This window comes from Lates calcarifer, linkage group LG13, assembly GCF_001640805.2.
Source record: "Lates calcarifer isolate ASB-BC8 linkage group LG13, TLL_Latcal_v3, whole genome shotgun sequence".
Lineage (NCBI taxonomy): Eukaryota > Metazoa > Chordata > Actinopteri > Centropomidae > Lates > Lates calcarifer.
In genome coordinates, this window is record NC_066845.1 from 26,086,121 (window position 1) to 26,155,014 (window position 68,894).

At 42.6% G+C, this 68,894-nt stretch overlaps 8 protein-coding genes and 1 pseudogene across 14 annotated transcripts in view; 1 reads left to right on the forward strand and 8 right to left on the reverse strand.

Annotated features, from left to right (window-relative positions):
• Window positions 1–666: 666 nt before the first annotated feature.
• On the reverse strand, window positions 667–4,047 carry ptrh1 (peptidyl-tRNA hydrolase 1 homolog). 4 transcript variants are annotated; one of them, XM_018673710.2, is made up of 6 exons: window positions 3,838–4,047; window positions 3,343–3,468; window positions 2,126–2,345; window positions 1,727–1,826; window positions 1,590–1,635; window positions 667–1,217 (listed from the first exon to the last, which is right to left on the reverse strand). In XM_018673710.2, the coding sequence occupies exons 2-6, from the start codon at window positions 3,448–3,450 to the stop codon at window positions 948–950; spliced, it is 744 nt and encodes a 247-aa protein (XP_018529226.1). In that variant the 5' UTR covers window positions 3,451–3,468; window positions 3,838–4,047; the 3' UTR covers window positions 667–947. The 4 variants fall into 4 exon arrangements, with proteins under 4 accessions (XP_018529226.1, XP_018529227.1, XP_018529224.1 ...); XM_018673711.2 differs by having other exon boundaries at window positions 3,343–3,471; XM_018673708.2 differs by lacking the exon at window positions 3,838–4,047 and having other exon boundaries at window positions 3,343–3,831.
• A 653-nt stretch (window positions 4,048–4,700) lies between these two features.
• Window positions 4,701–7,040, reverse strand: LOC108881644 (natterin-3). Its single transcript, XM_018673707.2, has 3 exons — window positions 6,949–7,040; window positions 5,984–6,098; window positions 4,701–5,884 (listed from the first exon to the last, which is right to left on the reverse strand). Exons 2-3 carry the CDS (start codon window positions 6,096–6,098, stop codon window positions 4,794–4,796), a joined length of 1,206 nt encoding a protein of 401 aa, XP_018529223.1. The 5' UTR covers window positions 6,949–7,040; the 3' UTR covers window positions 4,701–4,793.
• Window positions 7,041–9,275: 2,235 nt separating this feature from the next.
• Window positions 9,276–11,334, reverse strand: LOC108881646 (natterin-3). The gene is made up of 3 exons (XM_018673712.2): window positions 11,249–11,334; window positions 10,701–10,794; window positions 9,276–10,495 (listed from the first exon to the last, which is right to left on the reverse strand). Exons 2-3 carry the CDS (start codon window positions 10,792–10,794, stop codon window positions 9,408–9,410), a joined length of 1,182 nt encoding a protein of 393 aa, XP_018529228.1. The 5' UTR covers window positions 11,249–11,334; the 3' UTR covers window positions 9,276–9,407.
• Window positions 11,335–15,044: 3,710 nt separating this feature from the next.
• On the reverse strand, window positions 15,045–21,012 carry LOC108881647 (natterin-3). The gene is made up of 3 exons (XM_018673713.2): window positions 20,994–21,012; window positions 16,991–17,075; window positions 15,045–16,485 (listed from the first exon to the last, which is right to left on the reverse strand). Exons 1-3 carry the CDS (start codon window positions 20,994–20,996, stop codon window positions 15,437–15,439), a joined length of 1,137 nt encoding a protein of 378 aa, XP_018529229.2. The 5' UTR covers window positions 20,997–21,012; the 3' UTR covers window positions 15,045–15,436.
• Window positions 17,444–19,335, reverse strand: LOC108881593 (natterin-4-like; annotated as a pseudogene).
• LOC108881648 (natterin-3) lies at window positions 17,824–21,081 on the reverse strand. The gene is made up of 4 exons (XM_051075167.1): window positions 20,994–21,081; window positions 19,424–20,482; window positions 17,982–18,205; window positions 17,824–17,871 (listed from the first exon to the last, which is right to left on the reverse strand). The coding sequence occupies exons 1-4, from the start codon at window positions 21,079–21,081 to the stop codon at window positions 17,824–17,826; spliced, it is 1,419 nt and encodes a 472-aa protein (XP_050931124.1).
• LOC108881649 (natterin-3) lies at window positions 21,014–24,320 on the reverse strand. Of its 3 annotated transcripts, XM_051075171.1 has the most exons (4): window positions 24,169–24,320; window positions 22,816–23,877; window positions 22,254–22,287; window positions 21,014–21,081 (listed from the first exon to the last, which is right to left on the reverse strand). In XM_051075171.1, the coding sequence occupies exons 1-2, from the start codon at window positions 24,254–24,256 to the stop codon at window positions 22,829–22,831; spliced, it is 1,137 nt and encodes a 378-aa protein (XP_050931128.1). In that variant the 5' UTR covers window positions 24,257–24,320; the 3' UTR covers window positions 21,014–21,081; window positions 22,254–22,287; window positions 22,816–22,828. The 3 variants fall into 3 exon arrangements, with proteins under 3 accessions (XP_050931128.1, XP_050931127.1, XP_018529234.2); XM_051075170.1 differs by lacking the exon at window positions 21,014–21,081 and having other exon boundaries at window positions 21,708–22,287; XM_018673718.2 differs by lacking the exons at window positions 21,014–21,081; window positions 22,254–22,287 and having other exon boundaries at window positions 22,536–23,877.
• Window positions 24,321–39,033: 14,713 nt separating this feature from the next.
• LOC108881650 (protein FAM163B) lies at window positions 39,034–48,430 on the forward strand. The gene is made up of 3 exons (XM_018673719.2): window positions 39,034–39,872; window positions 43,501–43,616; window positions 44,440–48,430. Exons 2-3 carry the CDS (start codon window positions 43,524–43,526, stop codon window positions 44,881–44,883), a joined length of 537 nt encoding a protein of 178 aa, XP_018529235.1. The 5' UTR covers window positions 39,034–39,872; window positions 43,501–43,523; the 3' UTR covers window positions 44,884–48,430.
• A 771-nt stretch (window positions 48,431–49,201) lies between these two features.
• Window positions 49,202–68,894, reverse strand: part of adamtsl2 (ADAMTS-like 2) — a 25,811-nt gene continuing 6,118 nt past the window's right edge. For both annotated transcript variants that reach the window (XM_018673720.2, XM_051075280.1), the window contains exons 2-19: window positions 67,358–67,463; window positions 64,309–64,451; window positions 63,766–63,841; window positions 63,353–63,455; window positions 62,702–62,847; window positions 61,678–61,801; window positions 61,445–61,525; window positions 61,135–61,310; window positions 59,514–59,817; window positions 57,657–58,011; window positions 55,428–55,531; window positions 55,073–55,199; window positions 54,748–54,961; window positions 53,940–54,095; window positions 52,578–52,748; window positions 51,425–51,601; window positions 51,118–51,262; window positions 49,202–50,982 (exon numbers count right to left, since the gene is read on the reverse strand). In XM_018673720.2, coding sequence (XP_018529236.1) covers window positions 50,855–50,982; window positions 51,118–51,262; window positions 51,425–51,601; window positions 52,578–52,748; window positions 53,940–54,095; window positions 54,748–54,961; window positions 55,073–55,199; window positions 55,428–55,531; window positions 57,657–58,011; window positions 59,514–59,817; window positions 61,135–61,310; window positions 61,445–61,525; window positions 61,678–61,801; window positions 62,702–62,847; window positions 63,353–63,455; window positions 63,766–63,841; window positions 64,309–64,451; window positions 67,358–67,462 — 2,835 coding nt within the window. In that variant the 5' untranslated portion in view covers window position 67,463 and the 3' untranslated portion in view covers window positions 49,202–50,854. The remainder of the gene's footprint in view (window positions 50,983–51,117; window positions 51,263–51,424; window positions 51,602–52,577; window positions 52,749–53,939; window positions 54,096–54,747; window positions 54,962–55,072; window positions 55,200–55,427; window positions 55,532–57,656; window positions 58,012–59,513; window positions 59,818–61,134; window positions 61,311–61,444; window positions 61,526–61,677; window positions 61,802–62,701; window positions 62,848–63,352; window positions 63,456–63,765; window positions 63,842–64,308; window positions 64,452–67,357; window positions 67,464–68,894) is intronic.

Here is a 68,894-nt window from a genome sequence, read left to right on the forward strand (position 1 = left end):
TTTTCTGGCTTTTTTTGTCCTCCCTCCCTCCCTCCCCTCCACCCCCCCTCCTCTGGCATTTTCTCTGCAGTGTGAGAACGCAGTGCGCCTCTTGACTGGATGCAACTCATTAAAGACACCTAATTGATGAAGAGTGTAATTAGTGTGACAATCAGAAGGGGAAATCAATATGTTTTTAGCCAAAAGAGCCTCATCAGGGAGGAGGATGGAGGAGAACAGTGTGTGAGGAGAAGCGTATGTTTTGGGTGACAGCAGCGTGAGGAGGATCGCTTTCACTTTTAGACACAAAAGACGACGTTTAGCTGCGAGAAAAGAGCTTTTTCTTTTCGTCTGGACTCAGGCGACTTGTTAGAGCCGCACCACTTCAGGGAAACTTCCTGTTGGTCCATTAACTTGACATGGACACACACATATACGTACACTAATGCTGCTGGGTTGATCAGGTTAGTCTAGGCTCAGAGGATTTGACCTTTGACCCTTTAACTCTTAAATGCCAAGGGAATTTAAATTTGGTTCTACAGCTGTAAAATACAAACTCAAAAACTGTGCATGTTTATGTTAAAGTATTTAATTTAATGAATATTGTCTGATTATTACGGCCTCCACAGTCCTAAAGTTCTTATTTTACTCTGAATAAATGTTCATTATTCCTGACAGACAATCATCTGATGAACCTGATCATTTTATTTCCATTCATACAGTATACACATCCTGTACTGTCAGATATCCTGACAACATTCTTGGATCTACACTTTCCACCAAATCTGAAAAGTGAATGAATGAAATTTGTGACTGAAATGATCAGGACAGTTCTGTTTTCATCCATCATCTGTTTTAAGCCATTTAACCTCAGAGAGAAGAGAATAAATGCAGTCACAGTGATGAACCTTCATTTCATCTTTTGAGGCAGCTGTGTGTTTGATACCAGAGTTCAGAAACTCAGAGATTCAGCTCTGAGCAGCAGCAGCGTCCTCAGCTGGAGAGGCTGAGCGCTCCCTCTCTTCTCTCTTCTGTGCTGCTCGTCTGCCCTCTGCTGGTGAGGAGGGGGACTGAGGGTCCTGTTGCTGGGAGAGCTGGGAGAGGAGGACGTCCACACTCTGGACCAGAACAGAGTCTAGAACCTTCTGTTCCTCTGAGGAGAATCGGCCCAGGACGTGGCGCTCCACCGACGTTTTCCCCGCCGGCCGGCCAATCCCAACCCGAAGTCTGGGCATCACCTGCAGGAGAGGACAGGAGGTGATCCTGCTGGTTCACACACACATTCACAGGAGTCACCTGTCTGTTTTCTTTTGTTTCAGGTTTTTCAACTATTCTAAACGTCTCAACAGAAAATTTAGCCCAATCTGTGTCCCTCTGGAGAAAGTTCTGTCTTATCTCACCAATAACCAGTGTTAGTGTTAAAGTAACTTTTGTACACTGGGATCAGACATGAGCTGTTACATCAGTTTAAAGTTTTGTGAATTAAATTAAACAAAAAAATGCAAATAAAAAAGACAATTAAATCAATTTAATAATGAGCAAATCAAGAATTAAAAATGCAGTGTTGTGAGCACTTCCTGTATGTTGTATTTAGGTGACTGGACACTTACATCAGTCTGGAGACAGTCTACACAGGAGCGGACTCCATTATGACCTCTGTGAAGGAGGATTTGGAGGCAAAGTTATTTTTTTTTGCATCTTCAACTCAGCTCAGTATTATCATGAGAACACGATGAATGAAACTGACCTGGCACTTCCTCCATGTTTGACGGCGATCTTCCCCAGAGGTTTGTCCAGTTCATCGTGGACCAGCAGGATGTCTTCAGGCTTGATGCTGTATTTACCAGCTGAGGAAGAGGAGACTTCAGATTATAAAATGTTCAACATGGCACCAGTTTAATTTCTGTTTGATTATTTGAGGCAATTTATTAGATTAGGAAACAAAGGAGCCTGAGAGCAGCTTTGTTTATGGAGCAAACAAAACAAAACCAATTAGTGACAGAGGCAGAGCTGAGAGGACAGTGAGATAAAAGTGAGAACAAACACAAGTTCAGGATATGACAGAGTGTGTTCCTGACACAAACACACACACACAAACACACTGAGATGCTGCATAACATCACCCAACATCAGACAGTGAGCTCACCTGCTTTGGCCACTGACACCCCGTTGATGTTCATCAGCAGCCTGGGACGGAGCAGCACCACATGTGTGTGTTGGACCTCTGACACGATGACCTCACCGGACACGTGCTTGTCGCCGCGCCAACGGTCAGCCACGCCGAGCCGGGCGGCGAGCGCTCCCAGCACCGCCATGCCGATGCTGTGTCTGGTACCCTCCATCCCCGGGTTACCCAGCCCCACCACCTGACACACACACACCAACACACACACTACATTTAATGCCATCTAGTTGTGTAACAGAGCAGCTTTTGGTTGTTCTGGTGCAGCCAGTAATATGTCTAATGTGTAAAAGTGAGGTAGTAAGAAAAATATAGAATAACATCAACTTCACTTCACCAGCAAAGTCTGTCTTAAAGTCCATTTAAATGTAATATAAATAACATTTTCTGGCTAAAAAGAGTGTGGGTACCTTATACAGTATGAGAGATGTGTGTCTGAAATTGTAATTAATGTCATTTTAAAAATTCCAATGAAAAGAATTTTAAACATACAAAAGAGTAATGTTAAATAGATTTTTGCTGCTAAAAAGCTTCGTCTTCTGCTTCCCAGAAAAATCCAGAAAGAGCTTTATGTCAGCTGAGGAGGCTGACATAAACACACACATACAGCTGCTGCCTTGTACTGATGGTACTGATCCACTGGCAGCAGGGACAGCTCTGTTAACAGAAATACTATAGACTACATTGTATTAGACTCAGGCTCTATGGTTGCTGACACACTGCAAACATTGTGTTCTGCTGCTACACACTGAGCTTTTATTTAGTTTTTACTTAAACAGGACGCAGTGAAAAGGCAGGGGCAACGTAATACAGTGGATTATGGTTATTGACAGAAAGCAGAAATGACACACAGCTGTCCTTATGGTTCTTACAGCAGTAAGTACGAACTCCATTCAAAAATGTTGCCTTGTCCAGTTAGAAGAATATGGCTAGTTGGACATGACAGCAGCGTGTATTTGTATAACAACTATGCCGAATTGAAAAGCAACTAAGACTGACTCAGAAAATGTCTTCTTACTTAAAGTATAAGATATATACTTCAACCAATCAGCAAAACAACACTAAACTGTTAGATTTTTGAATGATATTTGGTGAGATTTGACAATCCGGACTGGTGATTATTTGGGACACAGTGAACTTAAGCTTAGCGAAATGTAAATATAACACTACTATACACTTACCAGCTTTCGGCGGCCGTGTGTGTGTATTTCTGCTTCAATGCCCATCGCAGGTGTGAACGGCGAACTCACCAGAACTCGATTTATTACTCTCGTTAAAAGTCGTCGCATTGTGACAAAGTTCAGCAGCTTCTTGAAAAAGCGTGACAAACAACGACAAAACTTACTTAAAACTGTGACTCCTTTCATTCGGCCTATAAAACCGTCTGTCTGCTCTTGTTATTAAATCAAATTTCAGACGTTTTGACAATAACTTAAACAACAATCCCCATGAAAATAGAATGTATGTTAATTCTGTAAATGGGCTGATTTCTCAATGGGGTTCTGTATAGGCACCGAATCTTTCGCATCTTTTGCCTGTAGTTTATACAAAAGAATCTTCATTACACATGAACCTGTCACTCCTCAGAGAAATGCAATATTTTTACATCGTATTTCTGTGTTTAATTGTGTGACGAGAACTGTAACTGGTAGCTTGCTAAGGTTAGCTTACTGTACCTTGTTGGCTAACTCAAGACGTCATAACACCAACATAAAATAACCACAAGATACGTTGAGAACGTTGGCACCAACATATAATAATGGTCTCATTGAGAATATATGCAATTTCTTAAAACATGCTGAACTCTGATTTAAAGTGACATTAGCTTGTCCTCCTGTCATGCCTCTCCATCACACCAGTCAATGAGTGCTAGAAAGACAACACGAGCTAACAGGCTTTTCCTGCTCTAATGGGCTACACCGCCATCTAGCTGGGTAACTGAGAAATGCACTTTATTTTATGGCTTTTTTCAAAGGATGTAGCTCTTCAACAGAAAACATGGTGTATTTTCCATTCATGTCACACTGTGCAACAAAGCACCTCACCCCACACCTGTGAGGTTCCTGATTAACATACCTGAAACTAATCAGCAGTCATCAGTGAGATCAGCTGCAAGTGTTAGGATCACTCTGACCTTTGAATGTTAAAGCAGAGGAATGAAAAAATCATGTGTCATTGTGTTTTTGTTTTTTGTTTTTTTTAAAATAACAGTTGATTTAATATCTCACTTGGAACCTTGTCTGCAACCCAGTGTGCATTGTGTTAGTAGAAAACTACGAATTGGTAATTTGAATCCACACACATTTATTTAGTAAAACGCATCATGTGAATTCAAATTTAATTTAGGGCTTTTCTTCAAGATGGGTATTAGATAGATTATGTTTGATGCTATATCTTTAAATTTGTCAGTGTATGAATATAGCTTTACACCTGCAAAAGAAGTAAATGAAATCACTAACTTGAAAATTACTTTCAGGGGTCATGTTGGTGACAGTGACTGGCCTAAAATATCTCAGTTAAAAGAAGACAAAAAAAGAAACTCCTTGAAATTTTTAATTGTATTTTATATGGAAAACAGAGTTTTTCTCATTTGCCCATTGAGTTGTAAATTCAACATTGATCAGACTGATCATCAAGCTTGAGCTGGGGAGCAGGGAACAGCGTCAGGCACCGGCTGACATCTCTCCACTACAGCGTTGATCTCGCCGACGTTCACGCCGTCATAGGTGCCTGTGATGTACGTCCAGTGGGTGTCTCCGTTGTGGTTGGTCCTGCTCAGTCTGCCAGTGAAGGGGATGTCGGCCGTCATCTTCCTGCCATCCATCCTCACGGTGCAGGAGTGGTTGGGCGGGACCAGCAGCTCCACAGAGACAGAGTGACTGACAGACTCCACCGTGGTGGTCCCCTCTGAGAAGGTCACTGTGTACTCCTTGGTGAAGTCCACAGTCCCCGGGCCGAGGATGGGTACTTTTGCCTTCATGGTGGAGATGGAGCCATTGCGGGTCTCCCTGCCGATGTCCCAGGTCTTCTCCATCGTGCTGGTCTTCTCCAGGTGCACAGTCTTCTGCACATTTCTACACTCCAGGTTGGTGACCTTTGTGAGCTTCAGGGCCTCTGGAGGATGGTGGAACAGCTCCATCTGATCAATGCCATACTCCACATGAGAGATGTGCTGGCTGTAGCTGTCTCTGTTGATAGCCAGGACCTGGTATCTCTTGTACCAATACTCATCACCTTCCCAGGGGAGGAAGAAGGCTTCGTGTTGGGTCACCACTTTGCCAAGACCATACTTGTTTTTCCCCACATAGATGTCAGAGTTGGGGCAGGTTTTGATGGCATACTGGGGGACGGACCCGTACGAATCTTCAACCCACTCCAGGAACTCAAAGTGATCCACATTGACCAGCACTTCAAACTTGGAGGATGCATACTCTTTGTCAGCGTAGGGGTACTGGCAGAAGCTTCCTTTGCTGGGAGTGTAGAAACCAGCCTCGCAGTTGACTTTGCAGACATAGTCGGTGCGTTCAGTGTAGCCGTTGAAGATGGCGACAGCACCATTTGGGAGGGAACCATTCCACGTGACCCACTTGAGGTTGACGTGTTCAGCAAACATGGGGAAGGAGTGTGAGGTCGTCTCAGTTTCTGGGATCTCTCTAATTTTGGGAGGGTTGATGACCTCTCTGGAAGGGACAACATCTTCCAGTGTGGGGTTAAGCCATGGCTCTGTGACAAGACAGAGAGGAATTGGCACATGGTTTAGATATATAGACTATATATACAGACTAGAGTTCATCACCTGAACAGGAAGTTATTATGACTCACTGCTGAGTTTTTCTTGGCCGTCCTGCAGCTGAGAGACGTAGAGCAGTGGGTCAGACTGCAGTGCTGGGCTGCAGAGCTGCAGCACTGCCAGGACAACAGCGACACACCACCTCATCTGGACACATGGGGGAAAACAGAGCCAACATGTGAGCATCAGTGGGAGATTTACTTTGAAGAAAAGCTGCAGGGCCAAAACTCTTCGAGCATTACCATCTCAACCCTAACCACACCCCACCACTGACCTCTTGGAAAAAAATGTTTTAATCTCATTGATGCCCTTTCCTCGTTAAATAAAGATATATATGACTCCAATGACTGACTTTGCTGACCTCCCAACCAATTAAGTTAAATCCCTTACATCCAGTTTCCCTCAGATTTCCAATTGCAGTGACTTTAAGGTTAGAAAAAACATTTTAGTCCTTACTGTATACTATACATTATATTCTTTAAAGCTCTATGATGTTTAAACTGAGCCCAAGAGTCATGTTTTTTATGGCTGCACCATTGGGATTGAAGAGGTTGAGGACAGTATTACCTTCAATCACAGCATGTAAGAACAAAAATATGTAGATTTATTAAAAAACAAACAAACAAAGAACAAAAGGTCCTTGCATATACAGTGTAAAGAAAGTTGTATTGCTTAATGTACATCAACAGTAAAACAAGAAAATCAGCAGAACAGGACAGTACAATATACCTGCCCAGCCTGGTGCCAAATCAGATCTATGTAATTAGTTCAGATGTTAAATTAATCAGATGGATGTTCAATTATTATTCTAAAAACAAGAAAAAAAAACATCAAAAAAGCAATTGATTTCAGATTATTCAAATATTGTAGATCCATTTATTGTTGATTTTGATTATGAATCAATTTTCTATGAGACAAAAAGACAGTGAAATGATGCAGAATGTTAATCAGACAAACGAACCCACACTTCATTCAGATGTATAGAAGCAGTTTTTACCTTGACAGGTTCCTCCTGCAGTGACTCTGGCTGCAGTATGTGCTGAGTTTTAAAACCTCCCTGTAGACTTATTGCCCCCAATAAACAGGAGTGTGAGCTGCAGCAGCTTCTTGCCCATTGACCCAGTGTTTACACTCTCCTGCTGTTCAGTTTAAACCTGATGTGTTAGTGTTAAAGGAAAGACTAGCACAAAATAACCCTCTGAAATTAAATTTTCCAATTAACAAGCAGAAGGTTGACTGAGCATGCTTGGTCTTTCTTCAGAAATATCCAGTTGTATTTCAGTTGTACCTTCATATCATCTCTCTGGGAGCATCTGACCAGTACGACCACTGTCTAATGTCAAGGCTTGTTCAAGGACACCTGAAAAGCAGTCTGTGTGGAAAGAGACAAGCTCTCCCCGCATGGTCTGGATTCAAAACTATTAGAATAAAACCGCATCACAAACCACCTGCAGTTGTATCGCAACATGTATCTACTTTTCATGAGTCAAGCACAATCTAACATTTTTGAGAGAAATGTCAGTTGCTGAGCAAGTTTTTCCTTGTATGCTTCAGTGGTTCACTGTGGGTTTAGATGGTATCCTCTCAGCTTATCTTAGTTTCCTGCCAAACCAGAACCAGCTACAGATACCTAGGTAAAGGCCATCATGCTGTCTTGATACAAGATCTACTTTGTCCTTGACCAGAAAACATCTGCCTGTAGCTCTTCAGGAGTGTAAAACGAGTATTCGTGGTGATAATGATAACAGGATTCTTTATTGATCCTTGCTTAGAAAACAGCCCTCCCTCCCTCCTCTCTCGGTGAAGATACTCTTTGATGAGACTGTTAAAAGTGCTTCATAAATAAATTTGCCTGGATTTAACGTCCCATATCTATCAGGAGATAGAGGATTGCATGATGTCCAAAGTGCTGTGGCGCTCTTTCTACATCGATGACAAGATACTGTATGTTTAGATAAGCTCAGACTGGGAACAAAGTGATTAGATCTCCTGTAATAGTGGATCATCGATTAAGACGGTCCTTGTTGCGTAATGTCGCCGGCTGCCAAGATTAAACCGGAGGAGAAGCTGCTCAACACGGACATTGTTCCCCATGCACAGCCCTATCATTGAAAATCGCTGATGTCATGGTCATCTGTGTGCGTCCTTGAGACAGAAAGTTATTATCAATTTATTTATTTAAGTCTGAATGAGGACTCTGTGTCAAACAAGGCTGTATAAAGGTAATTTACACTGACTGCACTGTCACTGCCTTCAGCTGCTCCAGTATTCAGCTGAGTGTCAATGCTTGTAATGAACTTGTCATTCAGACTGAATCACTGCTTATATTGTTATGAAGGCAAACTGTATTTCTCTTCTTTATTAATTCACCACTGGAGCATTTTGTCTGACGTGAAGTGAGCCACAAAAACAAACTGTAGGATAAATGATACCTGATGATGGTGTCAGATGAAAATTCTGACCTTGGGGAACATATTGAGCATGAAACATAAATATATTCATATTCATCACTGTATTCAGTCACTCTCACACCCGGAAAGATACCAAAATTGTCAGTCCATATTGTCCACGTGTTTAGAACAACCTGAAAACTATCTACATGCTGAGTAATGTTTGGACTGGAGTTTTTATTCTCATAAATAATGTTTTGGAGGTTTCATTTCAAATGAATCCCAAGACAACAATACTGAGAGTGATACCTTAGGATTATACACATTAGTACTGATTACTTTTGTTATGGAAAGGAAATATGTACACTAACTGCAGACTGGCTTTGTGAGGACACGAAGTCCACAGGAAAAAATACGAGAAGATTACAGGTCATGTATAAAAAAAGTACCTAAATACTGTAATTACAGATTAAAAGTGACCACTATATTTCAAAAATGTAATTTCATTTGACCTTATTAAATGAAGTGAACTAAACAATAAACCTTCATTATGTATATTTGTATATTATGTATTATTTTGGTCAGTTAAAATTCTATGTGAGTGTCCTAATTTCACTCTTGCATTTTATAAAACTGGTTAATGCATTTAATTTTTCAGGAATAAAACAACTTATTATTCTTTACTAAAAATGTAATTTCCATAAGAAATATGCTCCAGCCTATAGAAAAAGTTCTGCAAGTGCCAGTTTTGAATAAAGGCTCTTTAAACCACTAATAATTTAGCATGTAATGTTTATTCTGGATGTCAAAGTCTTTAATACTGCACTGAGTAAATGCACTTAATTACTGTGATGTTTGTGTGTTGTATGTTGTGTGTTGTGTATGTAAAATCATGACTGTTTCATGTGCTGGTAAAGAGACTGAGGACAATGGATGAGAAGCCACATGATTTTATTTTCAGCATGTGAAGTTTTCTTTCAGAGCGGTCAACACAAAAGACACATCATTTGTTTTATTACAAACATGAGATGTTGAGAAAATATCTTCTGATGTTTCTGTCAGTCTTTCAGGGGCAAGGCTTGGCGTCAGCCACAGGTTCACAGCGGTCCACAACAGCCCGGACTTCTCCAATCTGGACTCCATCATACGTCCCAGCGATGGATGTCCACTGGGTCTCTCCGTTGCGGTAGGTGCGGCTGAGACGAGCTGTGTAGGGGATGTCAGCTTTGATTTTGCGTCCCTCCATTCGGAGTCTGCAAGAATGGTTTGGTGGGACTGTGAGTTCCACGGACACAGAGTGGCTGAGCGACTCCACCATGGTGGTTCCTCTGGAGAACTGCAGCGTCTTCTCACCACTGAGCTCGATGCCACCAGACCCAATGAGGGGGATTTTGGCTGTGATGCTGCCTGTGATACCCAGCATGGTGGCTCGGCCGATGTTCCATGTAGTCTCCACCTCTGTGACCTTCGAGATGGTGACTGTCTTCACAATGGTCTGGCACTCGTTGTTGGTGACCCCGGAGATACGCATGGTCTCAGGAGGATACTGGAAGATGGCGACCTCATCAATGGCGTACTTGACATCAGAGATGTGCTGAGTGTAGGCGTCCCTGTTGATGGTCAGGACCTGATAGCTCTTGTACCAATACTCATCGCCCTCCCAAGGCAGGAAGAAGGCCTCAAACTGAGGAACAACCTTCCCGAGACCGTACTTGTTCTTCCCAACATAGATGCCAACACCTGGACAGGTCCTGACTGAATGTTGTGGCACTGAACCATAGGAACCTTCCTTCCACTCCAGGAACTCAAAGTTGTCTTTGTTGGCCAGGATCTCAAACTCAGGGGCGTAGTACTCGCGGTCTCCGTAGGGGTAGCGGCAGTAAGGGCCCAGGCTGGGGTTGTAAAAACCAGCCTCACACTTGTATTTGCAGACATAGTCAGTGCGCTCAGTGTAGCCGTTGTAGATGGAAACGGCTCCGTTGGGCAGAGAGCCGTCCCAGGTTAGCCACTCCAGGTTTACGTTATCAGCGAACATGTAGGATGAAGGTAGATCCTGCTGCTGCTCCAGGTCAGCAGGAGTCAGAGGAGCTGACACCACATTGCTACCAGTTGGTTCAGGCACCAGGTCCTCCAGCTCTGGGTTCAGTAAAGAAACTGTAAAAGACACAGACAGAAAGTTTACATATCAAACCATGCAGCACTTTTCATCAAATGCTGAGAGAACTGAGTCAGACACTAGGGACCAGATTGTTTTAAATGTCTGGAAAACCTTAGCCTTTGTGTTCTGGTATATACTACATGTGTATCTATATCTATGTCTGTTCATATCCCTAAAATATGAAACATGTGAAATGTTTACTTTTTCTGAGCTGTGAGCTCTTCTTCACGATGTCCTGCAGACTGGCTGAAGACAGGGCCAACAGGGCCGACAGCAGCAACACTGACAGCTTCATCTGGAGATGAAACACAGTCAAACACCTTTGACCTCAACATGTGAAATAGGTTCGTAAATTCTCCTCATGACATTTTACCCTTTTAACAACAGAAGAATTAGCAAACAGGATCCAGACATTACCCGTCTTTTCGACATGTTACACTGAAACAACACGTTACAACCTTTATCTCTGTTGCAAGATACATCAGCAGACCTGATTATACTATTGTTTCATGATGGTTTCAAGAGTATATTAATAATCATCAAATTCAAGTCAATAACTCAATTCATTGATTTTCCTCAGGAGACATTTGATAAAGCAAAGTCCTTATTTGACACATCTTTAAAAAACAGAACTGGAAATACTGAATCACAACACTACAATCAATTAATGCAGACCGACTTTCAGAGATTATTGTCACTTGATCTGAGTCTGACTGACTGAAGGTGAAAAGAGACTGAGCAGCACTCACCCTTACAGTCGCTCCTCACTGAGTCCACCTCCAGTCACCTCCTGGTTTATATACACTGGTTTATGGCTGAATCATAAAGCAGACTGTGCACTTTTACTCTGTCTTGGATCTGACTCTGAACAATAAACACGAACTGGTGCAATGGGTTTGTTAACCTGTCCATCACGGCTGACTGTACTGTGGTGTCAACTCCTGTTTCTATGGAGGGCATGCTCAGACAATTTTTAATGACATCTAGCTTGTAGCTTGTTCCTGTGGAGGTTAGCATCTGCAAAATTATTATAGTGGAATGGAATCAAGTATCTAAGTTTAATAGCTACAGTAAAACAACAGTAACAGTAATTCTCTGTTGACAGAAGTCATAGATCGAGATCCACTAATGTTTCCACCAAAGCCCAGTCCATGCACTATATTCAGTGGAAATAAGTGAATAATTTTTTCTTGGTGACAGAGATGCATTAACAAACAAATATGGATAAAGATTAAATGTTTTAGGGAAGATACAAAAGATTGCAAACAGTGATGCCTGCACCTGAGTATCAGAAGAGGGGAATGAGATGAATAGCTGGGTGTCGTCAGCATAGCAGTGGTAGGAGATGCCATAATTCATGAGGGCATATCTCTGTGGCCAAAAAAATCATTTAAAGTCTGAGTAAAACTCAGATTTGTCTCTAAACACAATTTATGTCAGAAAATAGTTTCTGAAAACACATGTTTTCAGAAACTATTTTCACTGCATTGTGAGATTAGACCGTTTCACAGTTTTCCATCAGTTTCATTTTCAGGATTTTATGGGTGGATCTGAAACGGTGGCTCAATGATGCACTGGAGCCACCACTCAGCATAACCCCACCCTTCTTTGTAACCGTTACAAAGAGCAGCGCTGCGTTAGCATCAGTGTGCCTCCTGCTAGACTGGAAGGGTTTGTAGGTTTTGCAAACTAGCTATGCCATCTTCTTGCAAATGCATCTTCAGTTTGCAGAAGAACTCTGCCGTCACCTTATCTAAATTTTCAAAGGGATCAAGAGGAGGTGGATTAAGTGACCGTTTTACTCCGGTTAGTTTTACAAGGTTTCATCAAAGACAACAGGAATCCACCGGTAATCCGCTGTCAATTTTAAATGAGGCTGAATGTGTGGCTCAAACATGAACATCTATACAACTCCAAGGCTGCTAGTATCTGTTTTACAGGCCATAGCACTAACAGGGTGCTAGCAGGATGCTAACAGGGTGCTAATGGTCACTGTGCTGCAGTGTTACAGTGGGCATGGTTTCAGCACCTTCAGCGGACACGCCCCCAGCATCTCAGAGCAGAGAGAGCTGCTTATTTTATCATGATTTTGAAACCTAATTTTATATATTTGCTGATTTTTTAAAAACCATTCAGATTTAGGTGGGTGGTTAATAGCACATTTCCCTGTGGTGTGACTAATTGTTTGACTGGACACAGAGACAGTGGTTTTAGGAGGGGCACTGGTGATGGCAGGGGAAAGGCAGGTGGAGATGAGTGTAAGTGTGGGTGGAAATGGCTGGAGGAAACAACAGCTTAACACGATGCATGAGGAAATAAACAAGAGGAGTTTTCTGAGAGCACTGGGACCACTGAACAGTCTGGTTACAGGAGGCAGGTGAGCTACGGGTCTTGAGCTGGGGCTTGATGAGGTGATTGCGAGCAGGTGTGGAGCTGAGCCAGGAGCCAGGTAAGTGAAGCCACGCCCACAACACACACACACACACACACACACACACACACACACACACACAGACAGGCAAGTGAGGAGGAGACACAATGAAAAAGGTAGACTCATGGCGGAGCTGTGACAAGTGTGTCCGTAATATTGACTTCACACTAAATCAGTAGGCAGAAATAAAATACTGAAATATCCACCTTCACACAAAAATAATATGACTTTGTCTTATTGATTGTTATTCCATTGGTTTTCACTTTTAAACAGTCTATCTTGTACCACAACATCCCGTCTGAGCAGGGGCTTTCCACATTCAGCCTTGTTTCTCCAAATGACATGAATAACACACCAATTTCTTAAGTCATTTTGCATATTATCACCACTAATCTTTTGCTTTTGGTGTCATTTAATACCATTGAGTCTCTACTGACTCATACTGAACTGTATTTTAAATTAAATTAAATTATAAATTTTGGTTGTATGTCATCCCTTCACGGTGGAAATCTATGGGGAACAACACACACAATTTGTTATACTGGTAAACAACCACAAAATCCCAAAATATGTTTTAAACTCATTAACAGTTACAGGTCTTATTAGTTGTTATCTGGATTGCAGCAAAAGAGGGAGATGATACCATAGCTGGTTGATAGTATGCATTATTTTAAAGATGGGAATGTGTAGTGTTAGCCAGCCTAATATGTAGATTCTGAATTCACATAAAATAAAGATAATGGAAGATAAACAGCTTTCTCTTTCATTTACAACCTTACTGTTGTGTTCATGCTGATCCCTCGACCCATTACGAAATGAGTGCAGATAAATCCAGGATAAGATTCAGGATTATTAACATGTAAAAGAAAACAGTGATAAGGACATGACTTATCAGTAATCTCTGTCCTCCAAACTATCATACTGCTCCAATGACCTTCAGTCAATCAGACACTCATTACAGTACTCATCACTGCCTCTAATAAACTACATGAAATCAAAAAATGTGTATGCCAGTGTGCCAGTTATTTTTCCATCATCACATGAGAGAGCCAAACCTTAAAGGAAGAGACCACCAAAAAGGATTGTAGATCAGTCAACTTATATTTACAGCAGCCACAATTTTGACAAAATACATGACTCAACAAATTCTCATGGTCCTAAGTTGCCATGGAGATGGTCCAGGTGTCGTCATTTTACATGCTGACCTGCCTGTCCCCAGCCCCCCACATACAGTATATACTGTAGCAGAAATCTATTTCAGCTTCACTTGTTCTTCAGTTAAACTGATCTATGTAAACATGTCAAAAATAGTAAATGTAAAGTATATGACTGTAGTTCAGTGTCTCACACTTGATCTTTAATGCACTGCTGTAGTGGTGAGCAGTTAGTGATCTGTCAGTGCCACCTGCTGGATATGTGGCACATCAGTTCCAATGGTTTAATATAATTCATCTGATTAGATTACTGACTACCTGCTATACAGAGCTTTTTATAAGTGGTTCCTTTGGTGAACTGAAGAGTTGTCTTCACACTAAACTCAATACCTGTGGAGCCAATTACAGGGATTTGGGCAGTGATGCTACTCCTGACTCCCAGTGTGATGGAAAAACTGGTTTCCCACTTTGCACCACTTTGAGATGGTAACTGTCTTTGTCACTGATTGGCACTCATGGTTGGAAATGGCAGACTCGCTCACAGCCTATGGAGGATACTTATGGATGTCAACCCATCAGTTTTGTACTTGCCATCAGAACTGACTAGTGTTATCCAGCCTAATATCTAAGACCATGCACATCGTTCACTTCCATTATGAGGACATCTGTTTGCCCAACAAATTCAGTTTTACTTAATGCAAATGGTCCAATGCTAATACTCAATCCACGATCAGATGAAAATGTTTGAAGAAAAAAAGGAAATATACAAAAAATCCAAATTTAAAATGTTTTTACATCATCCTAAACATTTGAAATTAGTGAAAACACACCTAATCAAATAAAGCAGTATTATTTTTTTCCTTTGTTTCATATCCCTACCCCTCTATTGGAAACTGATCAATCGATTCTCATCTAAAGGAGATGAAAGTTGGAACTCAAATACCAGCGACACAGTGTACATATTTTCTATAGGTATTTATTACTTGCAAGCAGGAGACATCTCCAGCATCACACAGAGATGAGTAAGGCGAGGCAACTCTTATTGTAATCTGAACACAGGAAAGAGGCTTCACCCCCTCCAGGCTTAACTCTTTTTTAATGACTTGCTTTTATTCTGTTTCACAACAACTTAAACATTGTAATATCATGTGGGTTATATAGGACACGTCTATTCATATTAGTAAGAGCATAATTATATTACAAAACACATGATTATAACAGAAATTTCCCTCACGTGTGCTGATTCCATTTATCTGTAATTGTTTCATACTGTTGTCATGCTGCTGTTTCTGACTATGTAAACATGCGTGCTGACTGAATGTAATAGTAAAATTCAAGATAGTTTTATTGTCTTAAATTTCATGCCAAACTCCTCCTGTGGCTGCTGTTGGCTTACTCCTCTGAGCACAAGGCTGGGCATCAGGTATAGATTCACAGCGATCGACAACAGCCCGGACTTCTCTAATTTGGACGCTGTCATATGTCCCAGAGATGGAAGTCCATGTGGTCTCTTGATTGCTGTAGGTGCGGCTGAGGCGTGCTGTGTAAGGGATGACTGCCTTGTACTTATATGCCACCATACTGATACTGCAGGAGTGGTTTGGTGGGACAACTTGCTCTACAGAAACAGAGTGGGTGGTTGACTCGATATGAGTGGTCCCCTTGGTGAACTGAACGGTTGTCTCAGCACTAAACTCAATACCTGTGGAGCCAATTAATGGGATTTGGGCAGTGATGCTACTCCTGACTCCCAGTGTGATGGAAAAACTAGTTTCCCACTTTTGCACAACTTGTGTTGCCTCTGAGAGGGTAACTGTCTTTGTCACCGACTGGCACTCATGGTTGGAAATGGCAGACTTGCTCATGCTCTCTGGAGGATACTCAAGGATTTCAACCCCATCAGTATTGTACTTGACATCAGAAATGTGCTCACTGTATATGTCTTTATTAAATGTCAGGACTTCATAAGTCTTGTACCAATACTCTTTGCCTTCCCAGGGAAGGAAAAACGCCTCATGCATAACTTGAACTTTCCCAAGACCATACTTGTTCTTCCCAACATATTTGTCTTTGTCGGAGCAGGTCTGGACTGAATTCTGAGGCACTGAACCATAGGAGCCTTCCTTCCATTCCATAAACTCAAAATTGTCTTTGTTCACCAGGATCTCAAATGGCGAGCCAAGATACTCTTTCTCTAAATATGGGTAGTGGCACTTAGGACCCATGGTGGGGTTGTAGAAGCCAGCCTCACACCCATATTTGCAAACATAGTCAATGCGTCCAGCGTATCCGTTGTAGACTGAAATTGCTCCGCTGGGGAGAAAGTCACCAAAGGTCTCCCATTTTAGGTTGGTTTGATCAAATGTGAAAGAGGTAGATTGACTCAGCTTGTTCTCAATCTCTATAAGTAGTTGGAAGGAAGGAGAAAAGGAAAGGAACAGTGACATTAGTATCAGCTAAAACTTTCCACCCAACGCCTATTGTCCAGCTAAAGTTTAGCAATGTTCATGTAAAAAATAGCTCAAAGATTCACCTACAAGCTCTCAGAGCTCTCAACACATTTCACAGTCCTCACTCAGTAAATAGAGCTGACTGTTATGAAATATCACCAGGCAGCTCTAACTTTGACCCGTTACTTGCAATCACTAGATTCTCTATGAGTTACCCAGAGTCATCTTAGATCATGTCTGACTATTCAAAAAAAAGAAGAAAATATGGTTACAGTGCTTTCTGTGCTTTTGAAACCGAAAAGCACCAAATTGTAGCAACTTAAAACATTTGAAATCATCATCAATGTTCTTGTTCTCTACAGTTTGTGTACAAGTAGTGTCTATGATCATGTAATTTTAAGTGACACCAAAATAAGGACACAGCACGGAAAATTCATAATGAAAGTTTCACTTTACCTGGTTCAGTGCTGTTCTCACAGTCACCAGGCCGTGCTGAGAGCAGAGCAAGCCAGGCCAACAGGATCAAGACCTGCAGCTTCATCTGCAGATAAAAATAAAAATCACTGTTAGTCATCATCAGTTTGTAGCGTTAAACCAACCCAGGATTTCTCAATGCAAGCAGTGTTGAAATGATTGCTTTTTAATTAGGTGAGAGGGTGTTGCCTAAATTAAGTCTCACCATCAGACTTATGTGTCTGTTTAACTGTCTGGATTTTTACAGCTGTACTGTTGCTGACTCAGAACAAATATGAACTCTCACTTTGTCTGGGCTCAGACTTTGACCAATAAACAAACATCAAATAAACAGGAAACACTCTCAGGTGAAAATGTGTGAAGAAAAAAAAAGTGGGAGTATATAAAAATTCCACTGTGATTCTCTGGTGTGAATTAATCGGGCAAGACGCGACAGACAGGTGACACTTTATTTAACATATTTTTAACCATCTTTGATACTTTAAATAAGAAAATACACACCTAATTAAATAAAGCATGCCAGCATCCATTCTCCAACTCCTGCAGACCCAATGAATGGGATTTGGGCAGTGATGCTACCTCCAACTCTCACTGTGGTGGCAGAGCCAATATCCCACCTTTTGTTCACCTGGTTTGTCTTTGACAGTTCAACTTTTTTCACAACTGACTGGCATTCATTGTTAATAATGGTGGACATACGCAGGGTTTCTGGAGGATATTGAATCACTTTAGCTCCACCAGTATTGTACCTAATCCCAGAAATGTGCCAGCTGGTTACATCCATGTTGATGGTCATAGATGTCATAGGTCTTGTATCAATACTCTTTACCTTCCCAGGGAAGGAAGAAGGCCTTATGTCCATACTTGTTCCAACATAACAAAATACCCAAGAGCAGGCCTTAACTGAATTTTGGGGCACTGAACCGTGGGAACCTCCTTTCCACTCTAAAAGCTCAACGCCATCTTTGTTTACCAGGATATCAAACAGAGAACCAAGATGCTCTTTTCCTGATAAGACATAGCGACAGTGAGGCCCCAGGCTGGGGTTATAGAAGCCGGGCTCACACCCATATTTGCACACATAGTCATAGCGACTAGTGTAGTCATTGTGAATTGAAATGGCTCCACTGGGGAGAAAGCCATACCAGGTCTGCCACTGAAGGTTGGTGCTGAACTGATCCTGGCTCAGGGCACAGTCTGTATAAAAATAAAACAGATTTCTAGAAGGTGTAACAGTAGGTGATCTCATCTAATGTGAACTTCCATTGACAACAGAGAGGCAACAGGGGGAAGCAACAGACTGGTGAAGGAAAAACAACAATGTGGTATCCTGTGACATGTCTTTAGTATGTGTGTATATTTATATCTAAATGTCAGTCAAGGTAATATATCAATGTAACACTGTTAAAAAGTCTAAACTCATTTTTACCTTCAGCAACATTTAAACCAAAAATATTTCTTTGTTGCTCTTTAAGGAAAACCAGAAATAAAATATATATTTTTTATACTTACAAAGTAAGAAAATCTCAGTGACAGCAGCAGCACTGTCACAATTTTTAGAAGTGATGAAGCCTTTCTGATCTGAGGTGAAAAATCTTCAAGAAACTAAAAGAGGTTCAGTTGCCTTCAGCTCTGGCACTTCAGGCTAACATGACCTGGCTGACTGAGAACTAACACCGACAACTTTAAAAAGTTAAATACAAAGTAGTTTTGTTACAGGAAGTCAATATCAACAGATGAATTCAAAGAAGAAAACCATTACTCAACAAACAAAACTGCAACATTAAACATGAACAGAGGCCTGGTAGGGGCTGGCAGCTCATCTTTAGTCAAATGAAACCACAACAAATTTGTTTGGATCAGATGGAGTCCAGCATGTTTGGCACAGACCTGATCAGGTTTACTGCAGTGACTGCACAGGGCAGACCCTGAAATGTAGAGGTGGGAGTGTGCTGATGTGGGGCTGCACATGTGTCAGCTGAAACATACATAAAGCATACATACATGTAGATAAAATAAGACCTGATATACACACAAGATTATCCATTATGGTAGCTACATATGGCCTTGATAACGACCCCACAGAGGGACTCCCACCAGCTACACATTCCACATTTTTGACTTTAAAATACAATGTGATTTTTTTATGCAGCCAACGAAACAATCTATTGCGGTACAAATTTTTTTTAAAAACCAAGAGTTTATACGCATTTTCTGTTAGTTATATTGCACTCATTTTCATGCAAAATGGGTTACAAAGTGCATTCAAAGTCAACAGGAACAACAGCCTGGTGTCATCATAAATTGGTAGTGCAACACTCCAAAATTAAAAAAGAAAAAAGAAAAGCATCAGATACAGATACATGATATCAGAAATCATATGGAGCTGTGCTTTGGATTTGTCTAAAGGTTCACATCTGTCCACCACGGCCCGGACTTCTCCAACCTGAATGCTGTCATATGTCCCAGTGATGAGCGTTGTGTGGACCTCTCTGTTACTGTAGGTGCGGCTGAGGTGTGCTGTGAATGGGACGTCAGCTTTGTACTTATACTGCAACATTTTAACCACACAGTGGTGGTTTGGTGGGGCAGTGAGGTCCAGAGTGACAGTATCAGTGATGGTCTCTACCACTGTGTGTCCCCAGGAGAACTGAACCGTCACCTCGACAGAGATCTCAACACCTCCTGAGAGGATTTTGGGGATACCCCCAGTGATGGTTGTTTTAACACCACCTTTGACAGAAAAGCCACCGTCCCACCTTTTCTGTACCTGATATATGTTTGAGAGGGAGTAATGTCTCACCACTGGTCTGCTTTCATAGTTGCTGATGGTTGTTTCACGTATGACCTCTGGAGGATACTGGAAGATTTTAGACTTGTCAGTGTTGTACTTAACATCATAGATCTTCTGGCTGATTATATTCTCATTAGTAGTCAGGACCTGATAGGACTTGTACCAATATTCAGAACCCTCCCACGGCAGGTAGAAGACTTTCTCTTTAGTAGACACCTTCCCAAGTCCGTATTTGTTCTTTCCAACGTACATGTGTATCCCTGGGCAGGTCCTGACTGAATCATTAGGCACTGAACCATATGAATCGTCCTTCCACTCCAGGATCTCAAAGTTGTCTTTGTTCACCAGGATCTCAAAAGGGGAACCACGATAGGTTTTTGTTTTGTTTGCATAGTGACAATAAGGACCTTCACTGGGGGTATAAAACCCAGCCTCACATTTGTGTTTGCAGATATAGTCAATGCGATCAACATAGTCATTGTAAATTGAAACAGTGTAGTTTGGGAGAGAGTTGTCCCAGGTCACCCACTGCAGGTTAGAGCCACCATCAGACACAAAGGAGGAAGTCTGAACCTGCCTCTTCTCCCTTAACTTTGCAACACTGAGAAGAGGTAGAGCTGTGATCAATCTGTTAGTGGTGATTTCAGGACTGCTCCCTACATCGAAGTTCAGCAAAGAAACTGGATTAAAAAACAAAAACAAAAACAAACAAACAACAAAAAAAATAGCACATAGCACTTGAATTAGCACATGCATGGATCATGTTTCCTTTCCTTTAAGAATCAGGGAAGAGAGACACTCTAAAGGAAAATCTCTAAAATTCTAAAGCTGTTTTTTTTTAGTGAAAACACCCATGTATCTATTTAGTCCATGTGCTGATTCTGAAAGACAATTTTAAACCATTTTAATGCAAGGAATTTCACAATTTCTAACATAAATTACCTTTAGCCAAGCAGAGCTCTGCAGGGTTGTTTGATTTATGTTCCCCTTTGTAATCATTGATGATTACTAAATAACTGTAACAGCGTTGGTGAATCCCTCATGTTTCATCAGGTTTGGCTCAAAGCACCACTATGTTAAGTACAGCCTCACAGAGCTGCTGGCTCATAGTCTTTTTATTATCTCAATATGCCTTTATGCTATAGAGCATTTTTGTACTCTTGTAATAGATAGATAATAGATTTTGTTCACCATTTCTGTCCTCTGTGTTCCCAGTGTCCAGAGGACTGGCTGAGGACAGAGCCAGCAGAGCAAACACCAACAACAGTGACAGCTTCATCTGGATATAACATACAGAAACAAATCATTGTTAGTTACCTGCACTAAATCAGGTAAGTAACAAACACAAGCTTGGTTAAGAATTCACACCTTAAATGTTAAAATCTTTGACAAGTGGAAAATCATAATGTAGACTACTACATTTTTAAATTTCAAAAATAAATGAATGAAAATTATAAACTCATCATCATCACAAAGATGTTTTTTTCATTAATAGTGTACACTCTCTGTGGAGAAAATTTTTCATACCCCAGGTTTTTGTGATGCAGTTTCACAATTTGACCACAGACAACACAGAAACTGAGGTGAAAACACAATAAATATTGACTCACCACCACGGTGCCCATCTGCTCTGACATTGAACATTTAACCTTATGGACAGTAACGGGTCCACTAGTGTGAGACTAGACATCAGAGGATGGATTTGTTAGTTTGTGTTGTGAGTTTTCTGTCAGTATAAATTGCGTGCTCCTTGCCCCTCCCCTCCATGCCAACATAGGGACAAGGGGTTGAAACTAAAAACTACTGACATCATAAAAAAAAGTCATAAAAAAAGACAGACATGAAGAATAAAATCTGCAGACTGATAGGACACATCATGATGCAAAAAATACCCAAATAAAGTAGTAAGATTGGAAAATTTTATTTTTTTATGCTTTTATTTTATTTTCAGTGGAACTTATTTCAGTACTAATACATCTTTTTCCACTTATATTCTATAGTGAATGTGCCTAAGTGTTGGTGTGTGAATATGTGTGAATCATGCCTGCGTTCAAGTGTGTGAGAGGAGAAGCCTCTATGTGCAAGGAGCAGGGAGTGGGGTTGATAAGGACTGATAAAAAATAATAGATGTCATTAACCAGTCTCTCAGGGGATTGTAATGGGAAATGGGTACAAAAACAGGATGCTATAAATGTCAGTTGTTCTGTTCTCAGATTCTTTGCAAATAAACTTGTGTGTGTGTGCGTTTTATTATTGCCTAGTGGGGACTCTAAACCTGAATACACACTGGGGGACTTGCTGTCATTGTGGGGACCAAAATTGAGATCCCCATGGGTACAAACTGCTTTTTGAGGGTTAAGACTTGGTTTTAGGTTTTTAGGATAGGGAATGCATTATGTCCATGAGTTTGGACAAACAAATGTGTGTGTGTGTGTATGGTCGGGGTATTACCCATGTTGTGTCTCACACGATTGCAGCACGTTATCTGTCAAAAATAGACAGAGAAAAGATCTGTTGTTACTTCATTGAAAAGTCTATTCTCACTGTCTGTGTGCTGGAGGTTTCACTGGTCCTGGTTGGCTCCTAAATAGTTGTGATGTCACAAATCCTGTTCGTACACACAGTGCATGTCTTAATCTGAGATTTAAGGTGAGCAAAGAGAAACTTTGAGTGGGTGAAAACATCATTCTGTAATGAAACAGCCAAGTCAAGTAACACTAAGAGAAACACATGTGACTTTAAAATGCATGTGATTTTATTTATGTAGCCGACAAGGTTGCAAAGTACAACATTTTTAAAAAGCAGATGTTAATTTTAATATTTTGTTACATTACACTTATTTCTTTTCATCCAAAGTGGCTTTCAAGAAGTGAATTCAAATTCAATAAGGACAACAGCCTGGTGTCATCACAAATTAGTAGCATAAGCCTCCAAAATACAAAAAAAAAAAAAAAAAACACAAACAAGAGAAGCATCAGACGCAGAAGATTTGGATGGGTGACTGAATACTTACATGATACATAATATCAGATGTCATTTGGGGCTTTGCAAGGCTTGGCGTCCAGAGGTTCACATCTGTCCACCACGGCCCGGACTTCTCGAACCCGAATGCTGTCATATGTCCCAGTGATGAGCGTTGTGTGGACCTCTCCGTTACTGTAGGTGCGGCTGAGGTGTGCTGTGAATGGGATGTCAACTTTCTGCTTATACTGCACCATTTTAACCACACAGTGGTGGTTTGGTGGGGCGGTGAGGTCCAGAGAGACAGTATCAGTGATGGTGTCTACCACTGTGTGTCCTCCGAAGAACTGTAACGTCTTCTCTGCACCAAAATCAATCCCTCTCGAGAAGATCAAGGGGGTGCTAGCAATGATGGTCGTCTCAACACCAGCTTTGATAGAAAAGCCGGTGTTCCACCTGTTCTCCTCCTGATATGTCTTTGAGAGGGAATCTCTTTTCAATACTGGGTGGCATTCAGAGTTGCTGATGGCTGTTTCATGCATGGTCTCTGGAGGATACTGGATGATTTTAGACTCATCAGTGTTGTACTTAACATTGTAGATCTTCTGGCTGATTATATTCTCATTAGTAGTCAGGACCTGATAGGACTTGTAGTTATATTCAGAACCCTTCCAAGGCAAGTAGAAGACTTTCTCTTTAGTAGACACCTTCCCAAGTCCATATTTGTTCATTCCTACATATGTGTCCTCTCCAGGGCAGGTCCTGACTGAATCCTTGGGCACTGAACCATATGAATCGTCCTTCCACTCCAGGATCTCAAAGTTGTCTTTGTTCACCAGGATCTCAAAAGGGGAACCACGATAGGTTTTTGTTTTGTTTGCATAGTGACAATAAGGACCTTCACTGGGGGTATAAAACCCAGCCTCACATTTGTGTTTGCAGATATAGTCAATGCGATCAGCGTAGTCGTTGTAAATTGAAACAGCATCATTTGGGAGAGAGTTGTCCCAGGTCACCCACTGCAGGTTAGAGCCATCATGAGATGCAATGGAGGAAGACTGAACCTGCCTCTTCTGTCTTAACTTTGCAACAGCGGTGAGTTCAGGGCTGCCTCCTAGATTCAGGTTCAGTGAGCAGATTGGATTAAGAAAGGAGAAAAAACACATGTATGGATCATGAATTACCTTTGACCAAACAGGGCTCTACAGAACATAAGTTTGTTTACATTAGCATTTAGCCAAATTAGAACCACTGTGCTTAAGTACAGCTTTACAGAGCTGGTGGCATGGCTGTGGACGCTTAGTCTTGTTATTATCTTAATATCCTTTGATGCTCTATAGAGCATTTTTGTACTTTCCAAAGAAAGTATCACCAAGGAAACTTTATAATTTCAGATTGTGCTCACCATTTCTGTCCTCTGTGTTCCCAGTGTCCAGAGAACTGGCTGAGGACAGAGCCAGCAGAGCAAACACCAACAACAGTGACAGCTTCATCTGGATATAACATACAGAAACAAATCATTGTTAGTTGCCTGCACTAAATCAGGTAAGTAACAAACAAGCTTGGTTAAGAATTCACACCTTAAATGCTAACACCTAATTGTCTCTTTTTCTATTCATTTTACTTTCTACAGTGAAATTGCTACATGATAGAAATGTAGGCTGGTACATTTTCAAATTTCAAGATAATGAAATTTATGACATCTTAATCACTAAATAAATGCCTTCTCTCATCAACAAAGTACCCTAGAGACATTCATAGTCCTAATTCTTTTGTGATGTAGGCTCACAATTTGACCATGGGTAACACTTAATTGAAATTGAGGAAAAATACAATAAACATTACTCACCATCATGGTGCCCATCACTTGATGCACTTGCAGTCTCCCTAAGGTTTATATAGTGTAGCTGCTTCATGGTTGAGTCACTGTGTAAATACTGTACATAGTTTCTCTGACACTGAACATTAAACAGTAACTGGTCCAATGACAAACAGGTTGTGTTGTGAGTTTACTGAGAGAGACAATGTCTCTGTCACACTGGATGTACTCACATCATGTAAATAAATAATGCTCAAGGTTCAAGATAAAATATAATTTTACACAATATACAATACTCAGTTAACAGGGGAGCAAAATTGCAGTTTATACAATAAGAATGAATGAAAAGTGCCGTCACTTATGCAAAGATGTGCCTCATGTTCTTCATGCTACCAAAACCAAAAATACTATTGAGTGTACATAATGCAACTGTGGAGTTGCTGGAAGGTTTAGTTTTGACCTTGGCTAACTGTTTCACACACCTGTGAAGAAGGACAGGTCTGAAAAACTCATAAATGATTAAATCCAAATGTAAGCCGCGTCTGTTCTTTAACAGGAAGTACAGACATGTTTTCCTTTTCTTTGTTTCCTTTTAAATGTTAACTTATCAGAGAAAACAGAGCAACTGTAACTGTTAGATCAATAACTTAACAAAAACTGTTTGACATGGCTTTTTCCCACGTTAATTTCTCATCGTGTGGTCAGTTGTATTATAGAGGCAACAATGGCCTGTAAAGATTGTCTTTCACTCCTAAAGCTGTGCAGGGTTAGGACAGGATATTTAATTTCCTCATTTGAGAATAATAATAGTCTCTGTTTGTTATGAACAGTAAACCTGTGCCCAAAAAGGGCAAAGAGGATAATTTAATTGTAAATACTTTCAACAGAGGGATTTAATAAAGTCTGTGTAAATTGAATTCTAGAGGGTGTAACAGCAGGTGACTTCTGAAGACACATCATGTGATCTTCATATACAACAGAGGCAGCAGGGGGCAGCAACAGACTGGTGAAGGAAAAACAACATGGTTTCCTGTGAATTCTCCTCAATGATATACTGTACTGGTCTCATCAGGACTGTAAAGACAAAGTGTGTGTACATACATCACTGTCTATGGTATATGTATATATTTATATCTTCCTCTCTTATGTTGTGCACCAGCTCTTCTGTTTTGTTCTGCTTTAATATTTCAAGACCAAAATAAAAAGAGGATGTTCAATGTGATAGAACACTGTTAAAAAGTCCAAACTAATGTTTACCTTCAGCCTGCAACAGATTCATCTAACCCAAAAGATTTCTTTTCAACAGCCAGAGAACAGTTCAGTCTTTGCTCAGTTTCACTCTGAGCAGACACAGGTCGGCCATGTTAGACTGATGGTTACAGGACGGTCTTCTGCTGAGTGAAATGGTCTCATCCAACAGTTTTACTGCAGCTCTCACTGCCACTTTACCAGAGATAAATAAAACATAGACTCCATCTTTCTCTCTGTCCATCTATCTCTCTCTCTCACATCTGTGGTCCTCGAGATAACGTCTGTTCTGATTTGGTGCTATATAAACAACAATTGACTTGACTTTTATTCTTCATATAGCATCACCACCTTCATCACCCTCTTTCAGCTTTCAGCTGTATTATGATGATTTACTGCAGAATAAAAGACAAGTTGATGTTTAGCAAGTTTAATGTTTACCATGTTACCAATGAAGTTTGAATGGAGACCGATTTTAGGACTGCATTCATATCATATCACTTATTTAGGGATATACACTCATATTTGTGTCTGTTCTCCATCCAACAATAATAATTTATGACCTGAATAAACTGTACAGGGGAAATCCTGCATGTTTGATTTTCAGTTTTTAGGTTTTAGAGATGGACTAAAAAGAAAAAATACAATTAAAACTAAGGTCAGCTAAATGCACTGAAAATACTTTGTAAAAGGTCAAAAGGTCACAGGTCATGCCCTGGGAGCTGCGTGTGTTTGCTGCAGAGCACGGAGACATCACAGCAGCAGATTTTTTTCAGTCCGAGTCGACAGTTTGTCTGATAGAAGGTCGGAGAGAGAGCCTGGCGTGTGGTGTAGGCGAGCCTGCACTTTGCTGTGCCCTTGAAGGTCCTGTCAGGCTTCATTTCAGCTGAGTGAGCTGTTCCGTTTGGGGTGGTCGGGTAGATGGCTGCCTGCGCTCACGGTGACAGCGATCAGGCAAACAGCTCATTAAATGCAGCTCAGCTACCAGGCCGTGCCTGTTTTAATGAGATGCTGACAGTAATGACAGTTTAGTGCCTGAAGCCACTGTTCTCTATATGAGTTATTATCTGTCGCACACAAACATAAACAAACGCGACCACATGCTTTGTTTGCATACATTATATATTATTTTACATAATAGAAATATTTTGTTTTGTACACATATATAATATTTCTCTTATACAAAACAAACTGTTCCAGTCTGATATTAATAATTTATATTAGTTAGCAACATTTTGTATTGTAGCAACACCAGAATTAATATTTTACTTCCATTATTTTTAATTAAAATTTATTTTATTGTCACTGTATGGTCAGTGCTGATGATTCTGTTATTATCCATTAGGGTTCTTTCAGCTTCCATTATTATATAACCTTGCATGTCGCTAACACATGGTTGGTCCAGTGGTGTATGATTGGTGGAGGTTGCTGGGGGGTGTTCCACAGCCTGAGAGGGCTACAAACTCCCAGTGACCCCCCTCAGTAAGTAAAACAAGAGCTTTTCTTGCACTGTGTGTTCTGCCTGTGGTGGCGTGTGATGATTTGCGGCCGCTCTGCATCAACTGCTTCAGTGTGCTGTTAGTCTGCTCCAACATGAAGAAGCTAATTTAACACGTAAACAAACAGCCTGAGGCACTGTGGTGGCTGCACAGTGTGTGTGTGTGTGTGTGTGTGTGTTGACAGTCTCAGTCTTATCTCTCCAGTTTGTTTAGTCAGTGGCTGAGGATCACAGCTGTGCAGCCACACAACATCCCCACACTCTAATATAATGTGATACATTATTAATCAATTAAAGTAGATTTCTTTGCGGCAGCCTCAGAGGTCAGAGGTCGGGTACAGGACCGTACGGCAGGAGATAGCTGGGGCTCAGGATCGATTCATTCTTGAATAGATTTATTGTTTTGGTGTGAAAAGTGCAGGTTTAGTGTGAACAGAGAGGAGGTGGTTTTATCTATCACCAGTGTAGTGTGGATGTGGTCTCAGCATTGGAGCAAGAAGTATTCAGATTCTTATTTAAGTTGCATAATAATCTAAAAATACTTACAAACAAAAGTTCAACATTCAACATTATGCTTAAAAGGACACATGTATTATCAACAAAATGTGTTTAAAGTATGAAAAGTAAAAGCAAATATTCAGTTTAGAGAGGAAACGTCTCTGTGGTTAATAACTGGTAGATAAGAGGGCCCAGTTCCATTCTGCTTTTTTTGTGAAAAAAAGACCAGGAACCACAGGTTTGATCCTTACTGTATGAAATTTGTACATTTAGCACTGATTTAAAATCCTGATAAGCACAGCTGGCAGGTCAATTGTTCCTTTTGAAATGTAGTGAGGTAGAAGGATTATTATTAGTTCAACTGTTGAGTACATGAGTGATGCCACTTTCACTTTCCACCACTGCATATCTATATGTTCATTTATATGTGATATCACACAGTAATACACACACACACACACACACACACATATATATATATATATATTGCATTGTTCCTGTGGTCGTACGCCGTACTGCACACAGGACAATAAGAGCTCATTGTCATGTCAGAGAAGCGAAGCTGCTGTGTTCACCATGAAAAATGCATTGGGCTTTATTTCTGAACACATTTGCATTTCAGAGCTTCATCTCACCTGGCATCTCACGGCAGCCGCCTCTGTGTGTGTGTGTGTGTGTGTGTGTGTGTACAGTACGTGGTTACTGTAACTGGAGGGTAACACACACACAGGCTTCTCAAAGGTCTTGTTATCCGGATTCAGAGGTTTCCTCCAGACCCTCGTGACCCAGATGAGGTGGACGTCTGGAGATCGAGGTTTAATCAAAACTCAGTGAGAAGAGCTTTAATGCAGACAGGGGCGCCGCCAGGGATTTTGGGCCATGTCAACCCTAAAAATGTAACAGTGTGCAGACATGCATGCAGCATTCTGCATACAGAGGAATTCAGCTTAATGCAGGACTGATACACTCCATACGAAATGTGCTACAGGTCATCTTTTACATTTCAAATGTGATTTCAATGGTAAAATCCTCTTAACATTCATGTATAATTTAAATATACATTAACCTCTTTAATTCAAATAAATTTAAATTATTATGACTTTAAAATAGACAGAGTCACTGTGCATCAGACTGTCCAGCATCCAGTGCAGACAAATGTTATCATTGAAACATTCAAATAATTTTTCAATTTTTCATAATATAAAGAAAAGATATTCCACCGGACCAACACACCTTCAGCTGGGAGCACAGCTGGTTCATTGGTGGGTGTGTGGGGATGGGGAGGCATCAGGCAGGGACGGGGACGACTAACGACTAACTATTATTAACAGCTTGTTCAAGTTTGGTTAAAGAGAAAGGAGCAAAATGTCAACACTCATTGACATCCACCTGTCTTGGTGAAAGACTGGGTGACATGCTGTTACCTCCTCTTCTCTCGTCTTTCGTTACATTTTTTGATTTGTTGGATTTTCAGTTCACCACCAGCAAGTACCGTTAGCACCTGGTTTAGAGCAGGACCGAACCATTTCATGTAAATCGAGTGGGGGATACAGAGGTTTGTTCCATCAGGTGCTGTTACTGTGGGGCTCTGTCATTAGCTTAGCTGGAAAAAGCTAGCTATGCTAACTTTAAAGTGATGTGACCAGGCTCCAATTTCCAGCAACAAAAGGAAATTACAGGTAATTGTTGGTCTGTGCATCTGAAGCTGAAACTGATATTATAGCCTGGTCTCTAATCTCTGTTGTGAATGGTCTCCTTTGCTGCCACCTCCTCCTGTCAGACCCTCCTGTGTCTTCTGTGACCCGTCCACTTCATGAATGTAATGAATGCTGACCTGCCGTCCCCTCCAGCCCTGATCTGCCCACTCCTACTCCACATGCCCTCTGATTCATCTGTTCCTCCTCACACTGATGTTTATGTCACTGGCTATGCTAATATGCTGAACAATATGCTAATATGACCTGATGAATATTCATTAAGTGGTTGGAATACATTCAGGATGACAGTTGGGAGCTGAGACTCAATGTCTTTGGAGGAAAGGTACGACTAAACTTTATGACTGGTCTGTCTAAACTTCCAGTTTTAGGGCTTGTGACCCTTTAAAAAAAAAAAACAGAAATGAACTCACACCACCTGTCAAAAGGTGTGTGTTGTTTATATGAGCAGTGAGCAGCTGAACTTTAGCCATGCTAGCAGCATGTCTTCATGGATTGTAAGATCAGTCTGTCCAGACTGAAATATCATAAACATTCATGGTCCCCACAGGAGGATCCTAATCCTAACGATGGCTGGCTGACTTTCCTTTAGTGCCATCAGCTGATCAAGCTTTTCACTTAGCCTTTGACCCATCACCAAATTTGGAAACAGACGTTCATGGTTCCCAGAGGATGAATCCTGACCTTTTAGTGCTACTGTGAGTTTGTGCTTTGGAGTGAAATGCCTCAACAACTATCAGATGAACTGTCCTGAAATTTGCTTCATGTCTGCTTCAGGATGAATTCTAACAGCGCAGGTAAACCTCACACGTTTCATCCATCATCAGGTCAAAGTTTTTATTTACACTGAGTCAGCTGGGTGTGAGCTGCTCTGCTCATGTTTTTCTCCATTCTGTTGAATTCTACTGCAGGTTTGCCTTTTGTATTAACTGATTGTCCTGGTGTGGCCACTTCTCTTCTCTTCTCTCACAAACCCTCAGATTCCTCTTGTCATCACCTTGAGATGCCAATCAAACACATTGTGAACACGCCCACAGCCCTGAGGTCTGTTCTCGTTAGAGTTCGATTAAAATCACCTGTGTGTGTTCACCTGAGCTTTGAAATTATTTTTAAATGACTTAAACTAATAGATATTGTTTAGATGGAACGTAGTTTCAAACATTTTGATGTATATTTAATGAATAAATTAAATGTAAATGATCCACTGTGCCTCTGCTTCACAAACACAAATGCTGGATCAGTGATTATTCATATAAACTAAACTGACAGTTGCTCTATCAGCAGCAGCAGCTTTATGTTTATAGCTTTCTGTTCTTGCAGCTTTGAACTGCAAAAGCTTAAAGTTTACAACCTTCAGAAAGTTACTGTGTCTCCTGCGAGACAACATTGTCAGTGCAGGTGACGTGAAGTGATGTTCACCTGGTTTTATGTCAAATAAAGAGAAGTCTCCTTTTTCTGAAACTTTGCGACTGTATGTGAAACAGAGCGTGGCTGATAAACGTGTGCTCAGAAAGTGACAGTTACTTCTTTGACCTTCACTTTTATGCATGGTTTGTTAAAGTGATCACACACTTAATTTGTTCACACCTGGGCCTCATTTGCATATCTTAATAACCTGACCTCGGCTGTGACAGTAAGTTTAACCTTCGTTTATTCTTGGAAGAATTTTCCAGCACTCTCATGCTTCACATTGTCTCAGAGAGTTTTCACAAGAAAAAAAGATCTTCAGGGACTCTTTCCACACACACATTTTCTCAGCTGGTGAGGGGCAGCATGTTGTATCTGGAATATTCTGACCTTGACTTTGACAAAGATGCAACTTTCACTGATAATTAAAACAGTTTGAACTTGAGAATAAGTTTCCACAACGCATGTTTACTGTCACCAGGAACCAGGAGCTCATAAACTCAGCTCATTCAGGTCAATTCAAACATCAGGTTTACAGCTCACATGCCACAGGCTCTATATACACACACACACACACACACACACCTGTGGAGTCACAGTTAACCAGGTGAGGACACGCCCATCATTAAGCTAAGCATAGAAATGCTGCATCTAGATTCACATCATGGACATAAAACGTAGAGTTATCCAGATGTTTTTTATTATCTGCTGTTTGACTGTAATGTATAATATTTTTGTAAAGGACTTCTTTCCTAAATTAAAGTGAAACCATCACATATTTGAGGAGGGCCGATGGTTTGGAGGCGGTAGGTCCATGCTGCCTCTCAACTCCATAAAAGATCCAACCCCCTTTTTAAAGTCCCTGTAAAGCAGTGATAGAAATCAGAGTCAGTCACATCACAGAAAAATGTGCTATTATCCACACAGCTAAAGTTCAATGATTAAAAACATCAACAAGAATATAAAGTTAGGTTTTAAAATCATGAAAAAACAAAGAGCCCTCTGCTGTGAGACGCTGGGGGGCGTGTCCACCGCAGGCGCTGAAACCACGCCCACTTGATGCAGCACAGTGACTGTTGGTTTTTTGTTAGCATCCTGTTAGCATTCAGAAGAAGGATCTGCGGGACGACAGCATAGCTAGCACAGCGTTAATATTTACAGTCACAGTCTTAGGGGCGGGGTTATGCTGAGTGGTGGGCGGAGTTATGCTGAGTGGTGGCTCCAGTGCATCATCGAGCCACCGTTTCAGACCCGCCCATAAAATCCTGAGAAAGAAACTGATGGAAAACTGTGAAACAGTCTGACGCCACAGTGATACAGACTAACACATGTTTTCAGGAAGAGGGAGAAATCACTGAATTTGCTTGGTGGTCAGTCTTTGTGAACATGCCCTGTTTTTGCTTTAATGTGATTCTAGATGCAGCATTTCTATGTTGGACTTAATGACTTGAGTGGCCTCACCTGGCTCCTTGTGCCTGCAGGTATATATATGACCTGAGGGAAGCTGCCTGTAAATCTCATGAAGACTGCTTTGTCGAAATGTTGTTTGTGTGACCTTATATGATTTCACGGCACTTTTTCAGTAAGACAGTTTCCTCTGGAGTCAGAGCACTTGATGACTGAAGAGGTTTTGTTTGAGTAGAACAGCTAATCCTCCCGGCTTCTGATATCTGAATGTTTGAGCCACCTCCAGCAGCGTTAGTGGGACAGAAAAGGCAGCGATGGCGTAGGGAGACGAGGGCGGTCAGGTGCTCTCAGGCTTCATATCCAATAAAAGCCTTGTCAAACGGAGATGCTCTCCATGCGCTTCACTGGAGACGAGCTGGAATATTCCTTGAAAAAGCCTTTTTCTTCTTCTAAAAGTGGGGTCAGAGCATCAGAGAGGGCCAAACCATCAAATAGAAATCTTTGCCTTTCATTATTAATAATCCTGTTGGTTCTCTTCTGTGTGCTGCAGGAGGGAGAGGAGGTGTCTCAATAACAAGCTGAGACAAGTCAGAAAACTACAGTACATGCTTCTGTTACCACCAATAAATCTGTGGATTATTCTCTAAATATAATTCCAAGTTATGCTCCTTAAGTTTTCAGACCCCTTCAGTCTGACCGAGGGCCAAAACCCCAAACCTTTTCAACACGACACAGAAAGACGAGCACGTCAGCGTCTGTTAAAAACTGTCAACAGCAAGTGTTTGATATTTTTATTTAACAAATGACAATTAACTGATCAGATGTGTCTGTGATTCAGTCGAATCAGTTTCAGCACAAATGTCTGTCTCAAGTTACATTTCAAACTCTGCTCAGAATTAAAATGAATAAAACAACAATGATGAAACAAAAAGCCAAACCACAGCTGTCTTTTTTTTTTTTTTTTTTTTTTTGGAGAGTCTCATTGTTGAAATGTTTCTTGTCTTATTTTGTAATTTAAGAGTTTGAAAAATACATGCAGGAGCACTCATCTGTTCCCCCACATTAGCATTCAGTTTGTGCACAAACTGCAACGAGTTACAAAATAATTTTTTTCTTTTTTTATATCCTGAGTGATCCAGTGTGTAAACTGTCTTAGACGCATTATACACCCCTCCTGATACAGATTATATGAGACTGCAAAGTTAATGGTCTCATATTTTTCTTCCATCGTGTTGATGTGAAGCTCCAAGATCAGCAGAAAATAATACAGAAGTTACTGATTTATTTTCAGAGATGTTACATGAACGCGATAGGAGCAAGAATCGACATTAAATGGATAAAAAATCTGCAAAAGACTGGACAAAAAAAAATCATGGAGCTAAACGCTTACAAAGCTAACAGCCTCAGGGGTTTATGTATCATTTTAAAATGATATTACACACCTTTAACCACTGGAAACAAACCAAAGTCAGAACAGTGTCTGAGGACAAGAGGAGCACAGGCTCTTTCCTCTGTTTTGTCTGAAGGCGAGGGCCTGTTTGTGGATCAGAGTTCTGTTTGAATGGATCCAGACTCCGACCTGTGCCGCCCGGGCCGGGCGATGACGCAGGCAGAGAGTGCTGAGCGGCGGCCTGACATCACGGGCCGTAACATGAGGCTAACTCTATATATTTTATAAACACTGGGGTTTGGTGGGAAAGCCGGGGAGGGCTAATGTGGTGGATCACGCTAACATCACATTTCCCTCACCCGCTGCGTTTTAAGGGGATCCAGCTAAGCCGTGTAGTTCACCACAACACAGAGGGCCTTCACACCTCGGCGGGTAGCCGTCCAGGAGTCTGACCTTTCACAGACAACCTGCAGGCTGATGAAATGATAATAAAGCTGGTGGGTGCCAGAGGCTCCCTCCCTGCCTTCCCTCAGACGGGTCAGAGGCACCTCTCACACTGAAATCCCTAGACTAAATAACAGAGGAAACAGTAGACACCTGTTAGCTGACGGGCCGGATCACACAGCTGGAGGAGACACCCAGCAAGCATTTACACGTTGAAATGAAAACCATCGAGCTGCTGCCTGCGTTGGTTTGTCAAATCAAACCAGCAGGCCGTTAGCTTAGCTTAGCACAAACACTGGAAGCAGGGGTAAACCACTAGCCTGGCTCCGTCCAAAGCTGACAAAATCCTGACCACCAGCACCTCTAAATCTCCCTGACTAACGTCTATCTCACTGTGAAAACAAACGTTTAACAGGGGTTATGTGTTGGACCATTTCTTGGCTGGGACCAGTTACTTCCTGGAGTCTCTGCTGGTTTCCAGAGAACGAGTCCTGAAAAACAAATTGCAGAATTTTGAAGTGAATTTATTTCTGTAGGGAGGACGGATCAGTGACCTTAATGATTTTTAAGCGTCTGCTGTCTCACAGGGTTTAAAAGTGAAGCTCCTCATTAATATGACATAAGTTGTGATGACATTAAAATGACATTTTGTGGCATTTCTCTGTCTCCAGGCAGACAGAGGTGAGTGACAGGGAAAACTGCAGATAAAGTGTTGGATGAGATGTGACACAGATTGTGGACAACAACACTGACTAAACCACTCCTGATGATGTGGAGTGAGTCTGCTGTTGTTTGTCTCCCCTAACCTTTTCCTCCTGATTCACACTTACCTCACATGGTCCTAATTTAACCTGACAGAAAGAAGACTTATGGGTTACAGTTTAAGAATTATCAAATGCACAGATTCCATGAGCAGAAGCTGTGAGTGGGAGATACCTGCTTCACTGGATAAATAAAGATACTGAAAACCACATTTTCTAGAACTGCTTCACAGGAATCCAACATGAGTTTGATGGTTCACTGGGACAGAGAGTTGCTGCCTGTGTGGCCAGTTTGTCAGAAGTGACTTCACTGTGACTGAACGCCAGAAGCGAGAGGAGTCATCTCTGTTAAAAGCAGCTTTAATGAGGATCTGTCAGGCTGGATAAATGACACAAAGATGTGTCTGTGTTGTACTTCACGCCACTCTGATTCACTGCACACAGACTGGAAACCCCATGTTTATCTGTTGTGTTTAGTCTGTTGTCTGTCATGTGCTTTACTATTCATTTGAATGAATTGTTGTTGCTCTTGGCATTTCCTGACCAGTGTGCATCCATTTCTGCACAAGCAGTGTGATTAAATAATGGTTTGATTTATATATTGTTAAAGTGCATTTTATGCATGAATAAGACGCACAGATTACAGCAGTGATGGTCGTTAAAGAGGCCTGGCAGCTCGTCTGTATCAGAGGCAGCAGCTCATCTCTCTGATTGAAGTGAAGATCTGAACCCTGAGGAGAAAGTTTTATGGCTCCCCGGCGTCCAGGACCTCAGCCCTGCAGCGCCACAAATCAATAGCCACTCCGGTCGGGGAGTTTAGTGGACTATCAAGGCGTGTCAAGCCACGTTTTTTTTTTCCTCTCTCTCGGGGTACCTCTCCTGATGGATCACACACAAACAGTTATTGCTGTGATTATGGGAGAGGACCCCTGAAGCAGCCGGCAGAGGCTCCACCACCGGTCACTGCAGCAGTGTCACCCTGCAGGAAGAGACACATCTGATGGTGTCACACATGCAGAGAATCATGAAAACCAAATAATCACATTTTCCACTGCACAAGTGTTAATTATTTGTGTTGGCATGTGACCATTTTACTGCACTGCAATGAAAAAACGACAATATGACTTTATATTCTGGTAAAAAACACTCTTTTCTAAATGCTGCTCGAGTCCAGAAAACACCTTAAACACAACAAAACAAGTCAGAATTCATCAGGACTTTAAATGTCTCCTTGGTGTTGAACATATTTGGTCTTCACTAAGGAGAAGATACTGTGAGGACCCAGACACAGACGTGCTGGCAGGTGGTACATTCGAGTGTCTGTTTTTATCTATCTTCATCTATTGTGCCAGTTTGAGTAATGAGACATGAATGTTTAGTCATGTTGAGTTGTTGTGCAGCTTGTTGAGATGCTGCAGTGAACAGACTGTGTGTGGAAAGCCGGAGGGAGGAGGAAACATCCTGTCAGCCCCCCAGCTCGCTCGGTCCCGGCCATGTTCAGGATGATACTCTGACTGAAAGAACAAGATCTCAGATCAGTGAGAGTGAGACGGGGGCTTGTCAGGATGTGAGAGATACAAAGTAGGGCGATGGCATCTTGTGGGTATCATGATGTTGTGTCACATTAAGGATTCTGCAGCTCCTCGGTGCCAGTCAGGCTTAGGAACCGGAGTGGAACAAAAGCTGAAGGGACACAGATCCTCGCCTCGAAAAGCAAACCAGAGATCGAGAACAAAGAGGAGACGGATGAATGGACTTCACTGACAACTTGACAGAAACTGTTGGTGAGGCCAGGTTTTTGTCTCTGTGCAGCCATGATAGTGACAAACCTGGCAACCTGCAACAACAACTCTGCGACTGCACCCAGCTGTTGATCACCGGGACATGATTCCAGCGTATACCTCCCCCCTGTTTGTACATTTGTTTCTGTACAGGTTTAAAGAGAATCTGCAGACTGGATTAAAACTAATGAGGATTTTGACCTGATGATGGTGTCAGATGAAAAGTCACAGAATCATCAACGTCTTGCACAAATATTCATCCTCTGGAGACCATGAATGTTGTTGTGATAGTTCAGTGAGGTGGAGCCACAGCACAGCACAGCTATAAACTGAAAAAGTTACTGTTAAAACATTTTCACTGAAGACATTTTCTTCAGTTTCCTAAAGAAACAAAGTCCCTGATTTAATAAAAGCTCAGAATCAGTAGCTCCTCGCTGTAGAAGGATGAACGTATCGTCTGTATCAGACTTTGCCTCATCAGTGCTGACCTGCTCTCTGACCTTGCCAGGTAGAGAGAGTTCCCACTGTAAGCCAATCCATCGGCCTGATGGGAGAATCAATGCTAAGTGGATGACTTACACCGAGACCCTGTTTGTCTTATTGAGCGATGTCATTGGACGCTCAGTAGAGAGGAGCTGTGCTTCACTGCAGCGCTTTTACATCCATTCATGAAATGTTTGAAACCATTTTAAAGATTTGTGGACAAAAGCACCGTATTTTATAAAACTGTGCAGGTGAACTGAGAAAAGTGTTTAAAAGGAAAGGGGAAACTGCACTTTGTATGAATTTAATTGATTAAGAAACTATTTGTGCCATTCTTTTTTGGACAGTTCTGTATGTTTACAGTGTCCTCTAGTTGGCCTCTAATCTGTCTGTCTGTACTTCAACTTTCTCAACAACCGCTCATCTGACTTACTTCAAACTTTGTGAGTGTGTTGCTGAGGACTCGGGGAGGTGCAGTGTCGACTGTGACGTTTCTTGGATGAGCGGTTCTTGAGAAAGCTACTTTACTTGACGTAAAGGAAAAGGCGGAAAAACATGATGCAGGCAGTGCACCTGGATAATTTACAGCACGCACATGCCAGGGTTTTCAGAAAGGTGGGACTCAGCTGTGACAACACTTTCTACACCGTCTGATGCCTTTAAGAAAAGTGCAAGCTGAATTAACGCAGGCCCCTTAAAACAGGCACATTTTGTTTCCAGTCTTTTTAAGCATGGCCACGATTACTCAGTGACATGATGCCATCTGTCAGAAGCTTTAACCACAACACTTGGCCTTATCTTAGCTTTATATTTACACCATCATTTTACCGATAACAGCTGATGAGTGAGGTTTACTTAAAAACCAACAGCTTTCATTTGTTTCAAAGTCTGTTCATGTTTGACTTTTTATTATTATTTTTGTGTTGTTTTGTGTGATTCAGATTTTCTTGCTTTAGATAAACGTCAGAGTTTTATGTTTCGGTGGAGTTCTGCTGTTTGGGTCCAGTTTGATGTGAAATTCCTCTGTTTTTGCTGCTCAGAGCAGAAGTTTCCTCCGGGAGCTGCTGGATGTCGAAACACAGCAGGAGCTGAAAAGAGGAGAAATAACCTCTAATGTCTCTGTTCATTAATATTACAGACTCTTGTCTGTAGAATCTCAGCCTGCTTTAACCTCTGAATAATTCACACAATAAAATCTTTTCTTTCTCTGCCTCTCTTACACTCGTCTTTTCTTGGTGCTGCCTTAAATGGAAGCACAGAGGAGAGAGAGGAGACAGAGAGAGGTAGAGTGTGAACAGAGAAACTGAGGATCAGATTTCATCCAGGTAGACGTTTCTTCTTAATCACAGCGACAGAAAACTTCTCTGTAAATGTACTCCTCACTATCAGGATGTTTAACAGCCTCACTGACCAGGAAATCACTAATGTGGTGTCAGTGGATCGTCAGTGTCCACTGATGGTTTTCAGCTGTGGTTCACGTTCTCTACCTTCTCTCACACTGATGAGCTGTGTCCTTTTTGTGCAAAGTCTTGATGGACTTTTTGGTAGAAAACATTTCCTGTGCAGAATCTACACACTGTTTATTCACCCAAAAGATTTCCATGCCAAACACAAGTTTCTACACACTGAGTCTGAAGCCACACCTGCCTGGTGGGTCAGCAGGATCAGATCCTACTGAATGACAATAAATAATGTTCATGTGACCAATGGTTAGAAATGACAAGAAGGTTCAGAAAACTTTGCATCCTGGATAAGATCCCCTGGTCACGTGGCTCAGGTGTGTTCAGATGTGCTGCTGACAGGTGAGCAAATGCTGAAAATATCTTGTTGAATAAAAATATTTCACTAGAAATTCAGAGGGAGAATCAACTGATCAAATATTCAATATCGAACACGCACCTCACCTCTAACAGGAGGAAGTCACTTGATTGATTAAAAGTGAAACTGACCCCGGTACAGCTTTAAAGAGACCTGCATGCATCCTTCAGGTATTTTTTGCAGCGCGCGCTGCTGTGACGCGCGGTCACATCGCGTCAGGTCAGCATCGGAAATGAATGCGCTGCAACACAGACAGGATGAGACCGGATCCGGTGTGCACAACATACATCCACAATTAATTATAACCGGAGCTTTCCTCTGAGCAGCAGCTCGTCCTCCTGCGGTCACCCTGCCGCTCTGTGGATCTGTTTCCTGCATTTTCAAGGTGTTTTGGGGCCGAAGTCAAGAGAACCTGGAGCCCGGAGAGGGAATATTTACAAGAAGATTTGTGGATTATATAGAATTAGAAAGCGTTTGGGGCAGAGAGCTGCAGTCAAATTAATGGAAAATTAATTAGACGAAGTGAGAAAACAGTTTCTCGTTGAGAAAGTTTTGTCAAATTCTCTCGTCAACTAATTCGCGTTCCGCAGCTCTCCATCTGCGGAGCGAAGTTCAGACTGAAATTACAGAGGAAATGTGAAGTTTTCTCCTCATTCATGCACCGAGTCAGATCTCTGCTTCAGATGTGTGTGTGGATGTAAAACGCTGCAGGTTTGGTTTCACCTCTCAAAGCTGAAACTCGACCCTCCTGCCCCTCACCTCTGCCCGCAAACCGGGGGCGCCCCGAGCTGGAGGTGCCGCGGGAGACGCCATGGGACGATCCAAATACTAATGTGATGGGTAAGATTACGAGCTGTTGATGTGGAAGTGTCTGTGGTTCCTGTGGTGCACTGAGGAGCGAAGTGGGTGGATCTGTACAAAGTGCCAGAAAACGGTTCTTAAGAGGTCTGAGCCATGGAAAAACCTTGGTGCTGGTTCAGTGCGTCAGAATGATGCACCAAGATGGATCCGTGAAAACTTATTTTATTTCAGTTATTAGCAGAGCAGTGGTTGATTAAATCATTTAAACAGATCTCTTTGGTTCATATCACTTTTAGGCACCTAAATCAAAAGGGTCAGTTAGATATTAATTTGACAGAGTCCAAGTGGATTCACTGAATGTGCCTGTGCTGCTCATGTCCCGGATCCACACCTCTGAAACCTGCACAGAAGACACACTCCACAGCTCTGTCCACATCTATGCTCTGCAGACAGGAGATCAACCTTACAGCAGGCTGATGTTTTATAACAATAGCTCAGATAAAATGCTGCTCAAACTCTTGGAATAGTCTGTGTGTTGGATGTATGTGCAGGTTCCAGTGTTCTAATGTGAAATGAAGTCTTAAGAAATACTGAGGTCATGAGTCCTTCAAACTCAGACATTCTGAATCCTTTAAATTATTTATTGCCCAAAAAGTAGTTAAATTTCAATACGAGTCTAAAAATACTGCTACGACTATAAGGACATTTGGAGTTATATACTGAGGTCCTTTCACCTGATTCTGCTTTAGTTTGCATAATCTTTCACTTGTTTTACATTTGCTGCTCTAACAGACAACATGATGAAACTGAGTTTATTTTATATTTTTTAAATTGCTGGTTGAAGTAAACAGGAAGATAAGTGTGTGTGTGTGTGTGTGTGTTTGGTTGGACTGAAGCTCTGTGTCAGCTCTGAGCGATGGATGCAGGTTGGATGTTGACCTTTTGAGTGTGTGTGTGTGTGTGTGTGTGTGTGTGTGACGCTGGCTGGTTGTGTGGGCGTAAACGGCTCTCTGGCCCTCAGGCACGCTGATGTCCGGGGCTCCATCGCTATGGAAACCCAATGCAACAGGCAGTGATGAGCTGATCGTCAGGGTGCTGATGAGGAGCGGTGTCTGAAATTTCTGCCTTCAGTGTCCATTATCCAAACCCACTCATCCTTTAGAGGGTTGGGGGCCTGGAGCCTGTCCCAGGTTACATTGGGTAGAAACATGGTGGAAGAGCAGGTGTAGCAGCGTGGTCTTATTAATTCTCCTTCACATCTTTCCCTGCCCTTGTGACGACCACAGCATTGGCCAAAATCAGACGCCCAACTTGATTCAAGCAGTTTTATCTTATTATATATTTCAGATATTGACAACAGGACATGTATAGGCAGGCAGGAAAATGGTGGGATGCTCTGTTTGGTTTTGGGGTGAGTTGCTGCCCCAAGTGAAGGAGATCAGGTACCCTTGAGTCTCGTTCACAGGTAGGGGTAAGACCGAGCCGGAGAATTACAGGCAGATTGGTGTGGTGTCAGCAGTAACGTGGATGTTGTACGGGATCGTTAGACTGAAGAAGGAAGTAAGCCAGAAGGCAAAGCTGTTGAGTTACCAGTCGATCTATGTTCCATCCATCACGATCACGATTGTCAGGAGCTTTGGGTGGTGACAGAAAGAACGAGATCACAGATACGAGCTGCTAAAACGGCTCAGACTTAGACAGAGGCTGAGGAGCTCAGAGCCTTCACGGTGAAAGGAATCAGTTACAGTGGTTGATCAGGATTCCTCCTGGGCACTTTCTGTCAGAGGTTTAACCTGTCTACCTTGGGAATAAAAAAAATAAAAGAGGAGCTGGAAAAGATGGAGGATGTTCTGAGAATCTACAGGTAGAATCTACCTGTGACGTGTCCTCTGCAGAGTCTGAGTCCAGATTACACAGAGCCTCTTATTGCTGAGGCCTTCTGCTGTTTCTGGGAGGTCTGATGGTGCGTTGGTTTGTCAGAATGTATCACAGCGTGATGGTCGCACAATGCGACACAGTCCAGCCGATTCTTGTCACACCCACACAGGAAGGAGAGGAAATGAGATGATGATGATGATGATGATGATGGCTTCACTTCAGTCACATCTCTCCCATGTTTTACCGTTAATAAAAATCCTGGCTTGCTGTAAAAAACATGAGGGAAAGCTGAATATTAGCAATTTAAATGTATAATATTGATGTAACATGAGGGATGAGTAATTTCACTCTTCAGGAAGACGTTTGACTGAGTACAATAGTGCAGAAGCCTACAAAGGAAACGTGTTAAATTTCCATCTGTCGTCATATTACAGGTCGAGGAACGTTTGCTCGTGTCCCTTTTAGTATTTAAATTTTTCTTTCCATTTGCTAATGCACCTTAATTCTGGTGTGGGACCAGATTTATTGCATTAAACATGAGGGGAAAGGGAATAATAAAATACATAATGTCTCTGTGTTATGTAAAACACACTTGTCGACTTGTCCTCATTCACACGTGACATGAAAACTGAAGAAGAACCTCATGTCACCTTTTCTCCAAATGATTTCTCTCCTCCTCTGAAACTCATCCTGGTCTCATATTTCTCTCTTCTGTTGGCTCCTATTTCCTTCCTCTCTCTCGAAAAACTTTCCAGAGACAAATAAATGTTATCTGGATACTGAAGCCTGTTTTCAAAAAATTACCGGTAGATGTTTAATTCACTGGTCACATCTCTGTGTCATCCTTTTTATCCACAAACAATAAAGCACCATGAGGAGCCCTGGTGGCTGCAGCTCTGCAGGTTGGAGAGAGGCTTTGTGTTGGAGGTTTGCGCTCTGTTGACTGTCTCATTGTTTAATTGTCAGGTTGCGTTGGGAGCACTCAGCTGAACGCCTCGAACTAAAAAATGCAAAATGTTTTAATGGAAGTCAGCCCTGTGAAATGCTAATCATAAACCAGAGGCTTATTTTGATTTTCATCTTTTTTAAAAAACGTCTAGTTTCTCTCACCTCCTCACCCCAGACTTTGAATCTGAGTGACGTTCTCCTTCTCAGAGTTCTAACACATCGAAACCTGAACACAGATACCACGTGACAGCACACTGTACAGGGACATCAGTGTCTTTGATGTTGTTGATTTTGTCTCATAATAATCAGAGATTTTCTTCAGCCTAACATATAAACTACTGTAAATGTTTTCACCTTTGTTGTTGGGACATTTCACCCTGAGGTGAGCCTCTCAGGTCGACCTTCCCTCTAGACTTCCTTTGTATTTCTGGCATCAGAATCAGACCTGCTTATATTTGCTCTTGGCTCACTGTAACGTTTTTTTGACTTTGTGCACATTTTGGCTGTAAATTAAGCTGAGATAAAAATCGATTTACTCTAAGCAGTCATATTTTCAGTGATAACTTCTGGCAAGAAGAAACCACTTTAAACATTTTGGAGCTGTACGGTAGAGTTGTAAAATTTTACAGCAGCATCATTATCGCTCCTCTAACCTCCTCACTTCTCCTCATCTTCACTCCCTCCTCATCATCGTTCTGTCTTTCTGTCTTTACACCTGCTCCTTCATTTCTCTCTCCTTTGTTCCCCTATGTCCTCCTCCCACCTCACCTTCCTCTCATTATCATCTTTCCATCTGTTCTTATTTTCTCAATTTCTCTCCTCCTCCTCCTCCTCCCTTCAGGCTGTTGATGGAGAGGATTTCGAATGTCAGCCGGGACAGTGGTCATCGCAGGAGGAATTCTGGCTACAGTCATCTTACTGACCATCGTCGCTGTACTGTGTTTATGTAGGTTGCAGGTACGACTGTTTTACTGTTCCCTGCACGTCTGATGTTAAACTAAATATGACCATCACTGATGAGAAATGAGAGTTGGTTCCACTCACTTCCATGACTGTAGAACTTCAACAGACTGCTACTCGTACGAGTAGTTCATGAATCTGAACTTGTTAAATATGTAATGAGAGAGTAACTATCAGTCTACAGCCATGCTACATGGAGCAGTGGTGCTTTAAATGCCAAGTATTGGACGAAATAAAAATTTGACCTGATGTTGACGTAGATGAAAAGTCGAACAGATAAAATCATCCTGAGAGAAACATGAATGTATGAACCAAATTGTATGTCAATACATTCAGTAGTCGTTTCATTCAAAACCAAAAACACTAACTTCATAAGGTGAAGTTAGAGAAGTCAGAGGATCATCAGTATTTATCCTCTGGAAACCCTGACTCTTACTGTCATGAAAAACAGTTCATGTCCATGTATGCTAAATTACCAGTGCATTAAATGTTGCAACAATCCACAAGTTGAGCCGGCTGTCATGAAGTAAATTCATAGATATACATGAACTCAATAGATTTAAGGGCTGCAGGAGGCTGGAGCCAACCCAGCCAACTCCACACATTCATTAAAAAATTGTAAAAGTTTATAACAAAACAAAAACATGATGGGAAAACAACCAAAGTTCCAGGAGACGGGGTTGCCTCTGGGGATCATGAGTGTCACTACCACATTTAATTAAGCATTTTTTTTGGTAGTGTTAACATTACCGAAGAATGCGAGAAGTTTTGACCATGACTCAGACCTGTAGTTGTCTCTTCTTGTGTTTAACTGCACCAGTATTACTGCTGTAAGAGGGAGGAGTCTGAGAAGGGGGAAGAGGAGGAACCAGAGCTCGCCACCATGTCGCCGTCCCGCCCCCTGGCTCTGTCCGCTCCTCCTACGCCTCCGACGCCGGAGCACTACAGCGATGAGCCCGAGAGCTACCCTCCCACCTTCCTCACTGAGGCCAACGGGCCGGCCAGCTTCTCCCCCACCCCTCCACCACGCAGGTGCCAGCGCTCGCATGCCTTCTGCCCGTCCTGCGCCCGCTGTTCGCTGCCCTTCTATCTGCAGCACCCAGAGAGGCTGTGCAACGGCGGGCGCAGGATCAGCTACAGGACTGTGCAGCAGCAGGACCTGGAACTGCCCATGGACCTGGCCAGCTTCTACCAGAAGCTCAACCTCATCCGCTCTGTCACCATGAGGGAGGTGGTCACCCACAGTGTCAGCACCGACGTCTAGGAGGAGGCAGGGTGGAGCAGGGCCGCCCTGCTGCTGACTGCAGACACACTAACTTAGTCTGGCTGTGGTCGCAGCATTAACACCGGACTGAACTGATAAATGACAACACTGAGGGCTTTTACATGACAGCCATGATGGAGGTCAACTTCTCTAAAGCAACTGTTTCTGAACACAAAATGTTTCTGACGAACTTGAACAGAACAATTTTTGTCAGTTATAACTTAAAACTGATCATTTTGACCAGTATGTCTGATTTTGTGTTCAAGCTAGTTAATTAACTGATCAATATATGTGTGTGTCAAAGTATAAACAAGACGATTTTCAATTTGAGCTTTTATCAGTAAGTTTCACACAGATTTTTCTTTAGTTTGAACGCACCACACATGAGATAGAAATGGAGGTAAAAACCCTAAATAAACAGACTGATGGAGTTAGCTTGCTAGCTAACAGTTTGATCAGGTTCAACTGAATCTCTTTTTTTAAAGGATAAGTCTGGTCTTACTGTCAACAAATCCCAGGTGAGATCTAAAACCGAGAAGCCTGATATATGAACACACTCACTAGTTTATTTTGACTCAGTCCCACGTGCACCATCCTGCTGCCCCTAATACTGACTAGAACACCAAACGTGTATTAATCCGCCGCTGAAAATAGTCCCCAACAAATGCAACATTTCCTCCTGTTTGAGTAATGTCTCTTAAAAGCCTTCAGCATAGACCAATGGGCTTGGAGCTGAGAGCCACAGACACAGTGGGGAAGTCAGAACTAACACTTTGTTGGTTTGTTTTTTTCCTTGGGATTTGTTGACAGTAAATTATTGAATAACACCAACCTTATCCTTGAAGCTCCAAATCATGAGCATCTGGGGAGGAAATAAAACAAGTCAGTAGCTTCCAGTCGGAGACCAATTTATCAGATTGTCACTGACTTTCACCTACAGTCACAAAAAGTTCAGTTTCCTGTGTTTCCACTGTTTTGAAATATATCCTGTGTGAAAATCCAGTTCTCCAGCAGAGCAGTTTACTCACTCTACCACCTCACTGTGGTTTAACCACACAGATATGCAGACATGTTTTTTGTGTGTGTGCTTGTTAGTGTAGCAGAAACTGTACAGAGTGTCCAATAACTGTAAAACTTCACATTTCTTTCTTTCATGATGGAGTTCCCTCACTTATCACAATCCAGTACTTTCCCATACTGAACTTTATCATCTCTTTATTTAGGCTGACGTCTCTGCACAGTCACGGTGAACCTGCACCGATGTTCTTACTCAGAGTCGAGATCTAATCAGACAAACTAATTGAAAACACCTGTGTAGGTCTGCAGAGCCCTTAAAGATAAAAAACAGCTCCCATCAACAGTTCAGTTTAGAGCTTTTAGGGGAAGAAACAAATTTGTTTTTAAGGCATTACTTAAAATTTAGATTTAAAATTCTGCAACAACAGAAAGCAGATGAAATGGAGGGTGTGGTGTGACAAAATAAGTGTACTCAGTGTATAACTGCAAATTACAAGAATTTAATTATTGACAAAAAGGTGAATTGTTATTTTCAAACTTAAATTTTGACAAACTTAAACCCACAAATGATTTCATCTCATTTTTTTAAAATTCAATCTTTATGTGAAATTTAGTTCTTGAGTTTGAGGAATGAACTTTAACTTGGTGACCTTTGAACTCTTTCTCCCATAAACTTTAATAGCATACGTTTGATGTGAAGACTTTTTATTGATATCAAGAACTGACTGGATGATACCTGATTACCTTGTTATAAGTAAACATACATATATGCTCAAACTCCCTCTCACAGAGTTTCTGGTTGACTCATGTTTGTGTTCACTTGTGTAGATTTATCAGCACGGGGCTGCACTTTTTACGTTCTGTTTTTGATTTTACATCAGACAGTGAAGTGCTGAGTGGTGATTCTGTCGGGATGTGACTTTTTCAGTTTGTGAATTCTTGTTTGTCTGCAGAGCGTCATGGCGCAGAAAACAAACTGAAATTTAAAGGGCTTTTCTGAAGCATTCAACGATCCAACGACTGTGATTTCTGAAAGACAACAAGACAAAGACAAAGACATCCTGCTGTAGATCGATGCTGTACTGTAAACCAGGAGTTTGACTCCAACATGAGACACAGAGCATTTAAGAAAAATCAAACTAAATAATAAAGTCACACACTTTGGTATTTCTTAAAGCAACATTATGTAACTGTTGTGAGTGGAACCACACAGCTGGAGCTCGAGTCAAGAGATTGAATAATCTTTGTTCTATGTTACATGAAAACCGCTCGGACTCAGAGCCCAGCTGAGGTAGTTCCCGCTCGGGTCTGCAGAGGGTGCTGCTGCTCAGCCAGAGTTACGTCTTGTTGCTTTAGTGATGGGACAGTAGATGAGTGTTTGATATATTTTACAAACTTCACATCAGGAGGGAAAACAGCTGAACTCCTGTGCTGTGTCTCACTTCTCATACTTCCACACTCACACTCGCTATTGGAAGCATTCAGTGAACTATAAGCACGAGGATGGTGACTCAGAATGGTCAAAAAGTTGACTGTGATATGCTGGATACTCGTCATCTTGGCTGCAGGAAGAGACCACCAGCATATTTTCAAACTTGTGAGAAGCAGGAGAGAGGACGTGTTGTCTGTGCCGTGGTGTCCTAATGTCTATTTTGTGTTAAACGGTGCACATGCAAGAGTAAAACTTTTGAAACTTTTATTTGTCTAATTAAGTGAGCAAAGCAGCTGCCGCATATTTTGACAGGTTACAGTCACATGTTGCTATCATCATCACACGATCCTGTTGAAATTCACGCACTACACCGGTGAGTATACTGTGTACACAGTGTACTACTTGTCAGAAGTATCTGATTGGAGACACAGCACAGGAGAGTTTTCCTTCAGTCACAAAATAAACATCCAGCGAACGTGTTCTGGAATAAAACTCTTCATAAGCTCAGTTTATTCTGGTCGTCCCACTAAAACGAGTCTCTGGTGTTTCTTCTGTTGTGTGATTTGTCCCTGTGTGTGTTTGATCAAAGTGTGTGAAGCCTCAGGTAGTAAGACTTAGTGATGATCTAACATTGTTGATGAGTGTATTAGACGGATGAACGAGTGCACAACCTGCAATCGTGTTGCTTCCACTTTGTCCTGTTTGTAAAATAGAGGCTGAATGCAATACTCAAGTTTGTCGCTGTATGTTGCATCAATAAAAGACATGAGCTCATGTGGTTAAAGTTAACTACATCTCATTTCCTGTCAACATACAGAATAAAGCCAATTCTGCATCAGTGACTTCGAGTCTCATACTCCCTGCACCAAAGTAGTATAGTAATCGGTGCACAGCCATAGTTGGGGTTAAGATTTGCTTGGCTTTGTTCAGGGTGAAGTGTTTGGAATAGAAATTTCTGTCCTGTTGATGAATAAAGCCTCTGACGTGATCCGTTCTGGACGTTCGGGGAGATGAAGCTGCAGATTCAACCAGAGTGAAGATTCATTGTTCAGTGAGTGTATCCTGACATCAAGTCTTCAGCCTCTTTTTTTGTTTTTGTTTTGTACTTTTGTACTGCTGCATTTTCTCCTGCTCTGCCCCAGCAGTTGATGTTTCTGTTGTCCTGATGGTGGCAGACCGACCAGCAGGGGGCGTCAGCTGCTGCTGCTACCGTCCAACCTGCTCCTACTGCAGCTGCTGTGTGTGTGAAAGTGACTTCATTTACAGTGAAAATAAAATGATGTGAAACTGTTTGGTATGTGAGAGTTAAACCTGGACAGGTTTTGTTGCCTTTTATCAGTTTATTAACATATTTACATCAGAGGAGCCTGATGGAAGAGAGAAGCATCTCAGTGTTTTCTCTGCATCTGCAGCTGTGATGTACCAACACAGTTATCATGACAGACAAAACTCACCTTAAATTACAGAGAAAACACTGACATCTAGCCTGTGTTTGTAAAGTGAGTCTGATGAGAAGAATAAGACATGGAGTAACTTATAGATACATGTCATTTTAAAGACTTTTAAATAGAAGTAAGGGACAAGTCAGTTTTTACTGAGATGGGGGGTCAAATAAAGACATAACACACCCCCAGAACAAATTCATGATTTCAGATGCCTTCTGCGTTTTCCTCTTTTTCTGTTTGATTCAGTTCCTTTTTATATTTTTTCCTCCTCACTCCAGAGACAAAGGTTCAAATCTCAAGAGACCATCCTGGTTTAAATAAATCCTCCTGAAGCAAGAGCAGGGCTTCCTCACCTTTAATGCTCCGTGGATTGTTTTTCTACACTGATTCAGTTCATATAAAAACGACAAAGACGACAAACGTGTTCATTTGAACTGTTATTTAATTGAAATACAAGTCAGTACCATTAGCTTTTCAGTTTATTATCAACAGTACACAATCTCCATACTTACGTTTTGTACAAAGAGGTATCAGTTATATAAAAACACAGTACACAATAGTTAAAAATGAGACATGAATACATTTCAACCATACTTCAAGTGTCAGGAATCTTTCTGTCTGTGTTTGGATTAACTCTCTCCTCCTGTCACACACACAGACCAGAACTGGCATCAGTTGAACCGATGAATAACCATCGGCTGGCATCAGGAGCGTCACGATAAATGAAAATGTGCTATGACTAATAAATATGCTTCCATATCCTGCAGGCGTGCCGGCACGGCGCCAAACGACAGGGGGTGGAATGGAAATATACTTTTTTTTAAACTTCCTGTTGGGCCATGCCAGACACCAAACAATTAAATAAGATTTCATAAACAGTATCTGTATTAAATATTCTAGCCATGCAGTATATTCAGTTGAGAAATAATTTAATAGATCTTTTCATTGCAGCGATGAACACAAGCTGCTAACTGGTGACGGAGGTCTCTGAGACCATTTGACTGGTGACTCCACTTTGTCTCCGACTCCACATGTTGTTAGAGGAAGAAATGATCAGTGTTTCCTGTTATAAACAGGGTTTATGGTTGAGATATGTTAATCTGTATCATGATGATCACGAGGGGAAAAAAAGCTGCTGGACTCAGTCGGGACCAAAAGCTTTTTACATTTTAAATTTACAGAGTAAAGTGTTGAATTACTTGTTAAATATCAGATTTCACTGATGCCAGCTTGTCTCATGCTGAGAGGTCACTGCAGGTGATTCTATGTCTCTTCACATCTCCGCCTTGTTTCTCACCAGGTATGTTTACAGGCACAATAGTAAAGGCCTCACAGCCTCACAGGTGTTTTCACTTGTTTTGACTGATGACCTCTTTCTCCAGGACTGTGTCATTGTGTTTGACTGAACGTAGGTGTTCCCTCACCTACGTTAAGTGGTTTCTATCCAGTCAGGTAGTTTTGGTTTTATTGTCGAGGTTTTGAGACATCTGTCTCTGGACCCACCACTGGGAACTTACACCATCGTCACTCTAGTACTTTAAGTAGCTATACGTCCGTCCATTCTGAACCTGTGCTGAGGTCTAATCGGCCAGAGTAACTGGAAACACCTGTGTGGCTTCAGCAGTCCACACAGTGTGGCTGTGACTGTTTGGTACATCATCATCGGCCTTTTACAATTTTAGAGTCCTTTCATCAGAAAAGTTAGTCTTAGAATAAAGATGGAATATTTATTTACTCATCCCCACGTCTCTCACAGTCTCTCATTACACAGATGATGTGTTTAGAAAATAAACTGGAAAAGAAATATGAAAAAGAGCAAATAAAGAGACAAAACGTCCGTCTGATATCGAGATGACCAGATTTGATTTTAGATCATTTAAACTATCCCACTGACAAATGGACCGACATAAATCCAAGTTATTGGAGGAAGTTCTGCTTCGTAAAAAAACAGAAAAGCGTTTCCAACTCTGTAGCTTCCTCTCAGTATTCACAGTAACTGCTGTACAAGTAAACATACCCTTGTATTTCCTCATGCTGGAGTTAGAGTCGGGGTGGAGAGAGGCTGCGGTGTCCTGGACTAGGAGGGTGGAGGTCGTACGGCGCGGCAGGAGTGGCAGCAGGCCTTGCTGTAGTACCAGTGGCTGCACAGGTTCACCTTCAGAGCCAGCAGGCAGTTGGTGGAGGGTCGATCCTGGCAGCTCTCATCTGGGACACAAGCAGAGTCAAAGTCAGTCTCCAGGAAATGAGGACTAAATAAATACATTCCCCAAAGGCGACTGCAGTAAATGAATGTGTGTTTATGCTCCTGGAAGCAGAGCAGCATGTTTCCTGTGTTGTTACCTGGCGGCTCAGTGGGGCAGGCCTGCAGGGTGCAGGTCTGTTTGGCCACAGGTTTGGTGAGGGGGTCGCAGCCTCGGACCAGCTCTCTGCCCTGGTAACACTTCACGTCCCTCATCCTCACACCCACACCACACGTCTTAGTGCACTGAGGACACATGGGACCAGAGACACAGCCGTTACACACCACACACTGTTTCATCTGTCCCACAGAGGATGTAACTACACAGAGGAGGTGACATTTTGTAATGTAAACTGGTGTGTGGAGGTGCAGTGTGTGTGTGTGTGTGTGTGTGTGTGTTGACCTCACCTCAGACCAGGGGGTGGTGTACCATTTGAAGCACGGCCTCTCGAAGCAGGTGTTTTCCTCTTCAGGCTTCTCGCTGCCTCCACACGCTTCGTCGTCAAAGATCTGGAACTTTCCTCCACTGATGCCGACACAGAGGACGATCCTTCGCTTCGCGCCGCGGCCGCAGGTCGTGTTACACTAGAGACGGGGAAATAAAGTTAGTGGCATTCACTGAACGACAACAGGAAACATCTACTGTACTTTCTGAATTCCTCCTGGTCTTGATAGAGCTGTACTCCATTCTCAGCTTCATGACTCTGCAGCTGGAATTCACATTTATACAAACTGTTCAATCATCCATCTCACAGTCTCAGGTGTCTACTAACTGATTTTTATAGGACACTGAAATTAAACTAAACAAAACCTGATTTAATCAGTGCTTGGAACATGAAAAGAAATGCTCTAAGCAAACCTCAGCAGCTAATGTTGAACTGATGATCCAGCTGAGCTGAGAGACGGAGGAGTCTCTGACATGCAGCTGCTTCTTCATGATGATTGACTTCATCTTAATGTGCATCATCAGTCCAACAGTGTTATTGTTCGGCTGTTTTCCTGTTCGTCGTCTGTGTGTGTTTGTGTGTGTCCAGCTGGGTGTGGTTTCCTGATTCCTGTCCCCGCCCTTTTTTCCTGCACCTCATCACCTCTGCACGCCTTGGTGATCAGTTAGAACCTGATTTAGGGAACTTAAGATCAGAAAAAACCTTCCTAACTTCCCAAAATCTTAAATCAACTCTCCTACCTTGAGGACAGCTGTTAGCAGACCTGAACCGTGTGTTGTGTAGTTTGATGATAAAAAGCTTGTTAGCAGATACAGGCTGCTCAGGGCCATGATGCTGCAGTTAGCTGAGCAGCTACGACCAGCTCTGGAGAGGCTAACCTGGTAAACCCAGCTCTCCTCATAGCAGACACTGTGTCAGCCATCTTAACCATCTGCTCCATCATCTCCTGTTCTCTGTTTGACTCAAATTTGAACCAAACTTCACAAAACGTGTCCAAAAATACTGAATCACTGAGACCGAGGTGGCATCTGGAACCAGAGAGTTATTTATAAGAGACAAACATGAACTTATGAGGACATTAGGAGTATGATTTCAGTGTGGAGACGAGGCCTCACCCTCTCCCAGTCTTGGCTCAGCCAGTGTGGAGCACAGTCTCTCTCCCCACAGGGGTGGATGGCCAGCGGCTTGTTCTCCACAGAGCACTGGTTCTCAGGAACCACGCGACCGTCCGGAGCCTTGCAGTACACATGACGCACCATCTTCCCCTGGCCGCACGACCCCGAGCACTGCAGCGACAAGGTTCAAAGGTCAAAATGCATGACTCATGAGAAATGGCAGCTTCCCCGTTTCCATCACCGTCTCCTTCAGCCAAGTTTTGTCGTGGAGCTTGGAGCCAATCGCTGCGCACATGAAGTCAGATCAGGTCGCCTCACGTCGTGTTTAATCAGAGGGGAAGCACATCATGAGACATCACACCGCATCAGAGGGGAGCAAATATCACATCATGTCGAGTCACATCAGATGAAACCCTGTCACATTCATTTCAAATAACCTCACAGGATCATTCCACTGTGCTGACACATGTAATCTGAGCTGATTATTCACTGTTATGTCACTGAGATGTTTGCACAGACAAGTGTTTTTTTTTTAAATTCATTATGTCATTTTTAAGGATGCACAAACTTCCATATTAAAGGGTATTGCTCTTTTATCTAACTCATTTACATACAGACATAACATCACAAACACCTCTCAGTAAAAACAGATTTATTGCAGGGCTGTTAAACTGCTGTTGTTAGATTGCACAGCTGTACACAATAAACTGGTAAATCAGATTAAACTAGAAATGCAAAGTTACATGTGCTCCCAGTTGGTAATTTTCTAAGTAATAAGAAATACTACTGACCTAACATTAGCTGTTGCATTGGGAATTGTGTTTTTACAGTGTGCAAAGAACATTTCTCGGCCGTCCGTGCCTCTGCCTGCTTTTTCCAAGTTTCTCTCCACGGTTGTAAATTAGACCTGAAAGTTTCCAGACTTTGACTTTGAATGGAACATCAGAAACTACATTTGTCTGTACAACACAATAAAAACCATAAATTCACACTGTGGCACTTATAACAGTTAGTTTTTCGCTGAAGTAAAGACAGCTGGGATAGGTGAGCCGTTTTTTTCTGACAACCCTATCAATCTCCAAAACATTAGACGGAGGAAAAAGTGTTTAAAATATAAGGAAAATTTTTAAATGAACGACTCAGACGCAGGATATAAGACTAATCCTTAAAATCAAGTAACTGACTTTTTCCTCACTGTCTGACAGTCTTGTATGGATTTACACTGACTATGTGTGAGGTGTTTTTTCTATTGAGAGCAGCAGTTAATGGACCCTGGTGGCAGCCAATGGGGATAAAATACACGACCCAGTCGCTGATGTAAACTGACACAGTGTCGTGTATACAGAGAGTAAAGACACTCACAGGCCCCCACTCAGACACAGTCCAGTGGCGTTCACAGGGCGGACCGGTGCAGTTTTTGATGTTTGGAGGTCTGGTCATCGGGTCGCACGGTCTGGTCTCATCAGAGCAGCGGACGTCGCGGGTCACCTGCGCTTTACGGCCACATTTAGCAGGGCACTGGATCGAGGAGAGGCACACAGGGACAGTTCAATCTTATTATCACCAACACATTCTCAGGAGAGAAATCCTGCTGTCATGTCGCAGCTTTAGATGCCTAAAGGTGAAGCAGGTTTGTGATCAAACAGTCACCGATGGAAAGCCAGGTTCCTCTGAAAAACCTGAGCCTGAAATCCGATTAAATGTGTAATATATTCAATATTATTCACCGTCTGCAGTGTAGCCCAGGCATGGTGTTTAGTTACAAAGAATATCACTGTGAAATAAACAAGAAAATACTCCAGGATTGCTTTAAAATGCAGTAGGAACAGCTGATTCCAGCACTGTGTTGATCCACAAAGAAGGATCAGTTGTACATTTCAGTCATTTTTGTGTGTCTTAAAAACCCTAATGGCTCGAGTCACATCGAGGGTTTTTTGTTGTGTGCTAAGTGTCTCTGGAGAATCCATCAGTGACCACAATCAGACCACAAGACTGCAGCAGACAGCTGCTCAGAGAGAGAGATGTCTGCACTGCAAGAGGAAGAAGTCCCTCTGAACGATGGAGGTTTGCTCAGAAATCAAACAGAACAAGAATCCAAATAAACCAAATAAGGCAAAGAAAAAATGCAGCAGTTTCCACGTTCTAGTTTTACGCTGAGCAGGAATCTTACCTCGGTCCACTCGGCCACCTCCCACTGTGGGCCACAGGCGGGGCTTTTGCAGGCTCGTCTCTCCACAGGTCTCTCCAGGTCGGCCATGGTGCAGAGGTCACTGTAGACGGAGCTGTCCAGGCCCGGCGACAGCATCTTCCAACAGCGCACCTGACGAAACTGGAAACCCTCCCCGCAGGTCCTGGAGCACTCGCTCCAGCTGCTCGCCTCCCATCTGAACATTAGTTCCATCTCATCAGTTCGACTCAGACTCAGTCCACACTCTCAGATTCTACAGTAGTAAATAGTTTGAATAGTTTCTGGTGGATGTAAATGCGGCCTGTACCTGGGCTGACACTCTCTGCCGATACAGAAGTCGTGGACCGGCTCTGGTCTGGTCAGAGCGTCACAGTACATGTCGTGCACCTCGATGCCGTCATAACGAACACATGTGACGAAGGACTTTGACACTCCTGGAGTGTGAGCAAGAATCAATGAGCTGCAGGCTTCATTATATAACACGTCCTCTACACAAACACTCTGAATAAGACACAACGATCAGAAGTCCGACTGTGATCTGATGTTAAGAGTGTGATGACAGGTGACTGTCAAGGATATGAAGATTCATAACTGCCCAGAGATATTCTGTGTGTGTGTGTGTGTGTGTGTGTGTGTGTGTGTGTGTGTGTGTTGGGATGTACCTATAGAGCAGGTCATGCTGCAGGGCTCCTGAGAGGAAAGTTTCCAGCGATACATGTCTGCAGCACTCAGTTTCAGGTTCTTCTGGTAGAGCCTCTGATTCCCCCTGACACACACACACACACACACACACACACACACACACACATAAGGAAAGGAAAACCTAAAAACCTAAAGATTAACTTTGGTATTTTTGAACCTGGGCTCTATTTTCCTGGGTTTTAGGATGTGAATGATTGATGTCCTGCTTGATAAAAATCCTATTTTTGTCAATGGAGTCTGGTATTGATTAATAGTGAGGACTCTGGATAAACAAATAGGATCTTACTCTTTAATAAAATAAGTCTGTTGCTCATTGGATTACACTGCAGCAGCTGTTCACGGTGGCCCGGTTCACTGCTCTTTCTCGATGCTGCACTGATACCAAACATGAAAAATAAGGCCCAGGTTCAAACATGATGCACAGGTATTTCTCCGTGTTTTTGTGAAAATATGACTGGAACATGTGCATGCTAATGGTCACACTGCAGCAGCAGCCTGAAACGTTCCTATAGAAGCTTTTCCACCATTAGACTCCAGTGTAACTGCTGTGAATCCAAGCTGATAACAGCCTCAGTCCACTGCAAATCAGCAGGAGATAAACCTCCTTTCATGACTGCACGTAGACTTACACAAGAGAGGTTTCCAGAGAAATCCTCTTTCTAGGACATTTAAGGATACCCAGAAGTACCGAGGCTGAAACACACACTCGCTCACTGAGACCGTCTCCGCGGCCTCAGACAACCACAGTGCGACAGCTGATTCACAGCCTGCATCCCAGCAGACGCACTTTGTTTTTTCATCACATCACATAAAAGTCATGTGCACATTCTTGTCATAACACCGGCCGTTCTCCCTCCGCCTCTGCCAGCCGCCAGACGTTTATTTGAAAATCACAGCCACTTTGAGTTATACCTCGCCGGCATCCCTCCATGTAAGCCAGACTGATTCCTGCACATTATTTTCTCCCCAGAGGTGACTACAGTCTGACAGCACACTTTCCCTTTGCATCATATTTTTCACTTTCTTGCAAATACCTTGAATTATTTGTTTCTAAGTGTGGCTGAGCCCCCCCCCCCCGGCTCCTCTGCTCTGCTCGTTTCCTCTCCTCTCTCTGTCTCTCTGAGGAAAGGGCGTGTCATCGTGTGTTTTATAGCAGCTGGCTGCAGAGCTGGTGAAGCTGTGTTTGGACACAGAGCAGGGAAGCCAACATGAATTATAAATATGATGAATGAAAAACCTGCTAGGTCTACCTGTCTGCCTGCTCCAGCATATATATGTACCTGTCTAACTGCTGGACTGCCTGTATATCTACCTGTCTGACTGCTTTGTTAGTCCACGTCTCTACCTCCTACTGCATCTACCTGTCCACCTGTCTCTCAGCTTTACTGCAGCATTGAGTCTGCACGTAGCGGGACGAAGGCGAGCTCGGGCGCCGCCTGTGACCGTTCCAGCAACTGACACACAGACGAGTCTGAGTGACGGCACAGTGACCCTCAGACAGGCCTTTGTTTACCTGTCTACCTGATTTACTGTCTGTAAACTGTGTATAACGTACTGCCTGTCTGTCTACAGGTCTACCTGTGCAGTCTGCTTCTTGCTTTGTGGTCTTACTGACTGGTCTGGAACCAGCCGTCTGTTTGTCCAGCTGTCTGTCTGCATCTCTTGCTGGCCTGTTACCAGTCTAAAACGTATCTGTCTCCTGTCTCACACACTACGTACATTTCCACTCCTTTACCCTGCAGCCTGCTCTGTCTGCTGTTTTTTCGTCTGTCTTACTCTATCACTTTGCCTTTACCACATGTTTTCCAGTCGCACTGCTCGCTCTGCTCTCTGTCTGTCTGTCTGTCTGTCTGTCTGTCTTTGTCCCTTGAACTGTCCCGCTGCCTTCCCTCATCCTCAGCTTTCGTGCGTTCCTCTGGCTGCATCTGTCGGACGATGTCTTCAGAGGAAAACAAGTGTCCAGTCTGTTTCTCACACAGCCTGCAGCATATTTCCCTCAGCCAGCAGCAGACCCTGGGGCTCGACAGTGTCTGAACACTGAGGCCCAGTGTGACCCAAACCTGAAAACATCCAGCCCAGACTTCATCCAGCCTGAGGGGAAATGGCTTTCTGAGAGCCCAAACCTGACTGGCTGTGAACAGAGAACCTCTGCTGTACATCATCTTAAAACTCTGTGATGCTCTTTTTACCTGGTTCTGTTGGAGCGGCTGGAGGTCCTCCCTCCGCTCTGCACTGTTTTATTCTGGTATGAAGTGTCTGCGCTGTCGTTGCGTTTGCGGCCCAGAGTGTACTCCAGCGTCTCATTGAGACCAAATTCTCGCTCCAGGCTCAGGTCCACCTCTGCTGGTCCCAGCTCAGACGAGAACAGACCGTCTCCCTCCGTCAGCAGCTGATTGGTTGAGATGTTTATAAACAGCTCGTCGGGGTTTATGCGGCCGTCCAGCAGGACCCTCCAGATGAGGTTTGGGGAATCTGGTCCTGTATCCAGGGGTCCACCGGCAGGGGCAGGGTTGGCGGTGCTGCCTGCGTGGCTGCTGTTTCCCTCTAACAGATCAAAGTGGAAACATTAAACCACGCTTGGGGAGCAAACTGATATATCTCATCCAAGCACAATGTGTGATGTGTCTTTTGATCATGTTTTCACTTGAGAACATGATTTACATATTCAGCTTTTCAGAAGAGTTTGCAGCTGTTTTCTGTGGGAATGAACATAGAGTTTCCTCTGAGGTGTCACACCTGTGCAGCAAAGTGTGGCCACTGCTTCATGTTTCTGTGCAGCTCTCCACATCTAATCGCATTGTAACCTCGTGTCTCCCTCTCCACACTCACCTGCTAACTACCTGCCAGTCTCTGCTATTTCCCCCTCACCTGCCTGCCATTATTCATTAGAAGAAACAATAACCTTAACAGATAAAGTGGTTTAAAGAAAGAGCAACAGAAGCATCACAGGCATCAGATTTATTCACAGGCTGTTTATCTGCTGCACACAAAGATACTAAATCCATCTCGGTTGATAAGGAGGCCTGTGCTAGCTCGAGATAAAAATTTAAAATTCAAATATTTGCAAGAAGATTTCAAAAGCTCAGAGTGAATGGAAAATATCAGAGGAGGATGAGTAGATGAACTCAGCTTCAGTCAGCGCTCAGTCTCTGGTCTGTAGTATGACGTCAGCCTGTGTGGAAAGTGTATGGTGAGCCTTTCAACCACCTCTCCATCTCATCTCACCGCCCGAAGCGACGGTGTAATGGCCTCGACAGTCAGCTGAGCGAGCTGAGAGCCCGCAGGAAGGCCATTACCGCTCATGTTTGTGATGCGGCCATTTTTTAAAAGGAGAAAACACCACGAAACTCTGAATTTTTCATCTGCTCCTGATCTTCTTTATGTGTCTGTACCATGAATAATGCAGAGCTCCAAAAGGCCATCTCACACACATACAGAAAGAGAGAGAGAGAGAGATAGTGGATCGGGTTAAAAATCTGACCTATTTTCTTTTTTCATCGACCAATGAGCCACTGTACCAGCTGATTTACTCTAACTTCCTTCTCTTCCTCTCATGCTTTCAGCCAAGTCAGTCGAACCAATCTAATCTAAACCATCATCAAATGCTTGTTTATGTGATATATAATATCTAAAATACTGATATCAGTATAAAACTCCAGTATCAGTCAGGCTGTTCTCTGTCTCACTGTTACAAGCCTGTAAATGTCACAGAACTTCTGCACAGTCCAAGTGTTAATTGGTGGTAATCTTCATTATGTGTCTTAGTATTACATCAGTATTATGGTGTTACCCAGTGCATGGCTGTGGTAAATACCAACGCAATGACGTCTTATTTCCAAAGAAGTCACGAGTCAGTGAAAACAGTCTCACCCGTGATCATTTTATCCTGTGAACTACAGGACATGCAACACAACTGAACCCTTCAGAATTACCTATATTTATAATGAACCAATGACCAAAGAAAATCCACCTTTTGGAGTGGCCCAGACCCTAACCCAGCAGAGATGCTGTGGCCTGAGCATTATTAATACAGAAGTGGCTCCTACCTGTAAATTTTGGGGCAGCTGCTCCGTCCTGGTCGCAGTCGATGGCCGCCGTCTCCTCATACACCTCATTTGTCTCTTGGCCCTTCTGCCCGTCTGCAGCTCCCGGGTCCAGCTGGCCCTGAGGGAGTGCAGGGTCGTAGAGACTGCTGTTGGGGGACAGCAGACTCCCCATCTCCACGGACACCTCACCGGCTGAGGTGTCTGATCCGGTGTAGACGGGAGGAGGCGGGATGGGTGGCAGGGAGTCCCGCAGTACGGTGTACTCGTAGGTGATGTATGGGGTGCGACCGTTCTGGTTCCACACCTGAGTGACGAGTGGAGAGAGAGGTTGGTTTATACAGGTTTCAGATCAGTAGAAATGAGTCAAAAACAAAACCAGGACCAAATTAACTGACTGCACAAAGACGTCTTGTTTGTGGTCAAACTAAAAGAAAACACTCTGTCTCTGTAGGAATCCTATCATAATGTTGTCAGACACTGAGAAGAACAATCTGTGTCAGTGGTAAAAACAAACACTTTACTGTTACATCGCACTGATTCCAAAGATTTTAGTCTCTGTCAATTAGAGACGGGAAAATAAGGTCCAGGTTCAGAAATCCTGGACTCATCCTTTAGGGTGAAGTCTGAAGCAGAGTCCTGCAGGTTCCCCTGATGGTAAAAAGTCATCGTTAGCATAGATGACCCAGCAGTCACAGTGAGCGTCTCTGAGTTCCAGCGTCCTGCAGAGAGAGCTATCAAACCTGGCCTGTGATATGGACACTGTTCAGGATTTAAAGCCTCTGTCAGAACCCAAGGCCTGTACTCAATCAACCCGACACACACACTCACCACTGTGTCTGCATTACATTTACATCTCAGCCATTTAGCAAACACTCTTAAGAAGGAGACGACACACACGGTTTGGGTATTTCTGATGCACTACAGGGGCTGAGCTGCTTCATCATCACCGCTTTAATCACACATGAGCAGCTCGTTGCCAGGAAATATCTGCATAAATTCAATTTATTTTTCGTTGCTGGAAGTGTTGGCAGTCTCTCCTTCGCCCCCTCAAAAAAAAACTGCCTCATGAGTCAGCAGTGTTTGTCAGATTGACCTTTATTAAGTTTAAGAGTTAAGAACAGTAGCCTAAAGCAAATTCTTGGGCCTCTTAATTTACAATTATCCAGCAGGGACTGCCAAGGCCAAAACAACAAATATGCCTTTGTTTCTGTAATTTAAAGGGTTTTGGAGAATCTCAGCTGAATATTACTGTTTAACAAGGAGTTTGTTTGTGCCATTCGTACATGTGCACATTTCACTCAGAGGTCACATGGCAGGCAGGTGCAGGTCAGGGGTCAAAGTCTGCCTCACAGACCTAATGTTGAGTCTGAGAGGATATGATGTATTTACACTGCATGATGCCTTCAGCTACATCAGAAACACACTGCTGATGCTATTAATGGACTGAACCAACAGGAAAACGACAACTTTAGAATAAACAATGATCTTTATGACGTACCAGACAGTCAGGTGAAACATGGCCAGGTTCTGTTTCTATGAGTGGAAACTGAGGAACTAAACACAGTGGTGTGGATGAGTAGAGTTAAAGTGACAGAGGCGGATGGAGGGAGGTTAGGTGTACCAGAATATTAATGGCCTGATCGATGGGGCCTTTGGCGACAATGTACTCGATCCCGGTCTCGTACACATCCATGGGCCGGCGGTATTTGAACACCGTGCCAGCAACGTGGAAGTTCTGAGGACTGTCCACCTTATAGGCCCCGTTAAAGAAGAAGTTCCCCGCCTGGTCGGTCACAGCTGTGGAAAGACACCAGACATTTTCATCAAACATCTGAAGGAGAGTTAGCTGCTGCACAGTTGTCAGTTGTGAGTATGTGCGAAATCAAGGCACAAATTAGATACAGCAGCTGTAGGAAAGAGGAAGTACCCACCTAAAACGTCAGCTGACTTCTTCCTCTCAATGATCTGGATATCCCATGATCCCTCAGGGATTTGAGTGATAAAAGAGTAACCTTCATGACAAGAAACAAAAAGAAGTGATGAGCCTTTTTCAGTTAATTTAAATAAAAGGATTGTTGTTAAAATTCATTTCTCTATAAATGTTAATGTGGAAATCAAGAAGAAAACAAAGATAGAAAATGCATATCCAGGCTTAAAGGCTCACCCAGAGTCGTGGCCCCACGGCGGAAGTTTCCGGTGACTCTGCTGCAGCTGCTGCCGTCCCCCTGACAGACCCCACACTTATCCAAGGTGTTAGAGGAAAACAGCACCCCGTCACATCCGATTGGCTGAGTAGCAAAGTGGGAAGTGGGAGTACAAAGGATAACTTTTTAAACAAATCTTCTATAGATCATAAATACATGAAATTTTAGTAATAACATGGTATTTATTCAGAAACCAGTGAATATTTTCCACAGTGAGAGTCTCTCTCTCTGATGAGTTCCTGGTGGAGGAGTCTGCATCGTCTGAAATTCTGAAAATGGGTAAAATGTTTGCAACATGGAGCAAACACAAACAGACATCTGTTTCCCTCACGCTATTTCATCCTCGTCACACTGTGGCTCTGAGAGGAACATGACTAATGTGTAATGTGTAAAAACTGAGTTGATGGAGCTTGACAAGTGTGTGAGAAAACATTCACTCCAGGAGAGCATGGGAGACCCTGAATGCCACATGTATAATTGTTGTGTACATTAAAAAAGTCTGTCAAAACTTTTTCAGTCGTCCAGCTCATGGTTGTCCAAGAAAAGTTGAGGAGGTTAACTCAGTTTACTCCATCCGAGAGGCTTCTTCAGTTCTGGGAAGACGCCACTGGTTGGTCAGCTGTTGGACTTTTCCCATTGGCCATTGTTCTGCCTGCCTGCTGCCACTCACAGCTTAAGTGGAAACTACCAGCGTTATGGTGAGTTAACGCCAGCTGACAACTCTGTCCTTCGCCCGGCAGGAGAGACACTCCGTACACCCATACACAGCATGAAAACTCCTGTTGTCACTGTACATAACAGTTGGATTTTGCTGTACAAGCTGTGTACAGCATTTGATTTGGAAATATTTCATAATTTCATCCCTGTGTCACTTCTACTGTGTGTCAGAAAACTGAGGTAATACTACAGTGGCTGCCTTCCAGAGTGCTGACGGTGGAGAGAGGAAGTGAAACAGGTACAAAGTAAATAAGAAGCTGGACTCACCTCACACTTACCGTCCACGCAGACGCCACGGTAGCTGCTGTACTTGCAGGAAGTGCCGTCTCGTGCCGTCACCATCAGCTGCCTCTGGCCATCGATCGTGGTGCAGTGGAGGTCGCAGGGGTTACTAGAGATGTGAACGTAGTCGTCTAGACAGGAACATAGGTCAAAGGTCACTGACTTATTCTTACAGTGGAAATATTTCTACTTTTCCCCACATATTCCTAATCACTGCTGGTAGTGCAGCTGTGTCCTCTGCTACTTCTGCCATTATGCAGCTTCTCTGTTCTTATTCATTCTGGTACCTCTGAGACAGATGCTCGTCCTGCATCTTATTAAAGAGTAAGATCCTTTTAACCAGAAACTATATATCATTACCAGACTCCATTGACACAGGAGCTACTGGAATACCACTGCCTTGATTGATTAGTTTGTCTGTGTTATTGTGACTTTCAGTGGAAGTAGACAAGAGTATCAGATAAAACATGGGAAAATAGGGCCCAGGTTTGAAAATATCCTTTGAATAACCATATAAAGAATGCTACTGTTTTGGATGCTGAAGCTCAGCAGCTCAGACAGCAAAGACCTCATTCACCTCTGGTCTGTTTAATGAGGTAAAGAAAGGCTGTCAAGGCGTTTTATGAGTGTTATTACCAGGATACAGAGGTTTCCACTGGTAGTTCCTCCCATTGTAAAGCTGGGAGTTGAAGGACCAGCACTGCTCCTCTCTGAAGCTCCTCCCAGTGGCAGGACATTCCTGCAGAAGAGAGAGACAGCACAGACCATTAAAAGAGGTCTGTTTCACACTTGTTAAGACTCACTTTTACAGTACGCTAAACACATAAATTCTTTTTAAGCGTTTATTTGTTCAGCGACGGTTCTCAGAGCATGCACGATCGCTCCGAGCCCCGCCTGGCTTCGCTTTCAAACTGCTACATACAGTCACGCCTGGGAGCTGCCCGCCACAACCACAGTCCTCTACTGTCAGCCAGTCAGAAGTGCTGTGTTTGTTTTAATAAAGAGGTGAAATGAAGTGATGAGAAATTAACTGGGAGTCTGTGACTCACTTTAGTGTTGCAGAGATGATATTTCTTAGCGGTTCCTGTGCAGGTCATATTGTCCTTCCCAGCAGCAACTTTCTTTCTTTGGACAGAAAACAAACATTTAAAGAATTAACTACGGGAAAAAAAATAACAAAATGAATTCAATATCTTGCCCAAGTATACTTCGGCACACTGACTGGAGTAGCTGGGGATCAAACCACCCACTTTCCAATTAGGGGGCGGCTCGCTGTACCACCTGAGCCACTGAGAACTCACCTCCATCTGGTTAACACTTTGCATTTTGGTTATGGTTAGAATAAGGTTTAGGTTAAAGGGGTAGTTTGTTTTCTCACCAAGAGTTAGATTAGAAGTTTGATGAAGTGTTGATAGGTCTTCCAAATGTATTATGTAGTTTGGGACTTTGTTTGAACAAAGATCAGGTTTGGGACCAAACTTCATATCGATTTGAGCTGGACTGTGTCACTTATTACAGAGAAATGCATGGGAGGAAAAAAGTCCAGTGTATGTAATGTTTGTCTGTGTGGGAGTGTGTGTAGACTGACTGACCTCTGTTTGAGGCAGTGTCTCTCCTGTGACATGACTCCCCCTCCACAGGTACGAGTGCAGGCGGTCCACTTGGCCCACTCCCCCCACCAGTATGTGGTCACCTCCAGCTCCTCCTCCAGACTGTTGGAGGCCACACCGTCCTCCTACACTCAAAAAGACACACACACAGCGGTTGTCCAGTTGGCTGTCGAGTTAAATCATGTTAATAGTATTAAGACCTTTTGGAGAAGCAGCTGTTTGTATCTGAATCCTCCGAGATTTCCAGACAAACCAAACCTTTTCAGCTTACTCAGTGAACCAAATGTGACTTTTACTATCTTATTTATATCTTTCTCTATGGCTGTGCACTTTCAATTACAGTTTTGTATGATGGGGGTAATTAAATGCAGAGTGATTCTGCTTGATTTACAGTATGGTGCAGCAGTGAGTGATGGCCCGTTGCTTACCCACATTACCTAATTCATCTGGCTCTCACACCACCAGGGGCTGAGCGAAGAATCCGTCCGATCGTGGCTGCACAACCACAGCCACAACACAACCTTGAGCTCTGAGTTTTTACATGGGCCACAGTGTTCTACGACCATGCCTGTATCCCTAAAAGTGGATTACATTTGATTTGTTGCAGTTAGACGATATTTGGTCCAGAATCTCAATTCTCCTACAATCCCAGTAATAAATCTTACATGCTGCATGGCTGGTTGGGTCTTTTTAACCATTATATAGGCAAAACTTCAATGCACTTTATTTCATATGGGACACTGGCTTCATAGTGTTGCTGCTGTTACCAATACTGGCCTAAACTCAACCATATTTGGCCATTTGGTACAGCAGATGCAGTAGTTGAATAACACTTGTAAACGCAGCAGTAGCGGCAGAAACAGTAGAAGTAGCTGTCACAGCATGTTTGGGAGTGGTACAAAAACACCAGTGGTGGTAGCAGCAGTAGTATTTGTTGTAGTACTCTGGTTCCACTGTGTAAAACTGGTGCATAAATGCCCGGACCATTTATGCACGTCAGAAGCAAAAAGAATCACAGTGGATGAGCGTCACAGGGTTTTGTGCCGGGGCTTCAACGTGTGAAGACGGTCACACATTCCTGATGTGCAGGAGCAGCATTAATTCAGGCCGATGGCTGCGTCCCTTCACTCAGACAGATTCATCAGAGTGACCACTGGAATGTGCACTGAGCTCCTTGTAAAGGTGTGAGACAGAGCAGCTGTGAGAGAGGGCGAGAGACACTGGAAATACCAGACAGAGCGCGTAAGTGAGAGAGAGACAGGGAGAGATAGATGGGTACAGAGAGAGAGAGAGAGACAGAAAAAGAGGGCGACCATCAGAGTGAGTTAACATAAAAAGAAAAGAGTAAATGATGAGTGAGCTGAGACAGTAACTCCCCACAGGGTTCAGATTATTTAGTTTAGAATATTTGACTTTTTTTGATCTGTTTTACCAGTCCGACCTCTTTGAGATCTTTTTAAGAGAATCCTGGACAAAATGGCTTCGACAAATCCCATCGCCCTTCACCGAGTAAAGAAAAATACGAGATGCGGCAAAGAAGGTAGTATGAGGTTGACAGGTGGATTGGTGCTGTGTCAGCAGTGATGCAGAAGTACCAGACTGTTGTGGTGAAGGGGAAGCTGAGCTGGAAGGTAAAGCTCTCGATGTACCAGTTGATCTACGTTCCAGCCCTCACCTATGGGCATGAGCTCTTTGGAGAGTTGGCCTCTTATCAAGCTCTGTATGTCTCCTTGGTATAACCAAGAGGATGAAGTCCTAGAAAAGGCTGCTGTAACTTTTACATTTCTGATGGGGAAAAAAATACAGAGGCAACTTCAGGATAACCCCCCTGAAGAATTACCAGCGAATTTCCATGTAGTGACATGACTGTACATGTCAGACAAACTTTTAAAAGTGGAAATCTTGCAGAACATCGTGCAGACAAGCAGCTATTGGTTAAACAGTCTACTGCACGTCTATTTGAAATTCACTGAGTTTCGTCATCGTGCTTGGAAAACTGCATTTTTAAAAAACCATCAACACACAAGAATGATTAATAATGAAATAACTAATTATGTTGATGTGACTGACCCACTTACTCACCCTGTGGCTGACTTACTGATTTTTATTGAAAAAGAAAATTAACAAAAAAAAGTGACAGTAAAGACCCAGGCAGAGGGCAACACAGACAGACGGGGTCATCGTCAGCAGGATCAGGTCTTGACAAGTGATTCCACCCTGCGTGCAGACCAGACGCTGTGACTCTAATTTAAATAGTCTGGAGGCTTTCGGCCATGTTTTCCTCAGCTTTCATGTCACTGCTGAGGAGGTGGGTGTTCTTGTGATGAAGGAAAATGTGCTGAGTGCCTCAACTGAATTAGTTGACACAAGTTTAAAGAGATTTGCAGCATTTGAGGTGTTGCTGGACAAAACTTGATTGTCTCTGACCTTTAAAACGATGTAGCCGTCACTGCCCACGTACCTCCATGCCTCTAATACATCCACTAGAGGGCAGCTCTGAGTAAAACATTTCTGACACCTACAAACATGGCAACGGTGGAGGAGGTCGTAAAAATGTACTTCTTCAGAAAGAGGTGGAAGCAGCATTGTAGATGGAGGTCATCTGTGAGGCCATTAAATACATCACAACATGTGGACAGAGACTTCTTTTCATTAATATTCTGCTAGTTTTAAAGTTTCTTCATCATGTCTCACTTGGAGTATTAGCAACACTACCCCTATGATAACTGGAGGCACTGCTCTGTTTCATCCTCATCCATAGGCTTTCAGGAGATGCAGATACAGAAGGTCTGTGTCCATATGTTGAGCCTTAAGACAGCATATTAACAACAGAATACTTCCTTGAAATCATGCAGCTTAGTTTGTCTGGTGTCATCAAAAATCATTCTAGTCGAAGGTGTCTGAGATCAAACAAAACAAAAGAAAACAACCTACACACAGGTAATCTATGAAAGACTGTACAGGACAAAAACATTCCAAATCATCTGTTTCTCTGTTATATTTGTGGAGTATTCTCCTGTGTGTTGTGTACCTGCAGCCCCCTCGTGGACAGGTTCCCCATAGACACTGCCAGTGTCAGGAAACCCAGCAGGACCACACCCGTCTCCCAGCACTGTTCCCATGACCACACCCTCATCCTGGTTAATCAGACAGAGAGAGAAAAAGAGGAAAGACAGAAAGTTTAATATGTGGACAAAAAATGAAATATGTGGTGGCTGAAGAGACTGAGACTGCAGGTCATCGCTGCAGCAGCTTCTGTAACTGGTCTCTGACCTTTCTGTCAAATGTAGTTATTGAATGTTAAGAAAGTCAAAACATTTCTGCTGTCTTAGGAAATCATACTCAATACTCTCAATGTGTAGAAGTAAAATACAATGACTATTTATGCTTTTTCAAACAGTCCTGAAACCATCGAGATTACCTCAACACAAAGAAAAATGTTTGGAAACTGTAGTGTTCTGCATAAATCTGCCTTGTGTCCTGCTTGTGATGAAAGACAATCAACTGCCAGAAATCAGCAACCTCTCAAGCGCTCACCACTCAGACCAACATCATACACGTGACAGTTTTCACCAAACACAGAGCAGCCAACGTTATGATTAATGGAGGGAGTCTGGGCCAGAAACTTGTCTGTGTTTCTAGATGGAAGCACCCAGTGATGAGTCTTTAACAAAGGCTGAAGGGTATGAAGGGAAATATCATGACCACTAATGAGCTCTCGTGGCATTAAAAACCCACGTCCAGGCACTTATGTGAATTGTGGATGAAAGCATATTGCTGAGATGTGTGGGTGTTTTTTCATGTCTTTTCCCTCTCCAAATTGAGGCTTCTCAGCTTCCAAACCCGCAGAAGGGCCCAAAGTCGGATTTTTTTACGCCACGAGAACACATTTGTGGTTGTAATATTTCCTCTCTGATTCTTCAGTGAAATCCCTCGCCTCCCAGAACATCTGTGGTTGTTTAGAGGGGGGATACCTGAAGTGCTGCTGCTGTCTTCTACCTTTACAGAGAGAAGAGGGTGTTTGACAGTCAATCACATCAGTGCTGACCCAAGATTCAAGAGCACATAGCAGTAATTACAGAGGCAGTTCCAAACAGTAGAGATTGCACACACACAGAGAAGACTCACCTCACTGACCTTACTACACATATCTACACTTTGCTGCCCTGGTGAAAGCATTTGCTTTCATCTATCTCATCTTAAAAAGTTAAGATTCTACGTGATTTGATGAATGAAAACAAACCAAGTTCCACCAACAACAGTGCAAATTGGAAATTAGTTTATTTACATTTTTCAAATAAGTTAAATAAGATTATCACTCTCATGTCAGGTGTATTATGTCTGGAGCTCGAGTCAGAACATGGTTAACCGAGCTTAGCATAAAGACTGGAAAACATCTAGCGTGGCTCTGTCCAAAATATAATTAGTTTTACCTTGTTTGTTCTTTTGATTGTTCCTGCTGCCTCAAGCTGTTTCCTCTAACAGTTCATACTGTGTCTCCTCACAGGGATTCCTCAGGGGTTCAACAGCATCTTAGATGCACTTACATAAACAGAGTAGAGTTTATA

Bases quoted from the DNA above. Each gene is read 5' to 3' on its own strand.
- LOC108881644 (XM_018673707.2), bottom strand. From the start codon at position 6,098: ATGAGGTGGTGTGTCGCTGTTGTCCTGGCAGTGCTGCAGCTCTGCAGC. The intron at 5,885-5,983 runs GTGAGTCATAAT...GTCTTGTCACAG, and splicing joins CGGCCAAGAAAAACTCAGCA to AGCCATGGCTTAACCCCACA.
- LOC108881647 (XM_018673713.2), bottom strand. The intron at 16,486-16,990 runs GTAAAGTGAAAC...AACTACTTATAG, and splicing joins TGAGAACAGCACTGAACCAG to AGATTGAGAACAAGCTGAGT.
- LOC108881648 (XM_051075167.1), bottom strand. From the start codon at position 21,081: ATGAAGCTGTCACTGTTGTTGGTGTTTGCTCTGCTGGCTCTGTCCTCA. The intron at 20,483-20,993 runs GTGAACAAAATC...TTTTTAATCCAG, and splicing joins GAACACAGAGGACAGAAATG to TTTCTTTGCTGAACTTCGAT. The intron at 18,206-19,423 runs GTGAACCTTTAG...ATTTTTATACAG, and splicing joins CCGGGCCGTGGTGGACAGAT to ACTGTGCCCTGAGCCAGGAT.
- ptrh1 (XM_018673708.2), bottom strand. From the start codon at position 3,528: ATGAAAGGAGTCACAGTTTTAAGTAAGTTTTGTCGTTGTTTGTCACGC. The intron at 1,827-2,125 runs GTGAGCTCACTG...CCTCTTCCTCAG, and splicing joins GGTGTCAGTGGCCAAAGCAG to CTGGTAAATACAGCATCAAG. The intron at 1,636-1,726 runs GTCAGTTTCATT...CCTCCTTCACAG, and splicing joins AAACATGGAGGAAGTGCCAG to AGGTCATAATGGAGTCCGCT.
- LOC108881650 (XM_018673719.2), top strand. From the start codon at position 43,524: ATGTCAGCCGGGACAGTGGTCATCGCAGGAGGAATTCTGGCTACAGTC. The intron at 43,617-44,439 runs GTACGACTGTTT...TAACTGCACCAG, and splicing joins TGTGTTTATGTAGGTTGCAG to TATTACTGCTGTAAGAGGGA.
- LOC108881646 (XM_018673712.2), bottom strand. From the start codon at position 10,794: ATGAAGCTGTCAGTGTTGCTGCTGTCGGCCCTGTTGGCCCTGTCTTCA. The intron at 10,496-10,700 runs GTAAACATTTCA...TGTCTTTTACAG, and splicing joins GAGCTCACAGCTCAGAAAAA to TTTCTTTACTGAACCCAGAG.
- LOC108881649 (XM_051075171.1), bottom strand. From the start codon at position 24,256: ATGAAGCTGTCACTGTTGTTGGTGTTTGCTCTGCTGGCTCTGTCCTCA. The intron at 23,878-24,168 runs GTGAGCACAATC...ACCTGAATCTAG, and splicing joins GAACACAGAGGACAGAAATG to GAGGCAGCCCTGAACTCACC.